Source organism: Caloenas nicobarica, chromosome 1 (assembly GCF_036013445.1).
Source record: "Caloenas nicobarica isolate bCalNic1 chromosome 1, bCalNic1.hap1, whole genome shotgun sequence".
In the NCBI taxonomy this organism is placed as follows: Eukaryota; Metazoa; Chordata; class Aves; order Columbiformes; family Columbidae; genus Caloenas; species Caloenas nicobarica.
The window spans coordinates 191954290-192026378 of record NC_088245.1 but is presented as its reverse complement, the minus strand read 5'-3'; the positions used below and the strand labels follow the sequence as shown (position 1 = coordinate 192026378).

At 42.3% G+C, this 72089-nt stretch overlaps 1 protein-coding gene across 2 annotated transcripts; it reads right to left on the bottom strand.

Annotated features, from left to right (window-relative positions):
• Positions 1 to 35529: 35529 nt before the first annotated feature.
• HSPH1 (heat shock protein family H (Hsp110) member 1) lies at positions 35530 to 58667 on the bottom strand. Of its 2 annotated transcripts, XM_065627087.1 has the most exons (18): positions 58460 to 58667; positions 57700 to 57757; positions 54328 to 54468; positions 52490 to 52612; positions 51201 to 51300; positions 48017 to 48150; positions 47283 to 47527; positions 46119 to 46347; positions 45101 to 45207; positions 43619 to 43752; positions 41271 to 41476; positions 40346 to 40477; positions 39453 to 39590; positions 39138 to 39263; positions 38532 to 38639; positions 38319 to 38438; positions 36913 to 37074; positions 35530 to 36401 (listed from the first exon to the last, which is right to left on the bottom strand). In XM_065627087.1, the coding sequence occupies exons 1-18, from the start codon at positions 58564 to 58566 to the stop codon at positions 36201 to 36203; spliced, it is 2571 nt and encodes an 856-aa protein (XP_065483159.1). In that variant the 5' UTR covers positions 58567 to 58667; the 3' UTR covers positions 35530 to 36200. The 2 variants fall into 2 exon arrangements, with proteins under 2 accessions (XP_065483159.1, XP_065483169.1); XM_065627097.1 differs by lacking the exon at positions 40346 to 40477.
• Between the last annotated feature and the right edge of the window lie 13422 nt (positions 58668 to 72089).

Here is a 72089-nt window from a genome sequence, read left to right as displayed (position 1 = left end):
GAGTTGTTGGGGGTATGGTGTCAACCTGTTTTTCTCAGACTGTTGAGAAATAACACTTTTCTTTGCAATCTATAATTGGTGGGTTTGCTTGCTTTTCAGCCTCTCTGCCTTTTTCATACACGTGACTGTGGTATAGAAGTTTAGATAAAACCACAGTATATCCGTATCTTGCATGGTACAAATACAGCAGCAGTTCCTTGAAAGCACTAAGTTCATAAACTTTCAAAGGAAAAAAGATTCCTTGCTTTCCCTTGGGTGGTTCCTATCTTGGCAGCTGGAGAGCAGTAGCGTGGTCAGAGAGATTTTCTGCTCCTGCAAACGTGCCTGCAGCCTGAGCTTCACCACCCACCCCAGCTTTATCTTCTCTGTCCCATGTCCTGCAGCAGCACCTCCATGTTCCAAAAAATGGCTTCTGTTAGGTGTTGTAAAGGAGGGAAGCTGGCAGGCTGTGTTTTAAATCTGCCATTATTAGTCCAGCAGAAGTACATAGTGATACCAAGCCCATGGTTGTAAAATACAGCAATGAGTTTTAAGTAACTTTTTTAATGGACTTAATTTTCTGAAGTCATGCCCTGGGAAGGAAGAGTGCTCTGGGGTCTGGGTCTCCCATCATCAAAGTCAGGGACTTGACGTGAGGTGCTGAAGTGCCTTTGGCCAGGACTTGGGGAGGCAATGGGAGTCGTGCTAACATGGAGCCGGGATGTGGCTGCGACGTCCACCTGGGCCTGAAGGGTGCTCCTGGGTCCTGCAGCTGAGAGCGTCCCTTCAATAGACCTAAACATGCAACCCACTGTCTGCACTACAAATCTGACAGCTGAAATTGATATTTTAATCCTGGAGAACCACAGACTCACAGCAAAGTAGCCAAGAAGCATGAGTTATAATTAGTGCAGTTTTTACAGGTTCAGTTTCCCTGTCAAGTAGCCCCAAGCCCATTAACACACTCTTCTTCAAGGAGCCAATGCTCTACGAGCATTCAAAAGCTACTTTTTTTTTTAAAAAAAGTGTGTCTCACTAAAGGGGTTATCATTCCGTACATGATCTCAATAGACAAAGCTGATTTTTCCAAGAATCAAGGTTATTTTAGGGTTTAATCTTGTCCCTGAAAACTTTTATTGCATTGAAAAATAAGTTTTACAGAAAAATGATGAGGAAATATTGAAAATGTGTCAGTGCAAAAGTGTTGCATAGGAAATGTGTCATTTTTACAGGTTTGTCAATGAAAGACATAGACATAGCACTACATCCACATTTTATGAACGAGAATCTATATTTTCCTTCTTTCATAAAAATTATACCATTATAGTAATCACTACTTATCATGAGAAGTTTGTACATGGCTGAAAAAATGTGGAACAAATGATACAGTCCATTAAATTATCAGTTTCACTTGTTTTGAGGTGAGAGCATACAGAAGATTATTTTAGAATCTGCATTTTTTACAAGCTTTCTCTGTGTTTTGTTCTGTTGGGTTTTAATACCAGTCTGTGCAGGAGCGATAGAGAGAAATTGTTAAAAGGTTTTTTCAGAGTGGTCTATAAGCTCCAAGTAAAATGCAACAGATAGGATTATATTAAATTGCTTCAGTCATCAAGTATTTTCTTCTCCCTGTTATTTTTTATGGTAAAAGCATTGCTCACTTGATGAGTTTTTGCATCTTGTTTGTTGGGGGCAGAAAACCAGAAAGTTTTCTTATGTTTTACTCATCTCAGCTGTCTTTTTTGCAAAGAATGATGGGTTTAGCTAAAAATAAATCGGTATTGACAGTGTCAGCTGTTCCACAGCATAAATTACCTTCCAAAAATCATAATATTGGATCAAAATTTGTTTATTCAAAATAATTCAATCTGAAAATCTATTTCCTTCTTAAGTAATCTGGATCATACTTTCAGGTTTCTCCTTGTATTGACAAGGACAAGGAACTTGCTTTCTAATAGAAGAAGTGTTTTTTCGATTTTCCTTTCACTCAAGAGGATAAATACCTAATCCATTACATCTCAATAAGATTCTGAGAGTTGGGAACACAAATTAGCAGTGTTGTCAAGATTTTCAAAAGCTGGTGGATAAAGCTAGGTAATAGCTGCATCAGATGCTTTTTATTCAGCTACCTGGCTCTTGTAATGATAATTGGAAAAAGTTGTGCTGCATTCTTAAATGATTTCTTAAGCCTCTCCACTTCTGTGTGATTTTGCTGAGGGCCCACTTGGGTAACAGAAACTCAAATATATGTTGTTTTCCTTTTTATAAAATATGCTTTCCTTGTTTAAAAAACACATTCAAACCAAGAAAAATGTTCAGTTCCAAAATAACAGCTGATAGCAGTACTAATGATGATTAGTTTAACAGGGCTGTAATACTCACCACCCATGGTGAGTATGAAGTCTACAGAGAAATCATCCTGAGCAGATCATTAGCATTCTTTACAAATGTCAAAATAAAAAACGTCTCCTTCCTTAGAGAGTATGTATTTTCTATTCTGTCTTTTTTCTCCTTGTATTTAAAACTCTTCCAATCAGAAATACAGAGCTCATTTCCTGTTAACTGTCCCTGTAAGAGTGTGTTGTGTTGATTATTTGGGCTATGGTAATGCATTTCCCTCAAATGCTATTGCCATTTGCTGGTAGTCATCGTGAATACTGACTGCTTGACCTGCAGTTATTTTACAGAGTTTTTGCCAGCTATTTTTCTCACGTTTTTAAGATTTAAGCAAATAGTAACCCGGATTTTGAGATGCAAATAAAGCATAAAAATACAATTCATATTTCACCAAACTCATTTATATTTGAAGTAGCTATTTATTGGGGGATACACTTTCCTATGGAAATAAGCTTCAACAAAAAAGCACCTTGCAATGGCCTAGTGAAAACCGTCTTTGCATCTGTATCTTTGCAAATGTTGTCATACCCTTCCTGAGTGCTTTTAGCTTGTAAATTATTCATGGGAAACATTATGCTACATATGATCACACTAAACAGCTGTGAAATAAAGAACGGTGCACAGGGACTCAAGGCAAGTGTGTGGAAGAGACCGTAAATAGCTATTCCTCAATATGCCAAACCTGTGAGGGCTTCTGATGTCTACAAGAGAAGAAATTGGTTTTGGATGCTTTACTGGAAAGGAAGCAGTCTCCTCACCCTACCACGCTATTACATTCCCTGAAGCATCGTAGCAACAGACAAATACAGTTTATAGTGGATGTTTCTGGGGTTCTATGCTATTTGGTTAACTTCATGACACTAAAAAGTTTGATACGGGACCAGTCTCTTACTTTGAAATTAGTTTGAAGTGATTCCATGTGTACTTTTATATACATACATATATTCAAATCTAGTAACTAGGGAACAAGGGAACAGTGCTTATTGGTAGTAATTATAAACTGGTCACCCCCAGTAATTAGAAGCACTTGGAGAATTGAGTCCTCATGCCAAATTTCACCCATGGGCGATGTGCTGTCATGTGCTCCCAGTGCCTTTATGTTCAACAGAGCCCAGCCAAGATCAAGTGAGCTGTGACAGGCTCCGTGCCACAGGCTATATCCTGTGTCACCCAAGTGCCACGTTCCTCTGACTGTGATAATTCACCAGAGGTAATGGGTTGCAGAGAGGTCAACATGTATTTGTGCGTAATGTGCTGCCTTCATCCGTACCGTGGCCATTCATTCCTGTCAGGGCTGGAATGGAGCGGGTTTCAGCTGCCTGTGACTGAAATGGTCTTGAGTCACCGAGCAGGATGTGTGCCTGTGACCACTGGGCTGTCCTGGGCCAGCTGTGGCACAGCGTGGCTCAGGAAGGGTATTTCTGCTGGGAATGTTGTGACCAGCAAGCCGCTGTTTCTTCCTCCCATACATGACATTTTTCAGCGGACAACAGAAATAGCCAAGAAAGGAGATTTAGAAGCCAAAGTGAACAACTTCTTTGGGAGCAGAAGAAACCGATGATTATCATTTTAAATATGTTTATTGTTGATTTGTTTGTTCTCCATGTGGCTGAACAGCCTTAGTGAGACTTATCTGCTGGAGATGCAGCAAGGGCTACCTGCCTCCTGATTCTGCAACCTCTGGTTTCATCCATGTTGCAAAACAAGAGACAGTTAGAGCGCCTGACTGTCTACAGAAGTGAATGACAGGTTATACCCTGGATCTCTTTGGGACTACTCCAGATACCCCTTCCCAAGGAGAATCTGTTCATAGAGCTAGCCCTGAGCCAGAGTGGCCAAAAACCAAACTGTTACCTGGTCTCAGGGTTAGGGGTTGGGGTTTGGCCCTTTATCATACAGTTGTCTTGAGAAATGTCTGGCAAAGAAGTCCATCTCTTCATGAGGGAGTGAAGGAGATAAGGAAGTGTTTATAAATCCATCATAGCCTGTCAAGCAGAACAGTACATGCAGTTCCTAAGTGAAGTTCCCCACTACACAACATCTGGAAGAAGGAAGACTTCTTGGACAGCCACATTGCAGCAATGGTTTCCAGGGAAGTGGACAGCATCAAAACGAAAGAAAAGCCTCAACTGCGAGCAAGTAAAATGGGAAGAGAAACCAAAAGCTTTGGACTGAAGTAGGCATAGATAGTGTGGATGTGCTAGTGTGTCATAAAGGGGAAGAGATTAGATAGGACTGAAAAAATCATAAAAAATGTAAACTGATATAAGTTAGAAGCTGTCAAGTGAAGGGAATTGATGAATACAGTAAAAAGAAAGACCCGTGGTTGAGTGGCTCAGGGACATAAGGAAGAGTATAGAAACAAAAGCACCCTAGTAACAGCGTAGGTTAGTAGCTAGTGAGTAAGACAAAATTGTTGAAAATGATACAGTTGTGGCACAAGCATCATTTTGTTCCAGAAGTCACTTAATCTCTGGCTTGTTGGGTCTCAATAATGTCATTTGGTTACAGAACATACAAAAATATTGTGTCATTTTACCATCCATCACAAGCCAGTTGTTCATCTGAATAGCATTGTGATTGCCCAAGAGTGCAGGTCCGTGGCAAGGAGGGATAGGTCTTCAAGACAATCGAGGTGCCACAAAACCGGGGTTTCAAGATACCTGGAGAAGTTTGCTCTTCCCTTGGAGGGCAATTGAATTGGCAATTTAACAAATTACAAACTGTTGACTAATCTGCCATAATTGTGCATTTCCACTCTTGTAGTTTATCACACATGTTCAAATGTCTCATGGAGAGTGGTCTAGGCTGTTACCTTGTCTAGCAACTGGAGGCTGCTTAGAGAGCGTAAACAGGGGGGACTCAGCTCCGCAGTCCAACAAGTGGAATTGGGCTTGGGTAGTTGAATGCAGGTGGCTCCACGTGGGCTGAGTGTTGAAGTTTCCTCTACAGCTCTTGGAGACCCCCTCGGTCTGGCCAGCCTCAGCTGGAGGGCTCACAAGAGGTCAGCAGGGGTGCCCACTTTGGGGCGAGTTGAATTGCTTCTTGGTTTCACTGCCTGCATTGCAAGGGGCTTGATTCAGGCCAGCTCTTATATCTACCATCCCAAACAGATGTCTGGGATACCCCAGGGGATCTCAAGTGGCATTAGGAACCTGTAGCTGGGCACATGATAAACCCTGCAGGTAGTGGAGGGGTGCACCGGGTGCAGAGCATGGCTGTATTGACTAGGCTGTAGGGGAAACCAGACACCCAGCTCATGTTGTACATCTACAAAACCAAGGTGTCCAAATCTGGAGCTGTTTCTGTGGCTTGACTGATTTACCAAGCCAAGGCGGCTGGATTGTGTGGCCAAAGTGCCCTTAGTTGCTGTCAGTGAATATTTCCCCTATTCTCCTTTTCCATCCACAGCAGGGCACTTGTCCCTGCTCTCTTGTCTTGTTTTTATCTTGTAAGCTCTTTGTAGCACTTAAGGCAGTGGAGTAATACAGATTGTTATAGATAAAATACAAACACCTGATATCAGTCATAGTTACAGCAGCCTCGGGTAACCGGCTTCTGAGTGGACGTGACAGATTCCAGCCTGATGTGAAAAGATCTTAGGACTGAAGAATTTTTGGCTTGCTTGTAGCTTTATGCATGCATTTCATGCTAACAGCTCAATGTGGCAGTCATGTACAGCCTTCCCCACCTCCTCCTCCATTGCTGGTGTGTTAGGAGAAATAATTCTCACTGCTGCAAAAGATAAAAAAATCTCAGTAATGCATGAACCACGCACCCCCTGACTGTTTCAAGCTCAGCTATGTTGACAAGCCATGACATTGTGCTGCAGGATGGTCTCATGGGTGATCTGGAACACCACCTGCCATATGGACTGCTGCTCCACAGCGCAATTTCAGAAGGATGCTCACAGGCAAGATATATTGGAGGCAGGGACCGTGTTCTGCCAGTTGTAATCTCTGCTCAAGCATGCATCGGTGATTTTTTTTTCTTTTTTTTTTTTCTGCGTGCTGGAGCCTGGAAGAAACAGGTTGTTTTCTGATTATAGGGATAAGAGCTACACACATGTTGTTCTCAGTTACACGGTGTGTTTGATTACTAACATTGTGGAAATCGCAGACTCTTCTTCTGGCAAACCCAATTCTTTTCTGCAATTTCACAGCGTGAACATTGTTGTCACTTGAAAATGACTTTTTCAGGATTATGTTTTATATCACAGTTTTCTTCTTCCCTGAAATCATCTTCCAACTGTGTTTTTCACAGATGCAGCTAGAGCATGTCCTGGAAAGCCCCAACCAGGGCATCACTCAGTTGCTTTCAGTACAAAGTATGCTCTTGTTCAGAGTAGCTGCTGTGATAGGCAGGAGCCCTGACTCTGGAGCAGGTTCCCACTGAACAAGTGACTCTGCAAACCCAAAAAGTGAGAATTTACACCATGGGAGTTTACAGCTGAAGTATATGTAATAGGTGTATACAAAGTACATGAGTACACGAAGTCTGTGTAATATGGGAAAGGAGGACATATAAATAAGACAATCTTATTGAACATGACAGAGGGTATTCTTGGCACATGGGCAGGCTATTAATTTTGGTCAAATTTTTTAAGCGGTTTGTAAAGCTGTGCAATAAGATGTGAGCTCTTTGGACATACTAACCCTTTTTTTTGTGCTTGTGCTGTGAGGCCACAGTTGCTGACAAGTGGAAAGAAGAGCAAGGAAGTAGCTCCATGGGTGGTAAGAGGGAGCTTTCCTCCCATGGGAAGGGTGTCAGCTGAATGAAGGGAGCTGGTATCTGAGTAAAGGCTGCAGTTCAATATTCAATATTATTCAGTTTGGGGCCTCCCAGTCCAAAAGAGCTATGGAACAACTGGAGAGCAGAGGTCCAGCAGAGGGTTACCAAGGTGGTCACGTCCTAGAGCACACAACCCAGGAGGAGAGCTTGAAGGACCTGAGCTGGTTTACTCTGGAGAAGGGGAGGCTAAGGGCTGATTTAGCAGCTGCCTAATACTGCCCACGATTGCCTGAACGCCTCCTGCAAAGACCTCAGAGTCATATTCTCCCTGGTAATGCCAAACAATAAAAGCAGGACCATGAGTTGTAGCCTGGGAGTTTTAGGTAGGAGATAAAAGTTCAACAGGAGGGTAAACTTTATACTAGAACATTATCCAGAGAAGGGGATCCCTATTCTTGGAGATTTTCAAGGCTTGACTAGACAATGCCAAGGCTGGCCTGATCTGGCTTTGGTAATAGTCCTGCTTTGAGCAGGAGTTTGGACTAGAGACATCCAGAAGTCCCGTCTAGCCAACATGTCCATAACCACAGCCATGTTCTGCTTGCATCCAGAGCTTCGAAATAACCTTGCTAACAAACACGACCACTGCACAGCAGAACCCACTGCTGACATAGGGTGTGGTCTGCCTCACCATCGCCTTCCCAAAGGGTGTGTTCAGGTTTTCTGTCTCTTTTCTTGGATTATCTCTCTACTGCTAAATAAATGAAGGGTAGGAACCAAGCCACACACTCTCCTGCAACTGGCTCTGGCAGGGGCTGGCCAAACTCCATGGGCCACTGGCCACAGGACATTCTACACCTCAAAGCACTGTGGCTTGGCTAGGAATCCTCAGGCTGCAAGCTGCATCTCCTTCTGCCAAAAGCTTCACAAAACCAGCCCAGAAGGATGGCTCTCACCTCCCCGAATGGCTGGCAAAGAGGTAACTCCCTCGGGTTCATGGTAAATGTATCAGACAGTACAAGTGCTCAGCATCACTTCAATCCTGAGAAGAGCCTCTGGAAAGGAAAGGTGTGTTGAACACTACAGTGTGCATCCCTCAGACTCTAAAATATCTCTCCTGAGAATAGGATATGGCAAAGAGGACCCAGCCAGCCATGCACAGAGCTTTCAGTAGCAGTGGGAAAACCTAATGGCCCAGCAATGTGGAAAAAACTCTGTTTATGGCATGCTGAATTACATGGGTAGCTGTTCAGGTGGAAGGTAGAGTATGAGCCAGACAAAAGTCAAATTTGAGTGGATATACAATTCAGATTTCTAATAGTCCTAGCTACCGACTCTGCAACATGCAGATGTGATCTGGCAGAGAAATCAAACCTTTCATCTTCATAGCCTGAGCTGCCCAAACACAAGTTTGCTGCTCAGGCAAATCATTCCCGGACACCTGCCTGCATCAGCTGGGCCACAAGCTGACAGTGAACCTCACCAAGTGTGGAGCAGAGGGAAAACTTTGTTTTTCCTGGCTGAGCTCAGCCTCCAAGTGATGGAGAAGAATACACGAGAATGTGTAAGTGGGAGGTAACAATTTGAGAAAGAGAAATTGGGAAGCTGGACCCTACAGGATTGCATGAAGTAAAGAAAATCTAACGGGATGTGAAACCTCTGGCAGCAGATACAGATAGATAGGCGTAGGATAAACATGAGATTCAATTAACCAGAGGAAATTTCTGTCCATGAACAGTGGATGATTCATCTTCTGAGTAGGGTCTCTGAGAGGACAGGGCAACATGAACTGCTTCTCAGACAACGACAATGCTGAGGCTGTGTGCGGGGCCCGAGCATGCACGGTGTGAATAACAGATTTCCACAAGCCAAATCACTCTGAATAAAGAAACACCTTTTCTCTCATCAGCCAGTTATTTATTCACTTCCAGAAAGGCAGGATGGGGGGAGAGAGAGACTAGCAGCAGGTATTGATATTCAAGAGCAGGATTAAAATTTTAATCTCTGTATGCTGCACGGGAGGAGAAATTCTCAATATAAATGCTAAGTATTGCACACTCTTATTGTGATGGCTGCATGAATATGCATTGTTGTTGCTGGCGTGGGGACTGTCTGGTCGTCCTTTGGCTTTGCCACAGTCTGAGTGTGTAAGAGGGAGCTGTGAGGAAGCCAGCCAGCAACTCCACATGAGGGCATGGGCAAGAGAAGCAACCAAGGCTGGGATGGCTATAGCACAGGGTTAAAATAACAGGTTCCAGTATAAGTTGGGGAATGACCTATTAGAGAGCAGTGTAGGGGAAAGGGACCTGGGGGTCCTGGTGGACAGCAGGATGACCATGAGCCAGCACTGTGCCCTTGTGGCCAAGAAGGCCAATGGCATCCTGGGGTGTATTAGAAGGGGGGTGGTTAGTAGGTCGAGAGAGGTTCTCCTTCCCCTCTACTCTGCCCTGGTGAGACCGCATCTGGAATATTGTGTCCAGTTCTGGGCCCCTCAGTTCAAGAAGGACAGGGAACTGCTGGAGAGAGTCCAGCGCAGGGCCACAAAGATGATGAAGGGAGTGGAGCATCTCCCTTATGAGGAAAGGCTGAGGGAGCTGGGGCTCTTTAGCTTGGAGAAGAGGAGACTGAGGGGTGACCTCATCAATGTTTATAAATATATAAAGGGTGAGTGTCACGAGGATGGAGCCAGGCTCTTCTCAGTGACAACAAATGGTAAGACAAGGGGTAATGGGTGCAAACTGGAACACAGGAGGTTCCGTTTAAATTCGAGAAGAAACTTCTTCTCAGTGAGGGTGACAGAACACTGGAACAGGCTGCCCAGGGGTGTTGTGGATTCTCCTTCTCTGGAGACATTCAAAACCCGCCTGGACACATTCCTGTGTAACCTCACCTGGGTGTTCCTGCTCTGGCGGGGGGATTGGACTGGATGATCTTTTGAGGTCCCTTCCAATCCCTAACATCCTGTGATTCTGTGATTCTGTGAAAATAGAGTTAAAGTCAAGTCGGTCTGAGATCTCTCAGTGCAGGGGAGATTCCTCTCTCTGCCCATGCTTTGGGAAATGGGAACCCAGGGCTCACCCCCTTCCTTTCTGCTCCCATGTGGTGGAGGGGACAAAAAGGGGAAGCCAGCTAGACATCCCTCCTATCAGGAGCAGTGGCTGGAGCTGCCAGGTCTGGGCTCTCTGGTCACTCAGAGATGGCTGTACAGCCCTGCAGGGACCACCTCTGGGAGGTGGAGAGCTTGTAGCAGACTTGCATCGTGTCCAGTATTGCCCCTCTTACCTCCTGCTCTCCTCAACTCTCTTCCCAAAGTTTTCCTGTGCTTCATATAAACATGTCTGCTGTGGCTGGTCCATCTGCTGCTCACACTACTGCCTTTCTTGTAGGATTTGCCCAGCATCCAGTTCACCCAGTTAGATCCCAGCTCTGGATTTGTCCCTTGCTGATGCCATCAGGAGTATGTACAGTGACAACAAAGCAAAGCGCTGGTCTGTCCCACCACTTACAATCTCAGAACCTTATTGATTACTGCTGCTCAAGGAGCATTATTTATGTGGTAAATTATTGTTGAAGGCAAGTCTGTGAAAATTTGAAAGTGTTGTCTGTCATTCTGCTGAAACACCATGTCTCCCTGATCTGAAGAAAGGGAGGAGAAAAACACAGATGTACATTCCTTGGATTACCGTAAAGGTACAGAAAATATTTTGTTTTCCCATAACCAAATTTGATTTACTAGGAACTATATAGAAATTAAAGAATGTAGTGAACTCCCAGCAGCTATCAGGAGAAGATACTTAGCTTGCAACGAGGAGACAAAAGTGGATTAAAAATAGGATGCTCCCTTCAAAGTTAGTGTTGACTCCTCGTTGTCTTCAGCAGGTGCAGAAAAGATTTTTATTTAGAGAATATGTATAAATGGGATCACGTTTGCATAGATACAGTAAACGGCACATTTATTTAAGAAAATAATCTGAAACAAAAAGAAGTGTCTGCTAATTAATTCAGATCTGTCTCTCCTAGAAGCTTGCACTCCAGGCACCTAGACGATTCACTGCACAGCGTTACTGCGACTGTGACTAATAGCGCTGTGGGTGAGTTTTTTCTTTAACACCTGCTTTCTTTCGTTGCTTTGCAACGTTGAACAACAAATGACTCTTGATGAACTTCAGAGGCTGAATTCTGAATTTCAGGTATGGGTTTGCCAGCTAACTGGATCTCTCCACATGCACATGGGAACAAATGCCCTGAGTGGTCCAAGAGCAACATTCCCAGTGCCTGGATACACTGAGGTCGGCAGGACTGTGCCAAGCCCTGGTGAGAGATGCAGCCCCTCAGCCGGAGGGATCTCCTTAACCAGCACGAGGTTTGGGCAGAGGCAGGAGAGTCTCCCCGGCGCAGACCTGCTGCCCAGCATGTGGTTGCTGGCGGCATGAGCGCTTTGCTGGTGATAAATGTACTCTCCTTCAGCCTGATTCCTGTTGTCTCGCTCTGGAGGAGGAACCAGCTTAGGAAGAGGAAGGGAAAAGGGACCTGTGCTCTGGGATCAGTCTCCCACTGCTTTTCAGAGCTTGCAACAGGGAAGCAGCCAAGAGCTGTCGGAAGGGAAATATATTTTCTGCTGGAGGAAGAAACCTGGTGCCTGCTTAGAAAGGCAGCTGTGGGCTGGGCAGCCCACACAAAGGGAGCTGCGGCACAGCAAGGGAGGCAGGACTATTTGCTCACCCTCCAAAATGTTTGTAATGAGACAGCTAAATATATCCCTTCTCCTGCTGCTGTTCATGAGATGAGAGGCTGGAGTTGCTCCGGGGAGTGCTCGGCATGGCTGCGGGTGGCAGGGAGCAGGGGCGATTGAGGTCTCTGCCTCTGCTCTCGGCTGTCCTCCAGCTTGGGATGCTGATCCAGCATGGCAGGGATAAAAAGAGCAGGTTTTTTAGGTTGGCAAATTGCTTGCTGTGGAGTCAAGGGTCCAGCTGCAGAGGGAGGTGCCTCTGCAGGGGAAGCACCTGCCAGCAGCACTCCGGGTGCTCTGCAGATGCTGCGAGATGTTGGCAGGAGGTTGCTGAGCAGGGCGGTGAAGCCATCAGAGCTCGCAGAGGGACAAAACTTCCTGTCCGGCTGGGTTCAAGTCCTGGAAATTGTGCTGTGACCCTTAAAATATTAAACAGACAGCCCTGGATCTAGATAACCTGACGTGATCAGACCTCCTGAAACTGGGCCACCGAGTCGTGGCCCCGATGGCCATGAGGGACAGCAAAGAAAGGAGGAGACAAGGGCTGTGTGAGGAGGTGACATGGGTCAGTCAGAGGGCAGGGCTGAAAAAAGGGGACACAGAGCTCTCCCGACTTTTCCTCACTTTTTCCATGGGAGTCACTCTGTAGGCTGGACTCTGCAACAGGCAGACAACATAGAAGAAAGAGGAAATGAGAACCTGCATGGGAAAAAGGTGGACCAGATCAGGGGATCAGGGAGAAGAGCAAGCCCAAGCAGCCAGAGAGGAGGAAGTGTCAGAGGCCAGGGAAGATGTGCAAGAAGGAAGAAAATCAGCCCAAATTAGACAGCAAGCTTTAGAGATGGCAAGAGAGAGGAAAAGCATGAACATGTTGGTCGCTCTCAGGTTAGAGTCTCCTGGCAAGCGCATTTTCACATTTTCAAAGCGGGATCAGCTGCAGCAGAGCCACGGCTGCCACGGGGGCACAGGCTGGCACTGCCAGGCAGCTGGGGATGTGCCTTATTCACCAGGCACGGTGTGAAGGACGCTCTTCACATTCTCCTGGCAAGCCCAGGGAGGCCAAAGGGGACATCTGTCTCTGCAAACACTTCAGAGGAAAGGCTGTCTTGCTGCCCCATCCACTGCCCAGGCAGATGGCAACCACCAGCTGTCTCCATCCCAGCCCCCTTGCCATCCTCTGCTGTCCAGACAGGCTGCCCAAACATGTTATACCTTTCTCAAAACCAGGGAATAGATGATTGGGATGTCTTAATTTGAGTCTACAGCAAAAATCTTGATACTCCAGGCCTGAGCACCTTTCAGATAGATCCACGTTGGCCCATCAGAAAGGAGTGATGAAGATCTCTGTTATGGAGGTGGCAAGAGGACCGCTTTTGGGTATCCAGGAAAAATTGTCCCACCGTTGTACTTGGTACACACAAGATCCATAATTTAACCTGCTGCATAGCATTTTAAAAGCACTTTTCCATACTCACATAGATTTTTCACATGCTCCAAACTATGCTTTTCTCAACAATATATTTCTAAGGAGACTGAAATTACCATAATTCGTTTTGCAGCGCAGAGGAAGCCCTGGGCTTTTTTCCTGGCTTTTGTTTTCCTTTGTTGTTTAACAATAATTAAACCACTGTATCCAGATGACTAAATGGTAACCAAACAGGTTTTCATTTTATTAAATAGTATAGCCAGGCTGCAAAACACGTGCGATTTAAGCTCATTTGTCAGGATTTGCTGGAGCCAGGTGACAGGATCCAGCCCAAGGTGCTAATGTGAAGCTAGATTTTCTCAGCTACTGGACTAATGAACTCTTGCTGTGTTTAAGAAGATTGTTTGCGTTAAGTAAAATCTGTAGGACTGTAGCATAAGTCTGCAAACAAAACTGAACTATACTTGGGCCACATTCATTTTTGCTCAGTCATGATGGATTTGGCATTTTTATGTAAAACGAACACATAATTGGATTAATCTGATCCAAGTTTGGAAAAAAATGTTATTCCTGAACTTCCAATACTCATCTAGAAACCAGCACGAAAACTGAGACTGCAAAACCCTATTATTTCCAGCTGAGTTTAAACATGTTATGAAAATTAAGCATACTGATTCAGTTACTCTTCACATAACACGCTCATCTCAAAGTTTTGTCATACATTCAGCCACGAGCAAGTTGAAAATCTTTTCATGAAAACAGACTCTGCTGCAAGAGGAAGAAATCAGTGGGTAAGTGTGCATGGGGGGCAGCTTTGGGGTATTTTAATTTTTTTTTTTTCTCACTTGAAGAACAAGTCTTTTAGCCAAAAACAGGAATAAGAACAGCAGCCTCAGAAATTCATGAATAGGGTTTAAGTCATGGTTTACAGTTAATTAAAGAGACGAAGTATTAAATGAGATTCAAATTTTCACATTAAAATTCTTCTGGAAAATGCACTTTTTCATTCTGTTTTAGACAAAATTTTTCTTGCTAGAGGATCCAAGCTTCCTTTTGGGTTTTGTACAAATTGAGCAAGAAGTTAGGAAAACAACCCTAATACTGTGCAAACTGACCCAAAGGCACTTCCCACACCAGTGTCCTTGCTCCTCTCCATGCTCAGCGATAAGAACATGCTGGACACTCTCCCAAAAACCACCCAAGCCTCACCATGCCACTCCCGAATGCGGCCATATGTTGTGAAGACATGAGGCAAGGGTCAGCCCCACCAACCAAAGAGAGTATGGTAGAATAATTGATTCGCCACTGTTATAGGAGACAAACAAGGGGCTCATCCTGGGGGGAACCTGATAGCTCTTCATTCTCCATTATATGTCACATGGTGCAATCTACACTGCTCTCAGTCTGGTGGGGGTCACATAATATTCGCCTTCCATCTCTGCGAGGTGTCTGATGGTCCTTGGAGACACCAGATGGCAACCACGCACAGAGCCCAGACCTGATAGCACCGCCTTGTCTTCTCATGGAGCATGGGGATGGCAACATCCTTGCTCGCTTTTTAGGAGAAGTTGATCAAGGAAAAGCCTAAGTGGGTGTTGAATTTCGTTGTCATGACACAGTACAACGAGCTTCTCCTGAGGAGAGCATGTTCCTGCTTGCGCTGTTGGATCTCTCTGCCCTTGACAGCAATTAGAGTCTCACATGATGTTTCTCCACAATGTCCTGTTGGATGTACAAAACTATATCGTTAAATAGGTCACTTTGTCTCCCTTCATTATAATCTTAATTTTATTACTCTACCCATATTATGCGCTTGGGTGTTTATTCAGCTTGAAGTCAGACACAAATGGTAGTGTACGGGTGCATCCTGTCCTTGATGGTGAGTGAAGGTGAAATGTAGCTAATGCCTGCTGAGGACCTGCCTCCAAAATATTTGGCACTAAGGAAAGCTCAGTACAAATTGGAAATGACACTGATTGACAAAGCCATGCGGTCACCGGCTCAGCCAGTAACCCTAAAGCTTCCTCATGCCTAGCGATTCCTTGCTTTATACAGGGGATTGGGAAAAATGTGCTACATGTCCCAGAGAAAGGCACCTTGCCCTCTGCTGCAGGAATTTGGGGCTGTTTGCCTGAGGAAAGTGTTTGGTGAACAAGTTTAATCCTGTTGCCTTTCAATTGACAAAAAGCAGGGCTGGACCTAATGTGACAAAATGTCCCCATTAACTACTGTGTAGCATACCAAACAGCCTGCTGTTGCAATAAAATATTTACAACTAATCATTTTGTTAAGTGAAACATGTACTTTAGGGCACCTTTTATAATTAACAAGTCATGTTCCAGTTAATTTTGCACAACGTTACACAGTTTATTACCAGGTACAACAATGACACATAGTAAGTATCTACAAACAACTGCCCATATTAAGCTGTAGCATTGCAAACAAAAGCAATTAAGCTCCTGGGAAACTTAGTATGATTTGTTTGTAAGCAAATATAATGGTAGGAGTTTTGCCAAGCCAAAGGTTGGTTTAGTGGGATGATAAAGCAGTAAATCTTGCAATGTATGAACGTGTTATTATGGAGCTACAGTGGTGGAGCAATGAGGATGGTCTAGCAGAGACTTCGACAAAGACAGATTTTGTTGACACATAATGTTTAAAGATACTGGGAGGGTCAAGCTGCATCTGGTGATGAGTTAGATGACCTGGGTGCTGGCATTAGCGTTGAAATAATGGTTCATGATATAAGGCATTCTAAGTAGATTATGGCTACATGAACGTACCTAGCAATTACCTTTAAGTTGTCTAATTTGTAGAATAAAGACTAAAAGAAGATGCTTAGGAGGTTTGTGCTGAAGTGAAACCTCCAACACCTGCCATTCATCCTGTTCTCAACAAGCCAGAGGTTCTGGATATAAGGAACTGTTAGAGATTCATTCTGGTCTCACCAGAGAGCTGAGGTATCACATTCTTAGTTCACTGACTTGATCACAGCAATGCAGAGTGCTCAAGCCATCTCCTATTTGTTTCTGCTGTGCAAGCGCAGAACATCCACTACCACTATTTCCCATGGACGTCTGGCAGGACACACCTGGTCGGGAGGAGGTTATTCCCTGGGCTCCATTTTGCAGTCAAAAGCAAGAGTAGTCTTAAAACAACTAAACCTCAGCATTTTCCTATTGCAGATGTAGTCTGGGGAGACAGCTCCCAATGCTCATTAAGGCATTTTCCAAGAAAGAATTATCCCTTGGTTAAAGCTAGCCAGGTGGGTATCCTGCTATCATGGAGGCACCCCGAAAGTCAACTTAGGCAAGCAGCAAGCTCCAAACAGAATTTATTCTAACCAGAGTTGTTTAACAGAAACGAGCTACAAACAGGGTTTATCCAAACTTTTTCAGCACTCTGATAACATTATATAACACGGGTTTGGGTACCGGTTAGGAGTTCAATTACTACACAATTGACTCAAATCTCAAGGGGTCAGATCCCAAAACACTAGAGTGATGGTTCGAAATGTGCATCTTCCCACTCTGTCAAAGTGGGGACTCTCAGGGGTACCCAGATGATCACCTACCAGGTCAATAAGTTGTCTCAGTCCCTGGGGAATGTTCCTTAGATGATCAGTCTAAGGAGGAGAGTCTTCGACTACAACCCACTGCTCTGAGTAAGATCAACTGCAAGGGGGTTTCTGGCTGGTTCCATTTATACCCTGGTTGAATCTGAGCTGTGGTCATTTATGGTAGGTGTACAGAAACTTCTCTCAACCAAGGTGTCTCACTGGTCGAAGGTCCTGTCTATAGACCAAGGGGTGTATGCATGACCATAGTGTCCATAAGCCTAGAAGTGGGGGGGAGAGTGCGTCTGCCACACCTGCCCTTCATCACTGCCTGGCAGAACAAGCAGAGTGAGCAGGGGAGGATGAAGCCTGGTCTGGTGCACCTGAGCAAGCCTCTCTCCGTCAGCTCCTCCTAATACAAACCCCAGTGCTTCCTGGGGAAGGACAGAGTGGGAAATTCGCCTCTGAAGCACACAGACACACTTAATGTCTCTGGAGCCATGAGTGCTGGCCCAGCCAGACCATGCAAACCCCGTGGCAGGGGGACAAGGTGCTGTGGACAGTGGAGACACTGATGCCATGGGGGTCAAGCCAAGGAAGAGCCAGGGACTCTGCATGCCCACTGCCAGGGACATGCCCAAGCCTTGGCTCCCAGTGCTGCTCACCGCAAATGTGGCATTTTCTGCCTTTGAATGCAAAAGGCTGGGGCTGGCTCTGCTGGTTATTCAGAAACTGGCAATTCTCACATATTCATTACTTCTATTGGTGCTCTGGGTTCAATTTTTGTAAATTGCTGAGCGGCTTTGCAAATCCGATGCGTGCCTTCAGCTCTCACTGGCTTAATTGCTCATCCTTTGGTAACTAATATCTACAACATGAATTAGCCATCTGCAAAATGCTGCCCTGCTGTATTTGTGCCAAACCCCCACATCCTTATTTGAGATCAGGAACTGAGGAGGGGAAACGAGTCTGTGCCTACAATTTTCTTAAAACCCATTTCTTGGCCACTTCTTTTTTAAAGCTATGTCAATATTTGGCTCATGTCCTCTGCAGGAATACTCCTAAGGTAAGCATTTATGTTTTTAATATAATGCAAAACCAGGTGAGAAATGAAGGTCTTTAATGATGCTCAGTTTGAACGCTGGCAAAGTTACCGTGAATTTTGATGGCGTTTCACTTTCCTCTTTTTGCTCTATATTATCCTGGCCTGCTTGCAGGGTAACTGATGTTCCCCAGGCAGTCTAGCTCTGGTTAGGATGCCCCAGCCGTGTTGCTCCATTTTTATGTTGCATCCGTTTCTTTGTGTTTGCCCTAAAATCAGAGGCAGCACAGACAAACAGATGTGCAACAGGATGAAAAATTCCTGGTTTCCCTTTTCACGCTGAAGCCAGCAGATGGTGCTTACTGCCTTTGCATGCTTCTCAGAGAAATCTTGCACTATCTGCTAGTTTATTTATGGTATTTACCAGTGAACACTATAAGGCACACAGCTACTTGTCACTTTTCAGAGAGCTGAAGGATTGGGCTCTGAAAGCAAAACACATCCCACAGTGTTGAAAGCTTTAAGATTTCAAGCCCCTACGAGTTTGGTTGTTTTCATGGACTGTTTTCTCAAAATGCTGTTTCGCTGCCATCATAATCATTTGGGGTTTTTTTGTTTGAAATTGGAGAGTGGGAGGAGGTGAGCAAGTTGTACCATCTCCTTGGACAGGTTTCAAAGTGAAGTTTGCAGAAGCAATCTGTACAAATCAGCTTATGCCTCTGTTACGAGCTTGGTGAGGCCCAGGGGAGCCCGTGTGACTCGGGATGATTTGCAGGGAATACCGAGTAGCACGTGCTTCCAGGAGGGATGCTCTGAGACCCCTTCAACCCAGAGGAAAAGGGTGGCGAGCTCTCAGAAAAGCACCTTCCCAGTCCATTCCCAGCAAAGGTAAGGCAGCGCTGTCCACCCTCACTGCCAAGGGGAGGAAGCCGTCAGGTTCCCACATGTGCTTGGGGAGACCTTTACACCTTGAATTTTTTCCCAAGACAACTACAGCTGTTTTATGTCCCAGTGTGACTTACAATACACCTGCTGGAAGATTCACGGAGACTGAGTTACACAGATTTAAAAAAATGAAAACAAAAAATATATCAGACCTGCACTGTCATTTGGTGATGGAAAGTATGAGCAGCAGTGTGCTGAGGATAAAAGGCTCAGCCACACATTTACACCATTAACTTCCATGCAAAGGGTTTACCTTGTTCTTATTCGTTTACTTATGTGTTTCTTTTCTACAGACACAAAACCAGAATAGAAGCTTGTCCACACGCTGCACGTTCCTGTGAGCACATCTTTTATTCAGTATTATTCTTTCTCTCACTCTTGGTAGCTGAACTATTATGACTTCATTAAAGCAGTGATTTCTTCCTTCAGCCGTGAGTTTACATATTTAGTAATAATTAACAATTTTGCTTATCTTTAAAATCAGTAGGAATTTCTTTCAAGATGATATGCGTCCGATCAGCTCCTCCTGCTTCCAGCCCCACCACAGTGTCAGTGCTACCTGCATTTTTAGGAGTAGCCTGACATTTAAACTTGTCCTTTGACGATGGATGTCGAAGCAGTATTGTGTTCTTTTTGTGGGTTTATTTTTGATGGATTTCCTGTTGTGCAAGCATGGCTTTCTACATGGGAGGGCAATTTCTAAATCCATTGAGGCTGGTTAGAGAAGGCGGCAGCCTTGCAGCTGGGCTGATTTCCTGGCCACTCTTACCAGTTTTGGCATCTAACCCAGGGGAGCGAGAGTTGTAAGGAACCTGTGCTGCTTGGTACTCTACTCCTGCAGTCTGGACCTACAACCTCAGGTTTTCTCCAAACAACCTTGTTTCCTCCTATCTGTATGTTTACACTGGAAACTTGGTAAAATCTCAGAAATATTGGTGTTTTCTTGAGACTGCCAACTAGTTCTTTTTACCTCACTGGAAATAATGCAAGATAAAAATCTCTGATGATTAATATCTGTATGATTGGATCATATGTGGGTAGTGCGAATCTGAATGATACGGGAGAAGAGTGTGTCTAGGCTTGAGCAGAGGAACCGGCGGGGGCGGGTCTGGCTCAGTCTGAGCCCTTACTGGGCAATTAGTGTATCTCAAATACCTGGAGCTGATACCCAAAGCATTAACACTTTGCATTACAAAGGTAATAACACAAAAGTAGACATACGGAGTAACTTTTTAGTTTTCAGCTGTGTTCAGAAGTGCTGAGCACTGGCCCTTTAATCTCTCTTTCTATCAATGACTTACTAAAAAGATATCAAAACCAAATGCTAAGCAGTTACTGAGGTATTATCAAGCTGCCTAATTTTTGGTTTAAGTGATGTGCAGGCTGAATAACTTTGGTCCTTAAATAACCAGTCTACAAGAAGAAAACTCGCATATTCTGTTCACTTTCTGTCCTGTTTCTGGGACCACAATGTAAGCACAGGTCTTGTTGGTCAAGGCAGAAAGTGCTGAGCAACTCCACGGCCACATTTCAGTAAAGCACATGCAGTCGCTAAACACCGAGCTCCATGGGAGTTGTGCAAATGTGTTTCCTTTCTTTGATGGATTGAAGACATAGGAAGGTCTATCAAATCTACTTTGCTCCCAAAGAAGCGAATTGCAGGGCTCCTATTGATTTCAGTGAGAGAAAAAACCTCTTTCAAGGGTAAGTAAATAGCTGTATTTCACTGATATAGAGATCAGCACTCACACAGCTTTGGAATGTGAAATGCTGAGCATCTCTGGCATCACAGTGAGCGCTGTGCTGCTTTGCTCCAGCGTGCGTTGTCATCCAGCCCAGACCTTCCCCCACCCACACTGCCTTCTTCTGCCCACAGGAGCAGAGCGAGAGGAGTCACGTCTTCTCCAGGTCACCTTGGGTTTCCATAGTGACTATTTGAATGTGATTGTCTTATCAATCAGAACCTCCTCTACTCCTGTAAGCAACTATAAAGCCTTTTCTGGTTTCTATAGCAACCATCTTTAATGCATATATTTGTTTTCTCTAGGCTTAGCTGAATTGTTGAAATAGTGCAAATTAACTGCTGGTGCAATATTTCTTTCGCTTTTTCCCTTAAGCTATCCTTTACTGTCATCCAGAACAACAACTATGATGAGGCTACTGTCCTTTTGTTGAGTAACTTAGAGATCCTCTTTGCTGCCCAACCACGTGAGCAATGCCTCTTAAAAATCGTTGCTTTCGTGAGGAACACTGAAAACCTGAAATCTCTGGAGTTCAGTCTTTCCCTTTCAAATTCAGGCCCCTATGTCATGCTGTCCCCAGGCACTTAGAAGAAAAAATGGTGCTGTTTTGTTACCCTAAATCACTCCTTGTAGCAAGATGCGAGAACAGCACCTTCCCTCCAGTAACCTCAACACAAAGTACAGTCGTTACTTAACAGTAACACTATGAGTTATTGAAATCGTTTTATCAGTGTAGTGTGAAGAATGTGCACAAGGTTAATGGCCCATCTACACTGCAGACCCAATAAATGTCAAGAAGGTTATTTTTCTTTCAGCCTGAATGTGGTAGCTGCAGAGACGGCTGATATCACACTGTCCATGGTTTCCTTACACCAGACAGCAGGCAGGCAAAGTTATCTAAATGAGCTGAGACTGGCACAACCACAACTACGCTTTTACTTCATGATCTGACTACAAACACACAATGCTTTTCAGTGCCACAAAGTTCATTTCTCCTAGGTAGTTTGTAAGTGGACAATGTGCCTAATTCAGGTTTATAAAATTAGTAATAGGTAATTATTCTTCTTTGAAACTCCGTGGCAGCATTTTCTGGGATCCTCTTGGTAGAAGCAGATTGCAGCCATATAATCAAAAGGCTGGAACACCTCTCCTGTCAGGACAGGCTGAGAGAGTTGGGGTTGTCCAGCCTGGAGAAGAGAAGGCTCTGGGGAGACCTTATTGCGGCCTTTCAGTACCTGAAAGGGGCCTGTAAGAAAGATGGGGACAGACTTTTTAGCAGGGCCTGTTGTGATAGGACAAGGGGTAATGCTTTTAAACTAAAAGAGGAGAGATTCAGGCCAAATGTGAGGAAGAAATTTTTTACAATGAGGGTGGTGGAACACTGGAACAGGTTTCCCAGAGAGGCGGTAGATGCCCCATCCCTGGAGACATCCCAGGCCAGGCTGGACGGGGCTCTGAGCAACCTGATCTGGTTGAAGATGTCCCTGCTCATTGCGGGGGGTTGGACTGGATGAGCTTTGAAGGTCCCTTCCAAACCATACTATTCTGTGATTTTATGATTCTGTGCAACTTCCAGGCTGCATGGAAAGGTAGATGGACTGTTGAAAGTGAAGAAAGGACCTGAACTCCATCTGGGGTGCTGGTCTTCCCCTGCATTAGGAAAACAGTCTTGGTTTTAGGGCAAGATCACAGAACTGTTTGCATTTCTCTTAACTTCTGCCTTTTCTTAGAAACCATCACTTGTTGACTCCAATGTTTTTATTTGCTCCTTCTTGCCCAGAGCTGGCTCAGGTGCTGGCACAAAGCGTGTTTGTGGCTGTGCGATGGGACAAGCAGCACAGGCAGTGACACTGGCAAAGCTGCAGTCAGTCCACCTTGCTCCTTAGGAAAAGGGTTGCTGACAGACTGGAAGAGGTTCCAGGAAAGGTGAAAAAGTAGCCAGGGGGCTGGGGTTGTGGTCACCTATTAGGGAAGAGCCAAAGAGCTTTGTGTCAGTTAATGGAAAACTCAGTAACTGTCATCAAGGATTAGGAAATCTTATGGGTATGAGAGAAGGAATACATTAAGATTACAAAAAGGACGGAAGTTAACTACTTCTACAATTAAAAAAGATGGAAATGTAGTGACTCAGGATCATAATGCTGAATTCACAAAAGGTGGTTGGGCCCCCCAGCTGCCCGGCTGTGAGAGGTTTCCATGTTTTTCCAAGGTGCCCCACTGGTGCTGCTCACGCTGAGCTGCCGGTGCGGGAGGGGAAGGGGCAGGGGAAGCCTCGAGGGGCAGGGGAGGGCAGCTGCCCATGGGAACTCCTCCAAACAGAGCTGGGGGAGACCAGGCAGTGTTCAGAGCCCACGAGGGAGCAAAAGTGTTTGTGTTAAATAAGAAGCATTTTTAAAAATAAATGCTTGGCAGGAACACAGAGTGTTTTCAACAGGAGCCTGGCTGGAGGTGTTCCTTATCCCTAAGCTCCCAATCCCATAGCAGTTTCTGTCTAAACAGGTGCTCCTCGGATGAGTAGGGCATTTCTCTCTGTGCAGGGTGCTGCCACATCGCTGTACACTCCCAATGCTCCTTCAAACCTGCTTAGAAACCTGCCAGGCACTGCTCAGATGGGATGCCAGGAGCCCAGCTGTCTTACAGTCTGCAGGGGAGACGACAGCAAGCAAGGAGGAGGCGCAGGGAAGCCATGGACAATATGAACCAGCAGGAAAAGTTGCTTTCTTCAAGCAAGTGCTTGCAATACCTCTGCCTTCCTTTCAGTGAAGAGCTGCTGTTGCTGGCTAAAGCTTCCTCAGAAAACTTGCACAACTTTGCTGTCCAAAACACAAGTGTTGACAGATTTGGGCACATTACAGTTGACTTCACTTAATAAGAAACTCACAGATGGATACTGCTTAACATTGAGCTGTTCTTATCTAAATTTCAGCTGATGGACAGGCAAGCTCAGAAGCCATACAGCACTGATCATTTACCTCTAGAGACCTGAAGAAGATGCTAAAATATTTTCTGTGTCCACTGATAACATTGTTGAGGTCCATAGAGGCTACTGATAAAATACTCCATATTACTGTAACATTCTGATTCTTTCTATGTACATTTGCTGAAGTTGTCTAACTTCTGAATGTGTAACTCCTACATAATCTGTGCAAAATAAACAGTATTGAAAGAACATTTACAAATCTGAAGTCAAATACTCAATAACTGGGAAATGCTAGAGTCGATGCTATCTCTGCAGTTTTACCTTGTGTCCTTTCAGTGAAACACTCCGAAGAAGCAGATCACTTCTTGCTCCACTTCCCAGCTCCATCCCCGGGCAGGATGAGCTTTTCTTCCTTTTCTTTTCCTCATGGATTTGGGATGCTGAGGACCAGAGCTGCTGGTTTTTGGCTTGCCCGAGAACAGTCAGGGGTGAGCTCTCTGAAGGAGGGCATTTTGCATAGTGGTTTCCTCCCAAAGCCTGTGGCAGGGCAGGTGTGAGGCCCATGGGAGCACAGCTCGGTAAAGATCGCAGGAGTGCCATAATGGGGGCAGATATAGACCACATTGCTTGCAAGAACAAAAAGTCTCCTTCTCCTTATCTCAGTTTTCAGAGCCACTGAAGCCCCGTGTCTTTCTTTCCCCTGCATGGCTGATGCATCAGGGAAACGATGCAGAGCAGCTCCACGTGCTCCTGCATCCCCTGGGGCTCCCTCCCTCCGCAGCATGGGGGGTATGAGCTGTGCATGTTTAACGCCTCACTCGGTGTGTAGCTGCTCATCCCAGTCATCTTCTCAGCAGCTGCCCCCAGGAACATGATTTTATTGTCTATGCTGCTCCCTCTCCTGCTCCCATGCCCATCGCACTGTGTGGGTCCAGAGCCTGTGATGGGTTTTCCCTTGGGTGAATGACTCGAGTGGCAATAAGCGCCAGCAGCTGTGCTGGGTACTGCCCCAGCAGACTCCCTCGGGGTTAATCTGGTGGGACAGCAGTTGGGCAGCCTGGTGCCAGGGTTTGGCACTGCACTCACTGGGCTCTTGTGTCCTGCAGGGTGGCCTCAGTCCTTCACCCCGAAACCACTTGACTTCCAGCCCTGAAGGCATCTGGGCACCTCCCACACAAATAGGAGAAGCTTCTGTGGGAGGGACTGTAGGTAATGACTAGATACAGGGTGAAAACACGGCTGCCAACACTGCTGTCTCCATCATTCATCTGAAGAGGGTAGGATGTGCTCTGAGCACAGTCACGGGGCAGGTCCTGCAGGTGAGGTGGTAATTGTCCACTCCCGTGAGTCCCACCAGCGTGCAGGGTGACGCAGCCTGGACCTAAGGTGCTGTGTGCACGCCCAGCAGTGGCTGCTCAAACACAGGTGCTGGGCATCCAAATCCAAGTTCGTTCAAAGGGACTTCGAACTAAAGCACACTCAATCTTGTCCTCTGGCCTCCACTGTAGTGCTGGTGAGATATCTCAGATCTTGGTAAAAGGGAGCAGAGGACATGCCTTTGCCTTACTATTCAACAGAAAAGAAAGCTGGAGCATAAAGGTGAGGACAAAGGGTGGGAATTGAAGTGGGAAGTTTGAGCTACTTTTCAGAGTTCAAACATCCTTTGTCTTTTTTTCTTTTCTTTTAAAGACAGCTGAAGTGTGGGATCTTGAAACACAAAAGCAGTTATTTGCGTTAACCACTGCTCACGGAGAGGCAGAAACCACCTGTTTGACCTTAATAGCAGTGGAAGAAGCTGCATTTCTTTTTATGCGTGTTACACCTCTGCAGGCATTATTGCCGGTGCATGCAGCAGAGAGCGCGGTGTTTGAACCTGGAGCCAGGCTGGTTGCAGGAGGCAGAGATGGGCACCTGAAGATATGGAGTTACAACAAGTGTTGTCTGCCTGCTCTGAAGAGGGGTAAGAGGTTTGCGAATTTCTGGAAGACTGGAAAACATTTAAAGGCCATAAATGAGAGTGGACTGGGCTTTTTTTTTTTTTTTTTTTTCCCAGCAGAAGGAAAGCATTATGATATCTGCGACTGCGCCTATGCGGAGGTGAACAGGAGCAAGTAAGGTCCTCCTTGGCATCATGTGAGCTTTGTCCCAGGGCCAGATGCATTGGGTGGGAGTTTATGCTGCAAGTAACCGTGCTGTTCTGTGGGAAGTTCCTCCCCTGAGACGTTCCTCAGGGATTAGTCAGACTCATATGCTTCTGAAAGAAACGTGCTAACGCTTCTGGATAGAAGAGAACAAAAATAAATCTGAGCAGATCTGTAATGCAAGCAGATGGAGCTGCCCAGCCTGAGCAAGCAGGCTCAGGCTGTCCATGGCTGGGTTTGCGCACCTGCAGAGTGTGTGCAAGTCAGATGGTGCTCTAAAAAAATAAGCTTTCTGTGCCATTGCTCTGCTACATCATAGACAACACGCAGGTGCTACTTGTTGTATGGTGTCACACGTTAGTCAGAGCCTATTGCGCTAAGCATAGGACCGAGTACATTGACGAAATATTCTGTAGTTTCCATGAGGAAGAGTAATTCTAGAGTGGAAAATTATTACTATCCCATCTTTTTGGAGACAAGTGGATAAATTTGCCCATGTTCGAATATTTGAACTAACCATGTGTAAATACCACATCTCTTTCTAATTTTGGAAAAGTATGTTGATAAATCAAAGAGTGGCCTGAATGTTCTTCAAGGTATATCCTGGCTATTGGGTGAGATAGCAGAATTAATGTGTGCTTTGCAAGTAGCAAGACTGCATCTGAAAGACATGATCTATTAGCATAAAATAATATGAAATTATTTTAAATGAAACCTGAGCTCAGTGTTTAGATCTTGGTAAAAAAATAAAACAGCAAAAATCACTTTACCATCACTAGAATCTGGTGTCTGGGCTTGTAACCAAAAATGTGCCCAAGATACACAAAGTCCTGGGGACCATTTCACAGAGGAAGCCACTCGGCCCCTCCAGCCCCTTGGGAAAACACTCAGTTGCTTGGCTGTGAGCTGACTTTGGGAGACAGGAGTAATTTCACTGAGGTCAGATTGACTTACCAGCCCAAAGAACCAGGTGTGTCTGTACATCTTTGCAGAAGCACCACAGGTTTTATTGTTCTCTGAATGCAGTCTTGGACCATTCATTGTAAAAAAAAAAAAAAAAAATCTGTATAAAGCTGCATTTGCCAGTGATCAGAGAAACATCCAGGTGCCTTTTTTGGAAAGCCAAATCATGGTGGCGGTGGCAAAGGCTGGATTTGAAATGCAGAGAGGAAGCTCTCTTGTTACTTCTGCTGACCTAAAGGGCCTGCTCTTTCCTTACAACGTCCAGGATTCCCTTCAGAGCGCCAGGAGACACCAGTGGTCATCCCACAAGCCCCATGAAAGACATTTTCATCATAAAATGGTCATTTGTTGAAACCAAATGTATTGGCTTAAACAAACTGGGCAATGTTGGGATTGGGACTGAATGGTAAAAGAAAAAGCTTGCAATTAGCTGCTGGCTATTCCGGGACACTGCTGTTGCTTCCTCTCTCTTTAAAAGTAGTTATCCAAAATTGAGGGGGAAAAGGTCAGAAACTTCTTTGCCATCTGTGACGTGGATTTTCCATTTTCTGGCCAGCTCCTTTTGCCAGTGGAGCCACGTAACTTGCACAAACAAAGACATTCCCGTCCCCTGAGCACAGAGCGTGTGTCGGAGGCCAAGGAAGACAAACCTCTTCTGGCAGTGGCCAAACCAGCCTCTCCCTTGCTGGTCTCTTTGGTCCAGGACTCAGCAGATGAACTCCATCGTGCTCAGAAACCTCAGCCCTTTGGTAGGATGACATAGTAAGGAAAACATCTCCAGTCTGCATTTCAAATACATTCTTTCATAAGAGCAGTAAGTTATGGCAGAGGGTAAGTCAGCATAGCACAACAGATAAATACGTGGTCTTGATTTAATTCAGGCAAACGAAATTTTCATGTTAAGCTGTTAATCTTAGTATTGCATAGTCCTCAGTCACTGGTTTTCATAAGGTCTAGGAGGAGAAGAGACAGAAACAATCTAAAACAGCATGGTTGTGAACTGAGGTGAGAGGTGGAAATCAGGTGCCACCAAGCTTGCAGCAAGGTCGGGCTTATGTGTATGGTCTGACCAAGCCAAAGAACCTGCTAAATGAAAGGGGAGGATGAACACTGTTTCCTTTACGGCTTTTCTCTGCTTCCATCCAGCCCCATAGCCGCAAAAAGGTATCCTGTGTGATGGCCATCGTCCACTGGCTCTCCTCGCCTCAGCTGGTTACAGAGGTGACACCATAGTTTGGATCATGTCCTCCAGCTGCAACAACCACAAACTTCACGCGCTGCTTCCCACCGACAGCACTGCTGGAAAAGGCAAGTGCTGCTTGGAAGACAAAGAATCCCACTCGGCTCTCAAAAGTGTTTGCAAAAAGAACATCATAAAAGTATTTAAGATAGATTTGAATGGTTGGCTTTGACTTTCATGAGGTTACTTCTGCCGTATAATTATTTCACATATTATAAACATAATTTGAGGGTTTTTTTCTAAAGGAAAACTGGTTTTGCTCCGAAAATGCTAAAACAGCCTCTTATAGAGAGTTGATGGACTTTACTAAGGTTTCTCCCCAAAGTGAAACCTTAGTGAAAGCTATCATTCAGCAGCCTGCTTTGCATTTCAGTAGACCCAGGTTTTCCAGTGTGAAATGTTTCCATCTTTCTTTGACCAGCTTTACTGAAAGCCGTCAGTGGTGACATCTGATACTAGAAGTGGCCTTGTGGGGCTGTGAAGGGGCAGCTCTAATAAATGTGTTACAACTGCTTCAGAAAAAGGCAAAGGTGCGGGGCAGGGGGTTGTTACTGTAATTTCAACACAACAAGAGAGACATCTTGCTGTGCGAACATAATATATTTTATTAATTTAACATCATTTGTTATAGAAAAGTGATTAGGAGTTCTGTAATTTAAGCAATTCTTAAATTCTTTTGCATTTAAGCAGGCTTACAGTGAACGTACATATTTTTTTCTTCTCTTTGCTTTCTCAACTGCAGCCACAAGCGATACCCAAGTGGTATTTCCCCAGGCTTGCACGGCTGAGCGGGGATCTGGAGCAGCAACTCTCATTTCCAGAGGGCCTCAAGGTGGGAGTTAAAACCTCGACGTGGTGCATGTCCCAGCACGTCATGGCTCTGTGGTGTAGGGGGTAGTTTTTAAATTTATTTGTACAGTGATTTTTTTTAAGACTATGCTCATGTTTTATTAATAAAACCATGAATTAGTTGTTTCCCAGTTTGCAGTTATAACTAATCTTCTCTCTCCCTCTACTTTTAATGTGTGAGCATGTATATGGAGATTATTGATTTTCAACATCTTAAAACACATCCCTTAAATTGGTCATGGCACAATATGCCTCCCTCCTGCATGGTAAAATCTGTGGGACCTCTGGCTCTGGCATGACACAGTGACCCATCTTATGGGAGAGCTCCAATTTTCCCTGGTAACAGGACTTGCTCTAATCCTTTTTAACTGGTATTGGGTGTTTTGTTTTTCGTTTTTGTTTCCTTAAATGTGGATATGTTATCGATCCCTCCCTTTCTTTATGTTAAAGTTTTGAATGAAAGCCATCATTTACTTAGAAGTCAAATACCCAGAGAATACTCGAGGTGAATAATAAAAATGACAAAGGCGGAATGTCACGGAGCACTAGTAAATGAACACCATGATGATCAGTGGAGGAAGGTTTGGGATTGCTGCTTCTAACTCTAATTTCATTCCCTGTGTGTTCCTCTCCCAGCAGACTCACATTCCACCGTTACTGACAAATGGTTTTGCCACCATTTGTTTTTTCTGCAGGCTACAGTCCCCCCAAACACGGTGTATGTCCATTAGAACGGCCTATGCTATAGTATATTACCACAGACTGAATGAGTGGATAATCACACGACTGGCCTGGGTGCCCGTCTCTGTCTGGAGCGCGGTGGCAGCTCCTCAGCACAGCTGTCACTGCCCACCAGCAGCTTCTCTGCGGGGCCCACGCGGACGGGTGTACATGCACCGACAGCAGCAAGGACTGCGCTCTTGGGAGCCCAGAGCGGGAGCCACCAGAATGTACGTGATACGGATTGCATGTGATATGGGTTGTTTCCTACCTAGATAAACTGTTTGAGGGGTTGTATGTATGTATGTCTGAGCAAACGCGATATGAGAAAATAAGGATTTAAATGAGCAAAGTCCTGCCTGTGATTTCTAGTTATATAAAAAAAAAACAAACAATAAACCAAACAAATAAAAATCACCTCTCCTCCGCCACATTAATCTCTTTTCTCTTGTACATTCTTATAAATCTGTCCTTGGTATTGCAGTGCCTTGTTTTCAGCATGGCTAAGTTTGCCCCTGTGCTGCATTTCAAGTAAAACAATTTAATGGCCCATCGGCTAAACGCTGACAAACCTGCTTTGAAGTCAGTAGGAAGTAAGGACTGAGCAAAATCCCAGCAAGGACTCTGGCAGAGCATCCTGTGACACTCACATCCTTGCAGTTAGTGGGAGCCGTTTACCCACGTGGGTCTGTTTCACACTCTGTGTGAAAACTGTTTTAACATTTTGTTGCATTAAAGCAGCATTACTGAGGCATTTAGGTTTCATTTGTTGGGCTTTGTGTTTGGCCCTGCACAAAGCATTTCCTCTTTGCAATGTCATTCAGTGACACATTCTTCTCTGTTGACCTGTATCCATGTATTACTGTGAATTATACAGGATATTGCAGTTCTATTCTTTATCTTGCTGTAGAGATTGGTAAGCATACAATATAGCTGTGTTTCTGTAAGTGTGGTCTTACGTAGCTCAGTTCAGGCTATGGAAATATCCATAAAGTACACAGGCCTACAGCAGTTGCTTTTCAACAGCAATGTCATTAGGTTACTTATAATAATTACTATCCCCGCTGGCAACAAGGGAAACCTCAGCTCTTCCCTCTGCGTGGTCCAGAGGTCGCCAGCAGTGACCGCGTCTCAAATCACATGAAAGGCTGTTCGTGGTCCCGTTTCTACTTCAGCATCATTCGGATGTGTCTGACCCACCCTGGAGCCTCAGCTGCTCAGCATGAGCAGCTGGGTCACAGCATCGGCACTGGGCACAGGGACCGTACGTGCCACCACAGCTCCTCAGTCAGAGAAAGATGGTACCCTCAGCCCCTTGGTAGTCTGATCCCTCAATTCCCTTTCTATGTCTCTCTTTGGGAGATCCCTCTCCTCCCCGTTCTCTGAAGCAGGATCCCAAGAGGGATGATCATCTGTATGTTGAAGTCAATCTTCAAAGCCACCTGCCATCGCTGACCGCAAAGTTAACAGGCAGCACAAGTCAGTGATGCTGTGACAGGTTTCCTGGCAGGTGCCTGTGCACCAGCATGCTGTCCTGCCTCTGCTTTGAGAGATCAGAGGTGATGGATGAGGACAGAGTCCTGCTGTACTCATCTACAGCAGGCACAGCTGGTCTCTGGGGTCTGGCTGGAGAACACACAGTTCAGCAGCAGGAACGGATGAGCACACAAATGGCACACAGCAGGTGCACGGGGAAGAAACATCTGCAGGAAGCCAAGGTGGCCTTTCCTGATCACCCCACTGGTGGAGCCATGGGTGGGTGAGCCCGCAGAACATAGATTCAGGGACTATGTTTAGACCTATACTCTTCCATCTTGCATCTTCTGTTTTAGTCTGCATCTGTATGTTACATCACTACAAGTTGCATTTAAGTGACAGGATGTGGTTTCTTCATTCCACAGGGAATATCTTTAGGCTTTTTCTGTTTTTCCATATACATCCTACATTCCAAGGAGGAAGAGAACAGTCAAACAATATTTAAAATTTACTTCCTTCATCTGGAAGAACAAGAGGCCAGCTTTTAAGACACTTCAAAATCTAAAATTGACGATGTCAAGAGGTTTTATTATGCCTGTTGCGCTTTCTTAAAAATAAAAAAAAAATCTGCTTAAATCCTATTTCTTCTGTGCAGTTTTGTCTCCTTCACCACTTTTGAAAGTCAACTGAAAATTATCTGACTTAACATCCATTAAAATCAATACCAGTCTATGGTACCAATCAAAGTCCATGAAATAAATAACATCTGACTTTGGAAGATTACATAAACATGTATCTATTTATTTTTGGAATATTTTTCAAAGAGCTGTGTTGTGGCTTAATCACAGGGAGATGCAAAATACAGAAATATATGTGTAGGACACATACATTATCTGTACTAGGACAGCAGACACCCTGGCAATGAGGTGCTCAGCTATAAGAGAGAAGTTAAAACCTCCACTCAAATTTAGGAACTCACCTGGCAGTCCTGTACCCACAGAGTTAAGAGAACCAGTAGCCCAAATTCACATAATAAAGAGTGAAGAACCAAAGATCAGTCACAGCAATGCTTCAAGTCTCTCCTTCCTTTATAGCTCATTTAAAACAGTGACACTTTTTTCTGTTTGAGCTTTCTCATACATGTGTGTTGTGATCCTGCTTTCTGCTCCTCCTCTCCCCAGAAGCTGACTCAAGACTTCCTACCAACTTTACAGCTGGTATGGCCCTGAGCTTAGAGGCGAGTCCTCCTTGTGCACCTCTTCACAGTTACCTTCCTTCCGACCAGGTTGAACATCAGGAGGTTTCCACCTCAGCCTCCTGGAAACACCCCTATGAAATACTGACAGACCTGCAAAGCCTGCCCATTCCCCTAGTGCTCGGAGGAGGATCTTCTATCCTGCAGGTCCTCAACTCAGACCAGCATCTCAAAGCTTGAGGGAAACCTGTGCCTGAGCAGCAGCAGCAGCTTTTGTCTGTGCAATGGGCAACAGGTCTCCAGCGCCTGCACTTGGCCCCCTCCAGTGAAACAGGCAATGGAAACAAAGGGCATGGCTTTGCGTTTCCTACAACAGGCTAAGCAACAAGAGGATGAAATTCAGCATGAGATGTATTAGACTATCAACTCATAAATGAAAACTTCATTACACATGCAGCAAGTGCATTTGGTATTCCAGAGAGATTATCTTATTTAGGTTCCATCATATTAATCACATACATCCGCAAAGTAAAACCTTTTGCAAAAGTGGGAGAAGCAGTGAAAAATAAAAGGAACATTTCACTGAGGAGCAAGACACCTGACCAAGTGTTAAAATGCATAATTTGAACTCTAACAGTGGTCAATCTATGCACTGTTATTCCATAAAAACATTCTAGATCAAACCTTTACAAGTGAGGTTATATAGTAGATAAAAGTAAATTTAAGATTTTTACCTTTTTTATTTATTTTGTCATTTTCCTTTTGTGGTTCTAAGCTCTTAGTGGCTTAAAATACTTTATAAATTTATTAAAAAATAATTTCTCAGACTGTGCATAATTTCACAATTTTTAGTTCAACTAAATCTTTCAAAAATGTAATGGCAAGGTAAAATACAACAGTTCTAATAACTCATGTATTTTATGCAAGTTTGAGTCATCTTAGATTCAGAATTACAGAAAGACTGAATTTCAGGCAATTTGATGTGTGTCGTGAGCTTGTAAACTTTATTTCACAACGTCTGTTATGTGGGTAAGATAACAGCACTTAAAGAATATGGAACGAAGGTTAATAATGGCTTAATAAGGCAGTCTGAGTAAGTGCTTTTTGACCATTTTCCAGTCACATCCTTTAACATTTTTAGTGGGGATTTGACCTCCTTGTATACATCACACAGATTTCTGGATAAGAAATAAATGTTTGTATTTGACACTTTCCTAGGATCTTTGAAAGGAGTCCAAAGATATCAGAACACAGCCTGAGAAAACCATAACTCAAAATAAAAATACATGGAATACTGATGTAATGCCATGTAATTAGTAATGCCACTATAGCAAAACAGTTGTAAAGACTTAGATAAAATTGGGAACTTGGAGAAGTGCATTGTAAGTAGATGTAAAGACTTAACACGCACTATCCAAAAGAATTTCAAAAGCTTGTTTTAGAGTAATCAAGTTCTCTTCTTCTTTCAGGAGAGGGAAAAAAAAAAAAAGATACAAACCTTTGTGCAATATTTAGTCAGTAACACAGTAAGGCCACTGCACCCCCACACCAGGAAGATTAAACGGTCCAGCAATCCATGCCTTGCACTGCTGAGTGTTGTTCTTCTGGTAGTTGCAGCATGAAGGAAACTGCCATCCTGAACATCCTCACCTCCCTATGACTGATGCCAAGATCAAAGTGGAAACACATGATTTTCACATGTGTCTGGTAAAAGGGAAATTAGAAAGCAAGAAATTCATTAAACTGGGGAGAGGGGAGAGGAAGAATCTGGAGTTGAATCACTGATCTCTGGATTTGTGCTTTCATTTCCCTGTACTCCAGCTTAAAGTACAAGCACTGTAAGAATTTAAGTAAGCCATTTAATAGTAAGGGTATGAATCACTTACCACACCATTAGTTGCTATGAAATAGTTAATGTTCTAGAAATCTGAATTTTAAAAGATTTGTCTGCTCTCAGTGCAGATTTCTTTTATGATGGTTCATTAGAGGAAAATTAGAGCAGTACCTTCCGTAGAGGTAACTGAACAATCCATCACTCCAGGGCCAGCAAAGCTGCTTTTTGTAGATCTAGGACTAGATGTTCTGACAGAATTCTACTTCACACGCCTCTACAAAGTTTTACTCTAAGCAGGCTAAGCTTTCTGCTATGGCATCCAACTGATTTTGCAATATAAGCTCCTATCTTCTATGGTGCTAGAACCAGAATTTCCATTTCAGCAGTAATCCAAGCAAGCAATAGTCTGTCACAGAAACTTAACCCTTGATGCTACCACTCTACCAGGACCAACACAGAGTACTCTTCCACACTCCAAACACAGCTTTGAAGTCTGGTCTGACTTCCTATTCTTTAGCTCTAGGAAAAGGATGGGGCACAATCAAAGTATTCTTTGTGTTGCCTACTGTACACAATTGTCTAACGTATCAGAGGTAAAGAACACACAGCTCAAAGCAGCCAATAACAAGGATCTGCATTTTGATAATCCAGTTTATTATATTATAGCCAATGCAGAAAGTTGGGCACTACTGTGGGAAGCTACACACGCTGCAGTATTGTTCATGCCCCTGGCTGCGAGAAGACTTAGGGTGCTACTAAAAGCACCAACTAGAAGAAAAACACTTGCCAGGAGGATTAGTTGGCCCTAGAAAGCACCAGTCTTCTCTCACACGTGTACTCCCTCTTCAGTAGCTCTAGTGGGACTAATTTCTCTTTCCTCCTTTTGGTTTTGTTGTTGCAGACAGAATACTGACGGAGTCACACCAACTCCTAGATTAGAACAACCAACTCTGCGTTTAGCGACAATGATCTTTTGTATCTGGTATCACAACCTTATATACAGGGTCTATGCTTCAGTGCATCAGTAGAGATAACACCCCTTGGAATATGCTTCCAAGAAAAATCATTCCCTCAGTACTTCAGGTGCCAGTTCCTTACTGTAGTTTGGTATCTAAAGCAGATTATAGAAAATCTCTTTCAGAATCCTCCAAGTACCTAAAAATAAGCTGCTTCAATAGACTACAGAGATTTACTCGACAGAAATTATTTTTAAAATCTTTACCATGGTCTAAGCAGAGCCATGTGCTCAGCAGAATAGGCTGAAATCTCAATTCTACCATTCAGTTTAGGCTGCAACAAGAGGCAGCAAAGCCTGGCCTAAGCATTCCATCAGGTTTTAACATCTTATTTTGAAATGCAGATTGTCTCTAAGCTACAGGGTTCTGTGTGTTACAAGTTCTGTCCTAAGCCTTAACATCTATGAAGTTTCCAGGTTCTTTCAGGTGTGTACAGCCCTCAGGGCAAAGGAAAGAAAGAGGCATAAACTTGTTAGGCCACTTGGTTACTTTCAACTCACTGCACAACTGTTTTGTGTCAGTTTTAAGCCTTTTTACAACTCTTCGCACAGGAACACAAAGCAACAGCCTGTCACAAACCATGAAAAAGGCAACAACAGAAACACTGAAAACAGCTAAACCCAAAAAGTCAGGAGATACCAGTAAAGTAAACTTTATTTTAAAGCTCATTAAAAAGCTTCACAATAACACTAACAGAATTAGCATTTCCTTCATTTCATGTACCCCACATGAAAAATGTATTGTTTAGCAAGAGATGAAACGTAAGTGTTTCTGCATGCTACTAACACATTTCACCATCTTATTATCTGATAAGCACTTTGGACTGCAATAATCAAAAACCTTAGAAGAGAAGGGTTTCTTCTGGAAAGTCCTTATGAATGGGACAGACAGCTTTTTTTATTGACATACCCAATTAGATGTTCAGATAAAAGAAAACTACCTTGGCATCTACAAATGCCTACGAAGGTTTCAATTACAATCTTTTGAAGGAGCAGTATATTTCAGAGCAACGGCTTCTTCTCATCTTTAGTGATGCAAAAGGTTAACATACTGCACAGAAGCTTAGTATGAACTCACAATTCCACAGGAATCTGAAAGTTACCAAGGCAATTTTCCTTTTAGGATAGTCAAGACCAACACTATTACTATTCTTCCTCCCATAACACAACATATCCCAGACAAGCCTTAAGAAAAAAATATAAATAGTTCCCAAAATAATGCATTCCCACCCTCAGTCACATACAACACCAAAAATATCTTCTGTCAGGGGATGAAATAACTTGCTGCAAATGCAGTGGTTTAGTCCAAGTCCATGCTAATGGTGTTTTGATCACTTGGATGACATTCGCCATTTTGTTGAGGCATTTCAGAAGTTTTGTCATCTTCTCCCATGTCTTCAGTTTTATAATCACCCCGTTCATATAGTGGGTTTTCTTCCTTAGGAGAGTCAACTTTTGGTTTTGGTTGTGTCACAACAGGCTCACAGACATTGATTAACTCCTAAAAGAAAGGGAAAAGATGTAGTCAGAATATATATATATATATATATTAAGGACCTACCAGCTTCATTAGTGTGAAGCATCCCATGCCCAAAAGACGGTTTGAAACTTGATTCTGTATTTGTTCCCTCAGTCCAGACTGACAAGTACTTACTGTACCATGAAATAAATTAACTGGTCTAGTTTCTGAAGTTCTGTGGGCAAAGTTCTTCAACTTAATATTTTGGATCTCACACACTTTTTTTTCAAGACTATTCTGTGCCTACCAGTAACATTGAAAAACAACCCAAGTTTTTAAGGTGACTGAAAGGCAAAACGTCAATAAGCTCCACAGAATTACATATACTATAGTACAGCTCCTCTGCTTTCTACTGAATCTCGTTCTATCCATACCTTCTAACCACCCTTTAAGAACACTGGAGCAGCAAGATGAAACTGGACGAGAGAGAACGGGACAGCTATTGGTCTAGCTTTAGCACCAGCCTCTAAAATGAGTTTCTTATGGTGCTTACCTGTAGCTTTGCTTTAATTTCACTTGAATGCACAGCTGGATCTTGATCTAAACTCTTCTTAGCCTGTGCACTCACAGCATTATTCATCCACTCTACCACTTCACCAACACACTTCTCCACTTTCATCATTTCCATTTCATCAATGTGGATGTATTTCTCATCCTGCCCAAATACAAACATTTTCTATTAGTTAATTATGTTACATTTACTATCAAGTTATGTCAACAAGAGTATCCCGATTATTTACAACTTATAATCTTTACTGACTTTCAAAACAAATAGAAGTTGGCAACAAGCCAAATCTATTATAGCAAGAGACAACAAGAAATGTCAAAATAAAGCTTCCTTTGCCCAATAATCAAACAAGAAACTTAGTTCACAGAGGAAACAGAGGCTTCACAAACAGGTCATGCAATATAACATTCTTAACAAGATTGATAAAAAACCCATCCCCTCCCTCCTGGAGAGTCTTACATGGGCCCAAAGTTGTTTAGACAGTGCCATGCTGCTGTACACGGAAATGGGAAGGATCAGTTGTTCAACTATAGAAGCATTCCCTATAATGCCACAGTTACACAATTAACTGATATCAGGAGAAGGATCTACCCAGCAACACAACCTATGATTTTAGTTAAGAATTCTAAATATGGATTCACATCTCAGATGTACTATTTTCAATTACACTAGTTATTTCAAGACTCTGTAATAATACTGCAGGACTTCACTTGATGATAATTTTATAATCTATAGCTGTGAGGACTTAATTGTTTCTGATGCAAGTTTCAATCTCAAACTGAACTAGCTTCAGTGTTGTGAGCTGACCTATGAAAACTCATTAAGTTGAAACCCAAGGATTAAATTTGCAGAAGACAGAGATGCATATCAAGAAAGCAATCTTCAAATATCTATGGCAAAACCCCCCACAAACAAAAAAAACCAAAACAAAACAAACCACAACCAACCCAAACCCGCCCCCCCAACCAAAAAAAAACCCCATGAAAAACCCACAAACGCTGATACAGAATAAAAAAACCTAGATGTTTATCCTGAGTAGCTTTTACACTAATACTTCTCGCCATGGTACAAAATTCTTGTTCCCAAAGAACTGGAAGACGAGCACACTTTTAAAGATGTCAGATTAGCTTTTAGAAGGTCAAGAATCAGACCACAGTCTAACCATCATTCTTTGTAAGAATGTACTTTTTGGCCTGAAAACCCCCAGAAGTATCAAGTATCTGAAGATATGACACACTAGGCAATATTGAGCACTGGGAAACATTTGTGGTGTTAAATTTGTGACCTATATAACATGCAGCTCATCTGAAAGTGAATTTGAGGCCTCTGACAGCTGGTGAGCCTCAGTGAAACACTATGTAGTAAAAGAAAGGTACTTTGAGGCCACTTACTTTATTCCTGAATTCCCCAGCTATTGTAGCATAATACTGGAGCCTGTGTCCCAGTTCTTCTAACAGCTTTGGTCGTTCTTCTGCTTCTTGATAGCGCATTTGAATTGGAGTACCTAGTTTCTAGAAAAAGCAATTCCTGTGCGTTATGTGATTCATTAACATGGTTTTGTGTTATTTGGAAATTTTGCAATTTGGGCATACTAACGGACCTACCTTTAAATCCTCCAATTTGTCTACATACACCTGCTTAGCTTCATCCTCACCCTCTTCATACAGCCAGCCTTCTGTCTCTGTCAGGAGCGCAGAGAATCCCTGCAGATCCTGTGTATCAACATAATTCAACATGTCAAACATCAAAATATGCACCAATTGACTGTGTTTGTCTTGCAGGAACAGGACATCAGTCAATACCTTAATTCTTAGCCTCCTAAATAAAAATTACATATTTACTGCAGCTTTTGCCTAATCAAGTCAATGAAACCACACCAGCTTCTGAACCTGGAAACACACACATCTACAACATCACCCCTTATAGTCTTTTGTCCTTGAATAGGCTAATGCCTGGGGTGCAGCAACACAGGTCCTCCTATTTACCAACTCTGTTTGAAATCAAAACTCCACTCCATTTGCAACAAAATTTATTTTCAGGGATACAAACTCTTTGCTAAGCCTGAACCTAATTCTAGATCAGTCCAAGCCATCATTCAAATAAGTTACCATTCTCAGCTATTTCCAGGATGGCTGTGACAAAACTTGACAAAGGAATACAGAATAGTTGATATCAGTATTTTCAGAGAAGTTCCAGAAACCATTACCTACCTTTTCACAAACAAACTTTTCATATGGTCCTGACAACTTGTCTCTGAACTCATACACATATTCCTCCACTGCATTCTTTGCATCATTTCTTTCTTTCTCCAGTTTGTCCTGCATAATCATCTTTCCCTGTATAACCACAGAAAATATTTTAATTAAAAAAATACTTATGTTCAAACACATTCTACAAAGCACAGCTCCTGTAAAACACAGCCCACACTCTAGGGTTACAGTCAAAGATCAGAAGTTGCCTTAAAAACCAAACAAATCATTAATAACTGCAATTAAGAAAGCAGCCTAAACCACACTCTAACTCACCTCTGTTTCAATATACATATTGAGGAGATCTTTTCCTAACTGCCAAACCAAGTTAGCTTCAATAGGGAGTTCCACATTCTTCACTTTTATCTTGGGTTTTTTAGCTTCTGGGGGCTGATCACTTTTCTTCTCATTTGTCTGAGTTGGAGAGAAGAAAAATAAGATTATTTTCCTGACTTCCTTCTGATGAAGTAGAACTATGATGAAAAAACATTCACAGGAGGAACCAGCAGAGATTTTCTGTGTCTTTTTCAGATTCTTCAAAATATACTTGTGAGGCACTTTCCCTTCAGGGATTCTGCTTCCTATCCTAGTGTGCTTACAGTCTATTTCATGGACAACAATTACTGAGCTACAGGAAGGACTTTTCTCAGATATATGGCGTATTTGCAGGTTTTCCAGAAGCACCCATCTGTAGCTTAGCACTTCACTGATGATGCTGACAACGTCAAGATTTTAACCCAAAACATTTTTCATCTTATACAGATGAAAGAGCAAACTACTAGCAATATCATGCAGACATATGTTTTTCAGATAGATATTTCCTCTTAGGTTTATGAATTCCTGATCCCAGCTTCTCTCAGCAGGCCTGATAAGCTTGGCCTCTAACAGCTCTTGAAGAAATGAAAATGTTTGCAACATAAACAAAGTAGCTGTACAGTACAGCATAAAGACAGGGAAGTGGTAGAGAGAGACTTATAGCAGGAATTCTGTTGCAGACTCTTTACAGAAATCATCATGAGATATACATGTTATTTTTCACAACAGAAAAGGTATCAAAGTGAAAAAGGTTCCAAGCACCAAGTTCCTTACTTTTTCCTGGAATATGTTACCATTTTAAACGTCACCATTATAGAGCATAACATTTTCAACAGAGTTAAAGGGTCACTCACTTTCTTGACATCTGGGATTTTGTTTTCTTCAGAGGGAGGTTCTGATGAAGGGGAAGACTGTGACGTTTGCTGACCATCAGTTTGTACCTGGGACTGTGTTCCAGCCTCACTGTTCTCTTGCTGGATATTTTTCTGAAATGAAAGCCCAGGCACAAAGGATGTAGAAGGCATGTGCACTTGTATTTAGTACAAGTTATAGGGCACTTCACTTCTGAAGCACATACCGTACAAAGTGCCCTACAAAGCATTCTGTGCACACGCAGAAACACACATGCTTTAACTAATGGAGATACACACTAGGTGCAAGTTCAGAAGTATTTAGTAAAAATGCTACCAGTGCCAGGCTTGCAGCATAATACTCGTGTGTGTGCACGCACTACCACTTTCTCTTACAAAAAGTGGCTCTTAATTTGAGTCATAGCTTTTAAACTTCCCCCCCCGCCTCAGAAAACTATGAAAACATCAAGTCCACCATAACAATGCTGCACTATTCCCCAGTGTTCTGCTCCCGTTCAATGATGGGGATTCCCCTTCCAGCTTTCCATTCCACAAAAAGTTTATAAACTTTACTAATGCAAAGGATGACACACAAATCCTTTTCACAAAGAGAGCACAGATGGCTAATAATCCAAACCAGGTTTTCCTATTTGGAATACTCGGATAACAATGGCAGCTGCACGCAACCCCACCCTCACACAACCCACCTGCTGCCATTTGGAACTTTGCCCAACAATTGATTTTGAAGTCCACATACTTTCACAACAGTACTTTCTTCTCTTATAAAGACGTTTCCCAACAGCTACACACATCTTGAAATTAACCTAATTTTGCTTCCTTAGAAGCAGCTATTTTTTTTCCAGAGTATGTAACAGCAGAACACACTTTCATCAATAAGGACATCCACACGCAAGAAAGGTCAACTTACATCACTTGAGTTTTCAACAGGCCTCTGGTCCTGATATTCCACTTCAGTCTCAACACTCACATCTTCACTCTCGTCACTTTTAACTGGTTCTACCATGGACGCAGTGGACACACTGAAAATGCCATGAGTATTGACACGGACTTTCACTTTGACTTTAGACTTCTCTCCATCTTTCTGGGCTGCCACATTCTGGATAACATACCTACCTAAAACCAAAAGAATCAATATTCACTCAGTGGAATTAAATAGATAATATTTTAGAACTAGGAAAACACCTCCCTCCTTCATAGGGGATACATTTTCTAAATATTTGACGAAGCTTCTGTGCTAATCTCATGGTGCCCAAAGTGAATGCTACAAAAAACAAAGAATATGCTGCTTTTCAGCCAACCTTCCCTTGCAAAAGGGAAAACATTTATTCTCATCATCTTGAGTAGGTTCACCTGCCACTAGTAATATAGAATAAATACAAGAAGTTCACTCCCCCTTACTTGTGCTATGATGCTATTAGTGGGGTGAAGGAAAACTACACAAAGATTTAGACTAATGCCAATGTTAAGTGGTATGTCTTAATACAAGTTATTGCCCAACATAGAAACAGTATTTCTAGAAGTGTTCTTTTCAGCTTCTAACATCCATATGTCTACCTTTTACTCTAGCGCAGAACATAGCTGTTTTGTATTAATAACTCCTATAATACTTGAAACAAGCATTGTGAAACTAAGAAACGGACAGACAACTAGTTACTAGTATATGAAGAATCAGATCTCCTTGACACTAAGAGCAGACGTATTTTTCCTGCCTACTACATGGTAATATGTATATCACCAAAACAGTGACCTGGAGATTATGATGCTCATATAGCTGCAAAGTACAAGTGCACTGATTTCATCACAGGCTGGATCTACACATGCTCACACACACCATTCCCTCCTCAGTAGATCTAAACCACAGGCTTTTACCTGCTTACTTTACAGGCTACAGAATGTAATCCCCCTCTCTTCTAAATCCACTAATACTGGAGTTGTGACCTGTCCTTCCTTTTTCTAGTCTTGCCAGAACTATTGCCTCACCTATTAGGACTCTTAACAATTCTGTTCTGAGCGAAGAGTTAATTGGTGAGCTGAAAACAGTCTGATTTTCAGTTAAATTCTTACCAGTTTGCAGAACAGCATTTAAACATCTTCTCATTTGTTAACACCATATAAATTGAACAGTCACAGATCCCACTATCAGTCTTTACGGTAAGAGTCAACATGAAAGGCAGTCTGCTCTTTCTGTACCTACAAAAATACTGTGCTGGTTTCTAAGACATATGGTATTTAAAACTTTGTGACTATGTAAGAACCACATAATTTGCTTTAAAGTAGAGAAAATAACTGATGTTTTCATTTAGAATAATAGGTTTTGGTAATTTTGTAGGTATTAGCTGAAATACTGGTAAATCAGATGGAGGTGGTTTTGCCCTATATATTCTCCCACCCATTCTAAGACTATTTATAAAGCTTATCTTTAACACTACAGTTCTGGTGATAATGTATTTTAAGTGCCTTGTTAACCAACAGGACTGTTGTGTGGTCCAGTACTTAACCAAGATTTGTCATTTCTTCTACCACTGAAAAAAAAAGTTGAGCTTTCTAACAAAACCAAGCAATTACTTCACAACTACTAATAGCTTTATCTTAATATTACATGCAAACATACACCAGTTAATTATATACTTAGAACTAAGAGCGATTATTTAATTGGCCTGTCTTTACCATCACAATCTTCTTCTAACTAACCACACTGTAAGCTCTTTGTAAGTGTCAACACTGTCAATGTTGTAATTTGTCAAAAAGGATGAAAGAGCCACTTATAAATGTTACCTAGAGAATTTAAATCAATAGTGTAGTCCTGTAGCTGCCAGTACTTCAGGGTGCCTTGATTAAAACTTATCCAGCACTATCTCAAATCCAGAAAGTACAGGAAAAAACAACAACTAGTCACTCAAGCTATGTTTATATGCAGGAGATATTTTTCAAGTATTACTAGCTTGCATGAGTGATAAGCAGAAAAGAAGATTTTAAAAGCAAAAAAGTTATCTTTTGCAGTGATAGCCCTATTCTAGTCTTGGGTATTCAGCTATAGTTTCCCCTCATTTCTTCTTCATCAGACTGAAGCAACTTTAGAAGCTAGAAAAACAAAATATCCAAATTCAGTTACCTATGTAATGGGAGAGTTCAAAATCCAGCCCTTCAGACACAAAACACTAAGTATATGTGATATAACCATATTGTAACACAGTTACAGAACTGATTTAAGACCAAACAATGTGAGGCAACACCACTTCTAGGACTATTACTTACCAATTTTTGACTCAGGATATGGGACTCCATTGGGATCAGAATAAAAAGCTTCTAACTCAAATGGACCTTTCCTATAGAACGTAAGAACCTTGGAGAAAGGTGCTGGATGATTTCTGCTGAACACCTCATGAACCCTATAATTAAGAGAAAAATACCACTTTTATTAGAGTATTTGAGCTGAAAAACTTGATCAATGATCAGAACTCTTCCAAGAAACATCACCATGTTTTGACACTTATACCCTTCTGAGCAATTCCAAGAAAGATACTTTACTACTGTACTGTATGGAAAAAAAAAATATTACTGTTGTGTACTGTAACAGGAAATTGTCCTATTCCACTCATTTTGAGTGTCAGAAGCAAATAAGTTTAGATGTAGGAGGCAATTCAGTGACAGACTATCAGCAGACCTCCAAAATTTGTTTCCTGCAAAGACATCACTCTGAGCTTGGAATAGCATAATTTAAATAATAATTTGCACCCTTCATCCATTAGTCTCAAAAGGCTAATTATAGCCATCAACTCCTTCCTCATTTACTTTCTGTGGCTTAGTTGAGAACCCTGACACCAAATTATTATTCATTTTTTGGTATGACAAAAAGACAATCAGCTTTATTTTATGTTCTTCCTCCAGGGTCTGTCTGCTATTATGCCAGTCTGACTAATTTCCAAGTGAGTTCTGTCTTCTAATGGTCAAAGGATCTCATCTGAAAAATCTAAATGGGAGAAAATAAGAGTGCCACCTAGAATGTGAACCAACAGGTTTCTCTCAGAAGGATGTGACAGAACAATTAGGTTCTGCATCTCCACAGAAGACAGTCAAAAAAGAAGAGGCTGAATTACAAAGAACATGAGAAAGGTATGAACAGGTCCCTGTAGAACTCCAAACTTCCCAAAAGGTTAACTCAGACCTCTTTACATCCTAGACAGCAACTGCATTTCCCACAGGCATAGCAATAGCTAATAGCATAGAGGTCAGACTCTTAAGACACTGTAATTGCAATAAATTTGTCTTAAGAAATTTTAAGAGTTAAATCCTTGCTTCTGTTTTCAGCCAAATATCATCCATGCAAGCTAACAATATTTACATAGTGCATGATGTTCCTACAAGAATCCAGAGAGGTGTTAGGAACATCTTGAGTAAAAAGAATCCAGCAAGGAAAGTGGGATTAGGATCCAGCAGCTGTTCTAGTTCATTTCATATTCCAAAACCTGACAACCAGACAAAGGCAATGCAAGACAAGATATTGGTTGGTAGCTCATTCAATCACATTTTTTATCTTTATTTTTTTTAACATATGAGGAGTTATGGTTAAAATTTCAACACGTGCCTCTATATGATCTCTACTGTCAACTCTCTCTAGTACACTGCCTATGGGTTTTCTGCACCAGAATGCCAAGTTCCTAGTTTTAATGCAACCAAGACTATCACCCTTGAATTACGAAGGCAAATACTTTCACTGAACTGTAGCGAGGTACCTACCCTTCAGTGTCCTCTGCTTCTGTGTTCCACAACAGAGATATTGCAAAAGGTGTAGCATCTGTCACAGAGAACTCTCTCACTTTAAAAGCCGGAGAAAGAATTGCACACTAAACAAAACCAGACACACATAAAAGTTGGTTAACTGCTCTGCTCCACCCACACAGAACAGCTAAACATCTTTAAACAAGAAAAAGAACTGTGTTTGCTTTGGTAAATTGCTTGATTTCAGTGGAGTATGATATGAACAAAGATCTCATGCAGAAGTGTTTATACCCTTTGGGTTAGCAGGACTTTTGGCCTTTTTCTTACCATAGCTTGTAAAAAAGGGTAACAGTCTAAATGAATACCAGGACTGTAAATAATGGGAGTTCCGTGTTATTTCATCATAAAAGAAGTGGTGTTTATCTTACAGATCCTGCCTCTTTCCCTGGAGACAGCTGACTGCTAACGATAGAAAGCGATAAGTGAGATGGGGTAAAGAAACAAGTCAAAGAAGAGGGCGTGAAATAAGACGATAAGGAGAAAAGAAAGAAGGCAGTGCTTTGCTTGTAAAATATAGTTCACTAGTTGGAAACTGTAAAAATTGGGAGGAGATGCAATAAAAGTGTGTTTCACATTGATGGAAAGTCAGATACCAGAAAATGCAAACTTGCAGTGTTCTGGGCCTTTCATAGATAGTTTCTCATACACTTTGTTGATTAAAAATCTCTCTTCCCTCAGCTTCACAGCAACTTAAATTTTTCTCATTAAAGATACCTAGATCTTGTTCTTCAGAAGAGTGGACTGCTTACATAATACACACAGCATCAGCACTTCTGAGTAAAGTACTGCACTGCAGAGGAGCACTCTGGACTTTTTAAACAGCATAATTCCATAAAAAGACCCAGTAAACATGTATGTTCCCTTGTGTGCTTTAAAATTTACCACTTCTGCCATTTCTCATAACTGCTTGGCTAATTCTTAAAAAAAGTGCTCTCAAGGAACATTTTAAATTTATCAAGTGTTGCCAGTACCATACCTGCAGAGCACAGCCTCTAGCTATGGCTTCATCCGCATTCAGTGTTGTACTGACATCTTTGCCAAAGAATTTAGCAATCCTCTCTTTAACAGCAGGAATGCGGGTTGCTCCTCCTACAATCTCTACAGCAGTGACATCTTCCACTTTCAGTTGTGTTTGTTCCATTAATGAAAGCAGTGGCACTTCTATCCTTTGTAGCAAGTCAGCACACAATTCTTCAAATTGTGACCTAAGGAAAGAAATTAATTAACCAATGAAGGCCTGTCCCATCCCTAAGATTTCCTGGTATTCTTGTTTCCAAACTGATGCTGACCAGGTCTGTTAACTACACTGCAAAGACTCTTAAAGCTAAACCCGTGTGAACAGGCTGAAGTGACAACCATAGACAAGGCAGAAGATGAACAGCTGCTTACAGATTTTCCTATGATCCCATCAATGTGGTTGTGTAAGATAAAGGTACTGTCTGAGCAAGTGCTACATATGTGCCCTCTCAGCAGAGGTTACAGATAAGAATTTAGAAAACACTGATACTTCCTTTACAATGAAAAACTGTTGCCTAAATACTGGAGCGAAGAAAAAATAACCAAACACACACGCACACCACTCTCTTGACAGTAGTTACAGGACTAACAGTGACTACAAACTAAGCTGTGGTTGTGCATGTGTGTGAGAGAGAGACACACACACACACAGAATTTCATTTACACTCAGGGCATAATCATCTCCCATAAGCACCATTTCTGTCCTCTTATTTCTCTGCCAATATCCAGTTACAATAAGAACAGAAAAAAAGGAACGAGGCTTCAATTGTTGCTATCTTGAGAGCAGTATGAGATTTAGGTTACCTAAAATATGCAGGAGGCCAAAACATGCAGCCAACCCCACCCAGGTCTGGTTTGCATGCATCAACCCATGGTTTTAAGAATGTGTCATTCTATGAAAAGAATCCGATCTTCTTATGCATGATTATTACACTGAAACATTGCTCAGTTAGCTGAATATTACATTTCACAGCCTTAGTTATTCTTGCATTATAAAAATGCCATATTTATTCAGCACTTGTGCTTAATTTTAGCACAGAAAGTTTCTTTCAAACATGGAAAGAAATACTTGTTTTAAGAAATATGACCACCAGAGCAACTGCCTGTCTTGCATAGAACTCACCTGTTCATTTTTCCAGATACATCAGTATCATTCATGAAACACTCAATATTTAGGGGAATGTCTGTGCTATTTGAACTCATTAGTTTCTTCAGCTTCTCACATTCCTGATACAGACGAAGAAGAGCTCGAACTTTTGTTTTTGGATCCAGTTTGTACTTTGCTTTTATTTCTGCACAAAAGTAATCTACTAGCTTTCCATCAAAGTTTCTTCCGCCTAGGAAAGGGTCAAATGCTGTGCCAAGTACCTGGTTTGAAAGAACACAATTAATCAGTCTTACCCTTAGTAAAAATCAAATGGAATAGCAGTCTTCCCATATCAGCAAGCCTTTGCTTCAAAAACGTTGAGGACAACTTGGCCTCCCTTAATGCAGAGGCTTAAGTACTTTAATTAACCATATCAGCCAAGAATTGCTCTTCATTTTTTACAGTGGAAGTAAAACTAAATAAGTGACAATCCTAAACATTCGAAGTTTTAATACACACACACATTTAGATAAAATATTTTAAATTATAGCAGTTGTATATCTTACATTGCTGGACTGCAAGGAATTTACACAACCTCTATTTGAAACCATCCTAATGAAATGAAGGACACTGATAAAAATCTTCACCTTTTGACTTGTTGCCTCTTTCCATGCATTAAATCATTTCAGAATTTTAAAAACAAGGCAGGTTTACAGGCTATTTGACCATAATGTCTCATAAGCTCTTTTATTTTCATTTAATCTTACTACCTTAAGTTTACTCTTGTTGAATGCACAGGCTGATACTTGAAATGCAGAATGTCCCATATCAACAAACACAACTATCCGTGGCTTCTCTTCAGGAGCTGGAAGATCTTGTTTATAAATTCCATAATTCAGAGCCACTGTAAAAAAAGTGTCAGATATTATCAATGCAATCTCTAGGGAGTCTCCAATTGCATGCCATCACATCCCTGTGAATATTAAGCTACAGGATCAAGAGCAGCAAAATGAATCCAGACATACACCTATGCAAGGTCTTACCTACATGGAATATATGCTGCAGGATTTGAAAAGCAAATCATCCTTCCTCAGCCACGTATATGCTCTTTAAGTGTGTACGCATGCAAAACCAAGAAGCAACAATCCTGTTTGGAGTCTCCTACTTTGTTCTGTTTATTAACAACTTTTTTTTTTCTTTGCATAGTAATCAAAAACACAGAGCACCTTTACAACAAAACCTAAACCCGGTTTTGTATTTTCAAGGGGTATCTCCAAGACACAAAGGTTTTGTGTGAGAATTGTATAAATGGTCAGCAGAGGTTGCAAAAGGGAATAATCTCAGTCGATACAGAATATCAGGAAGGGACAGTTTGTGAGGTGCATCAAGAGTGTAAAACAGAAGCCAGTGTGGCATGTAAACACAGGATAACGAAGTCAAAGGACAGAACACTGTTTTGCAGCAGCATTTGTTCTGGATGGATAGTGGTGTCAAAGCTAGCAGGAGGCTGATGCAGTAATTGAAGATAAATAAAACCCTAGAGAGTCTTGGCTACATGGTTGTGTAGGGAAGGTTGAGATTTTGGCATGAGATAGAATGTGCAAGAATGTACATTTGCATATGATGAAAAAAATCCCAAAACGAAGATAGCAGCCAGGCTACTAGACAGATTGTCAGGCAAGAGAATTAGAGCATTAGAGAAGGTGGTAAGGAAGGCTGGGAATACATGCTCTGAAATGTTTTACAGTCACACTGACATTCTCTCACTTGAGGAGCAAGGGACATCAGCTCCCTCTCACATCAAAAGCAGTAATTCCAGACCATCTGGAACAAGGACAGTCAAGTTTCCCACTGATCAGAGAGTTGAGATTCATGGATTCCAGTATCTAATAAAGTTCGCCTGCAGCTGGTGCACTCATTCTCATCTGCATGGATTCTTTGGGGTCTATAAAAACCCAATACCAACACTCAATCCCTCCCACAAGCAGTCATTAAGAGGTGGTAACTTAAAACAGAATATCTGTTTCACAAAATGTATCTGTTATATCCTCAAGATCTAGATTTGATTTAAATTGTGTAGTGTTCTTTCACATAACATTTGTATTTTTGAGCAGACTGAACACGTTGCCCTTGTTTCCAAGCTAAAAATAAATTTATGAACAAATCTTGATAAATCGCAGGAGAATTTGCCTCTCGTTAAAAAAATAAAACTATTTTTCTTTCCTGCCTCACTCTCTCAGGACCACTTCCTAAAGATACAATAAAAAATTATTACATTGAAAATATTAGAAAAACTTGGATACTACCCATTGACCTTGCAAGGTAACAAACTTGAAACACTGTGTGCTAGACAGTAATGAAAGCCTACTGGTGCTGCTAAGGGGATGAAAGAGCTTTCTGCTTTTCTGAGGACTGTTCATTCCAATGGCAAAGCTTCTAAAGATCCTTGCTAAAAAGTCCTGAAAAGCTCTCAGGGTTGTTGCATGGCCAAAGACTGGGCTGATGTGTTCTGCCAAATAAAAAGGAAGTGACAATGCTTTTAGTTGCCTTATATCACCCCATCATGAGAGGTCGCCTCTGAATCGGGTGTTAAGTATTACTCCTGCTTCAGTACAGAAAGGGGTTGGAAAGGCACTCTTTTGACTGCTAACATTGGAAAACACACTTTTGAGTGCTAAACTAACTTTTTTTCTTTATGGATACAAATTTTCCTCAAACATTCTGAAAATTGAATTTGAAAGTTAAAAATAGAGGGTTGGATGTTTGTCCTTCCTCCTCCTCTCTCCACAGTCACCCTAGAGGTGTTTAAGCCCTGTAACTCAGAAGAATACGGGCATATTAGACAAACTGTACCAACTGTGGGGTCCACAGCCGGATCAAGAATTCACACTACCACATGTTCTCTGAAGCACTCTTTGCTATATAAGCAGAGAATTAAGCTAAGGTTAGATGACAGAAACATGCACCCATGGCTTTTGCAATGATACAGTCAGATCTGCTCTTTGTTAGGTGCAAATAGTGTTCAATGTAAAGATTGTAATACTGATGAAACAACTACATTTACTAGAAATCCTATACATTACCATGTAGACACTCATCTGAAAACAATTCTGGAAAAACACTTTAAGATACCACTCCATCAATGCATATTTAAGATTACTCCTTAAAATAAATAAAATTTAAGAATGCAAAAGTATGAATCCAGCTGGTATACACCAAAAACGCTTGCATGGAACATTCTCCTAAAGTTAACTCTTCCCTACTTATCTAGCTAATGTGGGCAGTAGGAGCAGAAGAGTAATTGTCTTCTGCTACAGACCTCTACTTCCAACTTCCTAGGCCTTCCCCTAGGAAACAAATGCTAGTTATGATGCTATTTAACACCATGGAACAAAGGCTCTATCAGCAAATGCAAACAGAAAAATGCAGGAAGAGAGGGTAAGAATGCTTGTTTCAAGAAAGACCAAATAAACTCTTGGTTCTGTCAATGTGTTTTTAGAGTTCTGAACAGATTAGCCAATGGGATTGCTTTTCTTGTGTGCACATTTCAAAACCACAATTATACTGACAAAAGCCTTGGAAATCACCAAGTGTTGACACTTCAAGACCCTCCTTCAAGAGTGCCTGAAGCCCATAACTGTGCATCATAAGGTTTCTTCCTTATGGAAGGAACTTTACTTTCTCTGGACAGTAAACTGAATGGACAAGTAGTCCAGCCACATGTGGCAACTCCTAAGTAAGTACTCAGGTAGATAACTATCACTAAAGCTTCATCTCTTCTACCCTTTCACACAGAAGATGTTAAAATGAAAGACTGTAAATCAAGAGAAGAGCAACAAATTTTTAGATGTTTAAGTCTCATGTCTGATTTTTCAAGTCAGTCCCGTTTCTTAGAGTAACTAAATGCACTATCACACCTTTCATTTGCAGAAACTGCTATTTTACCCCACTTACCTGCTGTCATGTCATTCATTAATCTAAGACAATTTAATCCAACAATCTGAGCTGCATCCAGAACAGACCTCCTTTCAGCATCTGTGAAAAATGATGGAACCTGAAGAAAACAGGCAAGAATGAGAAGTTATTTCCAGAAAATGTGACATCACAGTTTATTTGAAAGTATTCATTTTAAAATTGTATCTATTCCTCCTCTTTGAGCAATATACTTGCTCGCTGCAAGTCTTTTAATATGCAGCTACTGTACTGAATAGGGACTTCATATATTCTACTGAATCAAGCTGAGATGGAATTAAATGAGCAGGTAGTTTACATGAGGACACACTAGCAGGAAACAAATGAGTTTATTTGTATACAAATGCTAGGAATATTAATTACTGGTGCAAAATACAAAACTGGGTATTATGGAGACAGACATGGAATAACCTTTAGTCAGAACTAGAAAATGTATTCCTGCCCAAGAAAGTAACCAGGGGGAAAAAGTAACATAATATTACAGATGTGAGAGAGAGAAAGAAATAAGAGATAATGAATAAAGAGAATGTTTTGGCCAAAATTAGTTTTGGCAAGAAGTGGTAAGAGATTCTGAAGGAATATTTTGTTGAGAATTTGCTACAGATCTCTAGCATTGGTGTTGGACAGTGACCTCTGATCCTCAGGGACAGAAACCACACCATTTAAAAGACACTAACTTTCCCGGTATCAACTGAAGAACAAACTTTAATAATAATAGAACTAAATTTTCCTAGATGCAACATGAGACAGAATTGTTCCAAGAGTCATTGAGAACACAGAGGCAGATGTTATTTTATACTCAGGCTTTGCAATGGAATGACTGTTCTTCATCTGAGATCATTTTCTGTGCAGTCACAAGTTGGAAAAAAAAAATTAACTTACTCAGAGGATGAACATAAACAAGACAGAAACTAAGATTTTCAGCTGCCAGAGGGCAAACTTTGATAAACAAAGGTGTCTTTAATGAGTAATTAGTGTGCTTAGTCATAGAAACAAGCTGCAGCAGAAGGGTATATTCCTGGATCCCAGAAATATTCTGGGTCTGAAAGTTCAGACATCACCAAGAAAACAAGTTCACAAAGTGGGTCAGGGTCTGGAATACAGAAGCAGCCCTGGGATTTCTTTAAGTCAAAAGCTCTAAAGCTAGTTAAGATTAATCTCTTTGTAAGTGCTTTTGCCATGTTCTTTTTCACTCTACATGAATAGAAACAAAATGCCCTCAATAACTGAAGTTAAAAGACATCATGTTCCTGTGCACTACAATTACTTACAGAAATAACACAGTCTGTTACTGGCTTTTTCAGGTTACTTTCTGCAGTCTCCTTTAATTTAGTCAATAACATCGCTGAAATCTGTTCCACACTGAAGATATGCTCCTCATCCATGTACATGACCTGGATAGAAGAAACAGTTAAAATAATTCCATTCTTTCAAATGGAGGAAAAATTACTTTAAATGTTTTCTGATACACAGCTAACTAATATTCTGCCAATCATGACATGCTTAATTATTTCATTATGGTACTTCACTTTACAATTTCATTTCCCAGTTGAGTGCCTACAGAAGCAATAATCCCATTTTCACAGACTTAAAACATCAAGAACCATATGAACTCTATAGAGGAAGGAAATGGCTAGAAAGTGATTTAAAAAGTGACACAAGTCTAAAATGTGACTAAAGCTAGACATGTTCACACAGCATTATGCAAAAAAAAGGTAAAAACACCCATCAATTTCCAAACTGCTGCCAATTACAAAAAAGTCCAGAATTACTTGCAGACTATTTACTTCTGACATTTTTATGCTTCTGCTCAGAATGTGAAGACTCTCTGAAAGGAAGAACTGTGCAATAGACGTTCACCTATGCATATAAAACAACTACAAGGTTAAGATGAAGCTCAGCAAACAGTTTAGTTGTTGCTCCCTTACCAAGAAATTGTTCTTGGTAAATGGCAATGATGAAGTGAAGGAACATGTTATAGTTTGTTCTTGAAAATAACACTAGCTTTTTACACACAGTGGTCCAATTTGGGGAAAAATTAAGCATTTCAGTTTTAATAGAAATATTCTTCTCTAAACATCCCAGCCTTACTGAATGTTACTTCCTGAATCAATTCTTAAAACTTTTTAGCAACAGTTAGATAGGAAAAAAAATACTCTCCAAACTGTCTGAGAACAAAGAAGAAATACCAAGTAGCACTGTTCTCCCAATACTAAACTCATACAGTAGAAGACCCCGTAATTAAAAGAAAACTTTAATTTCTGTATGAATTTATCCATTAACCTCACAAGTCACAAACAGCATAAGAAAAAGCATCCCCTCTTTTGTAAAGCTTGACTACTTTTCCGGAGAGAATTCTTTCGAATGTACAATCTCTTCTGTAACCTATTTATTACCTAGGCCTGATCTATACTGAAGTTTTGAGGCATTAGTTCAAGGTTCAAAAGCAACAGACTAAACTAAGCTAGAGTCTTCATTAGTGAAGCAGCAGGATCTTTTATGCCAGCAAGGCTTCATCATCAGTATTTTTATATACTTCTGCAAATGAATACAATGTTATTAACTGCACATGTTCTAGGAAAAGCTGACATTGTATCAGAAAATTCCTTGATATGCAAGGGTCAGCCTGCAATGTAAGCTCAAAGTAAGTTTGTACATCTGTAGCAAGTAACAGACAAACACATCATTCATTTATAGCAATTATTCTAAAGAGGAGTTGCTGCTACTTTATAAGGAATTTGTAATCACATAATTAGACTGCTGCAATGCATTCCACACAAGAGTGACAGAAAGGTTAATGCTTTGAAGGAAAACCATATGACCTCATAATTATCTTAGCAGTTTTGCTGCAATGTTTGAGCTGGATGTGCAATTTGCCAACAGGGAAGCTCACATTTCAGCAATTACTCACAAATGAACCTTAATTTGATAGTTAACATCCACTATTTAAAGATGAAGCTGTCTATTCATAGAAGAGCTCTTCTTTAACAGAAAAGTTAAAGGAAACCTTTAGAATAATCAAATGAAACCCATATTTTCATGACAAGGTGCTGAAATGTAAACTTTTAAATGTAGCTGTGAACCCCCAAAAGATACACTGCAAATTTACCTTAACTCCAACTCCACCGTTCTTCATAGGAACCAAATCATAGCTCAACTTTTCTTTTTCTTTCTGAACAAAAGGATCATTAAATGCACGGCCATGGAATCTCTTGAAGTTAGATACTGTGTTGTGGGCATGAGTAATTTGCTGTAAAGAAATACAGGATGTTTAGAAATCCACTCTTAACCTGCAATGTTCAGTGCTGCTCTGTATGCCTCCAAGCACCAGTCAAGTTCTAAAACATCTGCTCACTCACTTGTCACATCTGTTTCTGTGACACCTGGAATTGCTCCCTGGTACTTTGTATCAGCTCGTTACTGCAGAAGACTGTATGAGTCAGAGACACAGATACATACAGACTACTGTATATTAAGCATTATAAGGATTATACAAGTATCTCTAAAACCTTGAAGCAAACAGGTGAGTGTACCAGGATCTGTACGGCCTAATACTTTACTCACCTAATTTAGGCAGAAGACAAACAGAGACAGGAGCCAGCTTCACAGGTATTTGCAATGCTTGTGAACTGGCACTTCAATCCCAGCCAGCTCACCTCCAGCTGTTCACTTCAAATCCCGTTACATTAACTGCAAACAACTGGTTTTGCAGTTATTAAGTTTCAAGCTGTCAAGTCTCCCCAAACATTTCAATACCCAGCTTTTTTTTTTCCCCCCGAACTACTTTTAAACGATGTAATTTCCCTGTTCATGTTCACCTAGCAGCCACTCAAACTCTGGCACCAGACCAAAGAAGGGTACACTCCGTAGACAACAGCAGGAAACATGAGGCTCTTTTTTGGTAATAATGTCAGCCTAAAGTACACGCTAAACTACAGTGCAAGCTCCACACAGAACCAACTGACCTAGAGAAAGCATTTCTTTACCAGGAATCCAATGCAGAATGAAAATTATACAACTAGACTGGCCTAGAAGAGATACTGAAAGTATCTTGAAGTAGAATGAATCCTGTTCTCTTGGAGAGAAACCATAAAAGTGTGGTGTTCTCTCCAGAACAGATTTAGACAGGCACCAACCGACTGCATAATACAATAACTAAGATGACAAGCATACTGAGGAAGATTTCTCGCATTCACTACCCTCAAAGGAAAGCACCAGTTTCTTATTGCATGCAAAATTTTCCATAACGGAATTGAAGAATTTGAGCTACATCTCATCTTGGAAAACTATGCAACTATGACAGTTCTCCAACAGAAAAGCTCCCTGACAAAGCAGCAGGCCATACCCATACTATTAAGCAGTAACTTTCAGAAAGCTGTGTGCATGGAGAGAAAGACGTCACACCCAAGTTCCCTACTAGGAATCATCCTTGGTTTATTCTAATTGCCAAACAGCACCCAGTATGAGTTAGTTCAGGTCAAAAATCATGCCAGGAACAATTCCAGTACTTTAATGCAATAGAATATTTAGGTTCCTGTGTCCAGCTTCAGAGTATTTGAATGCTACGTAATTCACAGCTCCATTGCTGAAGAACATAGAAGCAAAAATTATTACCATGCAGTGGGCAGAGAAGCACACTGATAGCTTTTACAGCCTAATTTAGAATTAACCTAAGAGCCTTTTCTAAGAGAACAATCTTAAGATATTTTTAGAGTCATTATATGCCATTAGGTCTGTAGCATGTTTTAATATCTTCCTGCTTAGTCACAATTAAGAAAGCTGAAAATTATGGTCTGTTAATTAACATACAGCTCTCATCTCCAATGCTACCAGACCTACCTAAAGGAAACAAATTCTCTGTAAATCTGCTCCCACAGCAGCTCCTCAAGTGTTAAAGAGATGAGCTCTCTCACACACAATCACAGTGTTGAAGTCACTAGTCAAAAACTTTTTTTTCCCCTCTTGTCTTGGGGGGTGTTGGTAGAGTTGTGGGGTTTTTTGGGGGAGAGGGGTTCGTTTGCTTTTCAAATAATAAACTCATTCAAATGAAAGTTCTACTCCTTGATTTAAGCAGCTACTACACTCCAGGACACTGAAAATATAAGTCTAGTTGTCCATGTCAAGAAACTACTTCATTTACAAAAGCAACATGATTCACATCTCAGGTGGTCAGCCAAACTGGACCACTAGCAGCAAGCAAAATAGCTCTGAAATCTTTTATCATTTTAAAGCATCACATACTTTCCTTCTGGCAAAAATCGTTTCAGCTGTTAGGACAACCAATCATGAAAGACCCAATACAGTAACATCTCATAAAGGTTAGTCTGAAGGCAACCAAAGTCACAGGTGTTGTTCACTGCAAATACATGCTTTTAAACAAACACAATTTCAGAGACGGAATCTACTTCAGTTTCAGCTTACTTCACAATTTTAACAGCATTTACTGGAATAATCTAACAATACTGAAACGCATTCAAGAGTATACAGGATTCAGGTCACTTGCTGTTTTGAGTAACAACTCGTTTCTGCACACTGATGAATCACACTAGTTTCCAACTTGAAACAGTAGAAGCAGTCAAATAAACAAAAGCAATGCTAAAACCAAACATAAGGAAAGAAACACAAAAATATGTATTTACTTAATTACTCCAAATGTTAACCTGTATCTGAAAGCTTATGTGTACTTATGAACGTGTAACCTAACATATTTCCTCAGCTGTCCAAAATTAAGAGCTATGACAGTGGGATAAAAGTCTCCCTTAGTGCTCTCTCCATGGAAACCCTCTGCAGCCCTTTTACTACATGGAGGCCCCACGCCCGGTCTCCTCCAGCAGCAGTTACATAACAATCCACAATACGATACCATACCTGAGGATTTATTTAACTGTTACATCTAGTTATTCTAAGATTTGTCAGAATTAAGCTCTCCTTCTAAATTGAAAATACTACTTTAAGGAAGAAAACATTCAATCTTTCAGAGCACCTCTATTAAAAAAACCCAACAAACTAAGGACTTAACACCTTCAAAAACACAGGCACACAACTTTTCAGTGAAATCAAAGGTATTGAGCTATCTAAATAGTTTTAAGAATTTGTGCCAAGACTCTTCCTTTGCATCTCACTTTAAGAAATTATACACACCATTTAAAATGTTTTCTTTCAAGCACAAGGAAAATCCTACATACAAGCATCATGAAAAAAAAACCCCGATGACCTTAACTTGTCAGAAAAGGAACGTGTTCAACTGGAAAATGTTAGCATTAATGAAAGAGAGAGCAGTAGCATTCTAACAAAAACATAACATACTGCATTTCTCTGAAGGAAGCATGGCAGAATAGTGCAGCATTTCTAAAATAAAAGGTGTAACAAGGAAAACTAATTTTTTTTCGGTTTAACTACAACTCTCTTTACACTCACTGGTACTTGAACAGTTTACACTGGCCGATTTACGGTTATGCACAAATGCCAGGAAACAACCTACCTGGTTTTTAGCCGAGACACCAATAGCTCTGTTTTTGGATCCAAACGAAACCACCGATCTGAAAGAACAACAGGCTAATTAACTCAGTGCTACAAACAACTGTGACCGAGGACCATCACAGATACATTTTCTGCAACTGCGAGTAAAACACCAAAGTCTCTCTGTTGAAGTGCCGTTCTTCCAACTTGCTGTAAAACACTACAGTAAGACTCTTATCCATCTTAACGTCTTGGCTCGAATCCAGGACTTTTCACAATGGTTTATCCAAACAGTTAAACATGATGACCACGATTAAGATCTCACATCCAGACTACATCCTACCAGTCCGTGTTCGGCTGCTCGTAACTTTACAACGAACTCCTGCTTTGAGCCCGAGGCTTTCTATACCTGACTACAGCCTACCGCTCCGGGGCAGTTCTAAGAGCCCGCCCGAGCACAAAGGCGCGGCGGGGTGTCCCATTTAAGCCAGGCTGTCCCGTCGGGGATTCACCAGGCACCCGCGCAGCCCCCACCGCGGCCCGGCCACATGTGCCGGTGCCCGCCGGACACGCTCCGGCCCCGGCTCGGGGGATCCACAGAGCGGAGCGCCGCTCGGCACAGCCTCCCCGCCGCCAAGCGTCTGACCCCAGCCCGCCCCGCAGCCTCTCGGGGGCCCGTCAGAGGGCGGCGAGTGGCGGGGGCCGCGCAGCCGACACCCCCTTCACCCACCCGCTCCCAGCGCGGACCGGCCGCTACCCAGGACCCGCCGCCCCTCACTCACGGCGTGCACCGGTCGCTGAACTCGTTGGCGACGGTCTCGATGCCGCCGGCCCGCGCCACGGCGATGTAGCAGCTCTGGAAACCCAGGTCAAAGCCCACCACGGCCATGGCCCCGCCGCCGGGGGGAGGCCCCCACCCTGCCCCGGCTCGCTCCCGGCGCTGCGGCCGCCGGCCCCGCTGCTGTGCGCGGCGGCCCCGTGCGCAGGCGGGAGGGAGGAGAGAGGAGCCGGCGCCGCCGCTTTAAATATGACAATGAGACGAAGTTTCCAGAAACTGCGGCAACCACTCACCGGCTCCACGTGCGGCTTCCGCTTCCGCCTTCGGCGGCGTTCTCGAACAATTCTTGCCAATCAGCAGCGCCGAGGCCCGGTGACGTAAGCCGTTCTCATGGCGACCGGGGACGCCGCCGCCTCCGCCAAGGGAAGAGGCGGGGGCGGGATGTGCCGGCCCGTGTCAGAGCCGGCGGGGCAGGGGCGGGGCCGCGCGGGGAAGGGGGCGGGGGCGGGGGCGGGAAGGGCGCGCAGGCGGTGTCTCGCGCCCGCCTGCTGGTGGCTGTTAAACGGCTTCTTCGCGCGGCGGGGAGCGAGTTCTGGCGCTGCTTTTTCCGCACGTTTCCCTGCTCCCGTCGCTTTCGTTTCCCGGCCCTTCTGCTCGCAGCCTCCCCTGCGCTTTTGGGTTTGTCGCTGCTGCGGCGGCCGTGGGGTTTTCTCTCCGCCCGGGAGCGGCCGCAGGGCCGGGTAGCGGGGGCCGCGCGGAGAGCTCTGCCGTTGCGCTCTGACGAGGCGGGGCTGGAGGGGTGACTGAGCGCCGGGGCTCTGCCGAAGCGCTACAAATGGCGGTAAGCGGCTGTGGCCGCTGCTGTGCCGGCAGCGAGACCGAGCCAGCCCGCGGGTGGCGGGGGAAGCGCTCCAGGCGTGGAGGCCGGGGCTCCGGCTCTGCTCTTCAGCTTGTGTTTTGTTGAGCGTGCGTATATGAGAGAATGGAAGATAAGCAGCTACCTGTGACAACATCCTTATTCTAATACACTGGAAACCTCTCCGTTGAGTTGACTGTCAACATTGTTTACAGGTATCTCCCCACTGTGCTGTTGGGGTGCTCTTAGGGCTAGCAAAAAGTAACAGAACAGGTTAAATATATTAGTACTACAGATCACTTGCTCTCCCTAAAGGTGACTTTTCTCTCTGTGTCCAGTGCCACAATCCACTATAAAAGAAGTCCCCCATTTCCTCTTGTCAAGCTCTAGCTGTTTGTTCAGGATCTGATCCTCTGCTACAGGCAGGCCTTAACCTCCTGCAGTCCATGCGGAGGCATGACAGTATGCAGATCTTGATTTCGGTTGTCAGTGGTCCATCTGTTAGATGCTGCCCTTCTGGTCCTGGCTGCTACAAAGGCCAGGGAGAGACAGTAGCATTCAGAGCCCTGAGCATCCCTATGTGGAAGCGGCAAAATGTCAGGATTTTGCCCCTACTCCCTTTTTAGATACTGTGCTGTAGCAACATATCTCTGCTTCGCTTCAGAGTTGAGTAGATTCAGCTCTGTGTTGGATCTTGATTCCTAATGAGAATATTGAGGGAGGAATTGCTTGCCTCTCTCAGAGGAGCCATGTAGCTGAAAAATCCATTGAGACTGTTACTAGCTGAGTATGTAACTTCTAACTTCAGAACAAGCTGACAGGTTGGCCAAACACTGAGGTGTATGTTGATGAGGTTTCCTGTCCCTGCTTGTAATGGTAAATATTCTTGATAATGCACTTCCAATTTAAAATGAGGAGCTAGACTTCTTCAAAGTATTTAGGTGCTTATATATCCTGCTTTTTCTTGGGTGATACAGAAATGCTCAAAATACCTCTGCTGCCTTCATGAGCATCCAAAGTCTTTGCATCCCAGATAATACTCTAGAACTTGAAGGTGAAAATCCAGTCCCTTTGTTACCAGTTCATCTGTACATCAGCTGTCACCCTATCCAACAAGAAGCTGAGTGCCTAGTATTTTCAGTGATTGTTTCGAAAGCCCTGCTGTGGCAAATGATAAACATACAGCATACACACTAGTTTAAGTGTCACCATAGATGATAAAAGTAGATACCAAACATTCCTTTTGCTTTTTCTCCTTTGCTGTAAATTGTTTATCCTTGAATAGAAACAAGAAAAACTTGACTGTTTGCCCAGATTTGCAGCTGGTCTCTAAAGGGAGAAAAATGTTAAGCTCAGAATTGGAAGTTACTTTGGCACCATCTGTCTCGTAATGCCAACAGTACAGTGTTGTGCAGTGCAGTGGTTGAGCTATAGTTTCTGTGAACTGGGATCCCAGTACAGGAGTAAAGTTTTTCTTACTTGGCCTAGAGCAGAAGCTTGTATTGATAGCGACTTGCTATCTGTGAGGTGAATTCCCACGGTGAAACTGTAAATGGTGTCGAGGGTCGGGAGGAGTAGAGGGGAGATAAGAACTGCTGAGGTTAGTAATAGTGGTAAGATGGTTGCTCAAGATGTCCCCAAGGCTGGGCCTGGGGCAGCTGAAACAGTGGTCAGGGTCATTCTGAAAGAGGAGCCAGGACTGTGTGTTACCAGCTGGACACCCTGTGGCTGTGGACACAGCCCATGTACAAGTGTTCTGTGGAGAAACAAGTTTGACCATTACAATGTGAATAGCAACCCCCTATTTTTCATCACTGATGAAAGCCAACAAATACAAGATCAAAGGGCTGACAAGAAATGATTGCGATGTTGAATGGCTAAGGTTAACACACCGGTGGGGCCTGGCAGTGAGAAGGTTTGCATCTATCTGGCTAGACTGCTGCTCTGGATAGAGCCAGCAGCGTTGGAATCATTAAAACTGTGATTAAATGAGGGTTGTAGAGATGAGATGATAGGCTTTCTTTACAAAGTCAAGGAAAAACAAACACACAACTCTTGGTTCTTTCTTCCCATGATGTGGAGACTCTGGGTGTTGCTCCTTTCTGAACTAGAGATAGTATGGGTTACATAGGAACAGTTAACTGTCTTGTATGGGAGGGTAGGGAAACTGTAACTAAGTGTAAACTGCTAGGGTTCACTTGTGTTGGAAAGCTTGTGAGTTTAGGAACTGAGAATAACTGGGGTGCTGCCATTTCCCTTGATAGTCATATCAGCCTTTGCTGGGTGGCCATGTGGATAGACATGCTGGCCTGATAAGAAATTTCACTTAATGTTCTCCTTGGTACCTGCCAAGTAGTCTGGGATCTTAATGCTGCTGGGAAGGGAAGAGGAAGGTTCTGCTGTTCCTGCTTTCTCATTCTTCAGTGGGATATTGGATTCTTACACGTGGATGCTCTATTTCAACCTCTCTGGTTTTGCAATGCACCAACTATTGCAGCTTGTTACCACAATATAATGATTGACCCATATTTTTCAACTTTTTAAGTTTGCCTTGCAGTTAGGATGGGTGTTGCTCAGTCTACCCAAATATTCTATCTATTTACCTGTTTAGCTTATGATAAATAAGGACATGGTTTTGTGACCAAAAATGAAAGTATCTGTTGTGGATTTTCCTTTTATTCCTCAGCATGCATGGGGAGTTCAGCTGTTTAGGTGCTCTTACTGTCTGTGACAGTAAAGAGCTTCTTTAAACATGTCCACATTCTAACTTAGAGAAAAGAGCAATCTGGCTTTCATCAGTGCAAGCAATGCTTTAAAATGGTAGCTGCTCAGACCTTTAAAGAATTATTTTAATGATTGGTACTGGATGTTCTATGTTGTGGCCTCTACCAGAGCATTGAGTGTTAAGAAACTGAATTTGACAGTTACCTCATCTGCTAAACCAATCCTAATGTTGGTACATTGTCATGGGGTATGGAGGTAGAATGACATTAGTGTCTATCCAGGGAATATTACCATTATAAAACATGACCTAAGTGAACTAAGGAGGACTGGCAAATGTCCCTGTGGAACACCAGACATCACAGAACATAACAGAGGAATCTATTGAGTACTTAGCATTTCTGCTGTGTTGCCAGGGGCCCAAGCAGAGATGTACAGGAGCTCTGCTGGGACAGTAGAGGCAGCATTCTTTGTACATAATCTTCATCTTTTATTTAAAACAGAAAACATCAAAGTCCACCTGGCATAGGCAGGCAACATCTAGACGTTGCATTACAAGTAAATAGGGGTGTCTCTCATTTCTCTGGGGACTTTAAATATGTTTTCACTTTCCATTTGTGGGCTGAGCTGCGTTCCAGCCCTTGCTGTCGTTCTAATCTCTTTGGAGGTTGCCTATGCCAGCTTTACTGCAGTTGGTCCTTGTGAAAGTGCATGATGGACATGCTGGTCAGTCTGAGTTTCTGCACCATTTCTGTCTCTCATCATTTGAGAAGGCCTTTAATGCAAAGCTAATGAGATTAGGGTTCATTTGTTCTTGGGTTCCAGGCTGAGTTTTAAAGGGTAAAGGGCATTTGAGATCATTGCTTATTCCAAAGGAAGACTGACGTTCCTATCAAATCATGTCTCTCTGGAAATATGAATTAATTCACTAAATAGCTCCAGTAGTCTCACCCTTGCTGTACGGTGGTGTACTGCAGCTCTTTATTTTATACACTGTTTTTCATACCATTATGTTACCACAGTATGATATTTATTTTCATGTATATAAACAATTTGTAAATCAAATGAAAAAGAGGATAGTAATAAGGAAAGTAATAAGAAATGCCAAATGTTTATTCAACTATATGGTGCAAGGGGTAACACATTATGCTTGCATATTTTCATTTCGCCTTTTTTGGTCTTCTGTATAGGAAGTGTTAATGATGATGTTCTACAGTATTCTCTCCGTTAATACCTCTATCCGCATACTTATCCTGGAGAAAGAAAGAATGAGGAGGATATGCTGCCAACACAGTAGTGTAAGCAGTCTGAATCATAGCAACCAAGGGGCACTGCTTTCTGAAGGTTTCACAACTGAGCTGTATTGTTCAGAGCATCCCTACTGTGGGGAATGTCCACTTTAAACAAAATGCATGGCCTCTTGGGTAAGGCAAATAAATATCACTTGATAGATTTTTTTTTTTGCATGCTTCCTGATAAAAGCCTCAGCACTTGGCAAATTTTAATGTGATTCTTCATGGCTTTGCCCACATTTCAGCATGCTTCAACACACCGCGTAGCATGGATCTGAATCCCAGAGTAACCAAAGGGGTGATGCTTTATCTTCCTGACACTTTGAATACAACTCTTAACCCAAAAGTAACTTTTCAATCCGAATACAAGTATGTCCTTATTCTGCGATTTACTTTTTTTGTTGTTGTTTAGTTTTCATGCTTGTTAATAGATCTGTTTGCTTATAAAACATAAATCAAGATGGAGTAGGCTTGGGTTTTGAGGTTAACATCAGTTCCTCAGAAATTGTAATTGTGAATGGTTGCTTTGATTTCTGGTAAACTACCATTACTGTCTGATATTAAGCATTCTTTAGATTTAGAAAAACACAAAACTATGACTGAATCTAAATAATGCAGAGGTGGAGAAGATAAAAGTTTCAGTGCCAAGGTTATTGTAATCTTCTTAGTTCTATTCACTTAGATGTACAGATATTTTCATCCTTTCACTTAAACGACTGGACTGTCCTACTGGAAAATGTCAAGATTTTAGGAAGAAGAACACTTACATTTTATTTACTTTGTATTTAATAAACTTAGTACAGCAAGGTAAGTGTAGCATAAATGCTTTAAGATACAAAATGATGGAGTTCGGGAACAACCGAATAATGCTAAACCTTGAGTGTTCATTAATCTCAAATATTTAACTTGAGTGATTATGTGTTTATAAGTGTTTATAATTCTCTCGTAACATTTTTTTCCCTGTTGCTTAGACACAATAAGTGTTTTGAATAAGAATATCAGAACATAGGATTATGGCACAAAACAAATTTAACATAGGTGACTAGCTGCACATCACTAATTGGAAGGAGTGAAGAGTTGAACAGTTTTTAAGTAAATATAGAATTAGATTGCATAAAATCTGCATAAGTTCAATTAATAAAATAAATGCACTCGCAAAAGCAAAAAGATTGCAAAATAGAAGGCAGTCTGGATTAAAAAAAAATGCAAACCATCTGGCAATATGCTGCCAAATCATTATGTATCATTTTTACGACTTGGTGCTAATTAGATGTGCACGGATTATGCAGACTCCTTGCGCTTTCAATATTGGTAGAATGTTTTAAAACTAACACTTGCAATATTAGTATGACATGTACTTGTTATGAATTTCTGACAGTAATCCAAGCCATTTTTTCTCTAGAGAATATCCAAAACACTTCAAGGACTGTTCAAATTTTGACCTATGTAAAAACAAAAATCAAAAATCAATATCCTCTGTACAGACACCAAGAAATTAATTTCTTTCTCTTTCCCACAGACTTACTGAAAATATACTGACTAAGCAGTTAGGCCTGAACAGTATGAAAAGGTAACTAATTAGATATATATATATATATATATATGCTACAGCTTATAGTAAGCTTGCTTTGAAAGAGCATATAATACATCTTTTAAATGTGTGTGTGCGTGGTGTTGTGCTTATGCATATACAAGTCCAGCACTTAAGTATTTTTTTCTAAAAAGAGATATAGGTGTGTTTTTTCCCTGCTTGTGTTGCCACAAAGTCAACAGTTGCCACAAATGGAATACTATAAAAGTTATACTTTGAGTGTTTATAGCATGTCTATATGTATATTTAGTATAAATTAGCTATTAGAAATGTATGACTGTCTTATACATTCTGCCACAGAACTCTATTAATAAAATGTATTTTGAGAATTTAAAACTTCATACTGTCTTCATGTGAAAGCTACAAAAAGCTTTTGGGAAGAATATCAAATATTGAAAGTTAAAAATTGACAGGGTGAGCAATTACTCTAACAGATCAAATTGCTCCCTTCTCCTCAAGAAAAGTCTCAAAGGTGGTACATACAAAACTATGGAAATTGTTCTTTTGAAGGAAAAGAAATTGAATATGCTTAACTAAGAAATACTAGGTGTATTCTGGAAATTAAGGGCCTATGAAGGGAGCGGTTTTATGTATTAGATGACCATAAGATTCAGTTATGGGTATGGTAAAAATAAGGCAGCACAAACCCATGGTTGTATAAAGAACTGGCAAGTGGGAAGAAAGAATACTCTAAAAACTAGCAGAACTTTCTACTACACGGATATAGATGACAACACAGGACTACTTTTTGTGATGTGGATGCTTGTGTAAACATAAGTGTTACTATCTTCTGGTGGCGATCACAGAGACATGGTGGGACAGCTCACATCACTGGAATGTGGTCATGGATGGCTATGCCCTTTTCAGGAAAGACAGGCCGGCCAAGCATGGTGGTGGAGTTGCTCTTTATGTGAGAGAGCAACTACAATGTATAGAGTACTGTCCAGGTGCGGTTGAGGAGCAAGTTGAGAGTCTGTGGGTGAGAATTAAGGGGCAGGCTGGCAGGGGTGACACTGTTGTGGGAGTCTATTACAGGCCACCAGATCAGAGTGAGGATGTTGATGAGGCCTTCTACGGGCAGCTGAGCGTGGCCTCACAGTCACAGGCTCTGGTTGTTATGGGGGATTTTAACTACCCTGATGTTTGCTGGAAGGACTACTCAGCCAGCCAGCCTCAGTCTAGGAGGTTCCTCCAGTGCATTGACAATAACTTTCTGATGCAAATGGTGGAGGAGCCGACTAGGAGAGGTGCGCTGCTGGATCTCGTCCTCACTAACAAGGAGGGTCTGGTTGAAGCAGTAAAGGTGGGGGGCTGCCTTGGTTGCAGTGACCATGAGATGGTGGAGTTCAGGATCTCCTGTGGTGGGAGCAGAATACCGAGCAGAATTGCAACCCTGGACTTCAGCAGGGCCGACTTTGGCCTTTTCAAACAATTGCTGGAGGAAATCCCGTGGGCAAGGCTGCTTGAAGGTAAAGGGGCCCAAGATAGTTGGTTAACATTCAGGGACTGCTTCTACCAAGCTCAAGATCAGTGCATCCCGACGCGCAGGAAGTCAAGGAGGGGAGCCAGGAGACCTGCGTGGTTAAACAGGGAACTGCTGGGCAAACTCAAGTGGAAGAGGAGGGTTTACAAATCATGGAAGGAGGGGCTGGCCACTTGGGAAGAATATAAGGCTGTTGTCAGAGGATGTAGGGAGGCAACTAGGAAAGCTAAGGCCTCCTTAGAGTTAAACCTGGCGAGAGGGGTCAAGGACAACAGGAAGAGCTTCTTCAAATACATGGCAGATAAAACTAACACCAGAGGCAATGTAGGCCCACTGATGAACGGGGTGGGTGCCCTGGTGACAGAAGATACAGAGAAGGCAGAATTACTGAATGCCTTCTTTGTCTCTGTCTACTCTGCCGGGGGCTGTCCTGAGGAGCCCTGTACCCTTGAGGCCCCAGAGGAAGGCAGGGCAATGGAGGAGTTTGCCTCAGTTGATGAGGACTGGGTTAGGGACCAGTTAAGCAATCTGGACATCCATAAATCCATGGGTCCAGATGGGATGCACCCGCGGGTGCTGAGGGAGCTGGCTGAAGTCATTGCTGGACCGCTCTCCATCATCTTTGCCAAGTCTTGGGAAATGGGAGAGGTGCCTGAGGACTGGAGGAAAGCAAATGTCACTCCGGTCTTCAAAAAGGGCAAGAAGGAGTACCCGGGCAACTATAGACCGGTCAGCCTCACCTCCATCCCTGGGAAAGTGATGGAACACCTTATCCTTGGTGCCATCTTAAGACATATCAAGGATAAGAGGGTCATCAGGGACAGTCAACATGGCTTCGCCAAGGGGAAGTCGTGTTTGACCAACCTCATAGCCTTTTATGAAGACGTAACAAGGTGGATTGACGATGGCAGAGCAGTGGATGTGGTCTACCTTGACTTCAGCAAAGCATTTGACACCGTCTCCCACAGCATCCTCACGGCAAAACTGAGGAAGTGTGGACTGGATGATTGGGTAGTGAGGTGGACTGCAAACTGGCTGAAGGAGAGAAGCCAGAGAGTCGTGGTCAATGGGGCAGAGTCTGGTTGGAGGCCTGTATCTAGTGGAGTGCCTCACGGGTCAGTTCTGGGACCAATACTGTTCAATATATTCATCAATGACTTGGATGAGGGAATTGAGTGTACTATCAGCAAGTTTGCTGATGACACCAAGCTGGGAGGAGTGGCTGACACGCCAGAGGGCTGTGCTGCCATCCAGCGAGATCTGGACAGGCTAGAGAGTTGGGCGGGGAAAAATTTAATGAAATATAACAAGGGAAAATATAGAGTCTTGCATCTGGGCAGGAACAACCCCAGGTTCCAGTACAGGTTGGGGAATGACCTATTAGAGAGCAGTGTAGGGGAAAGAGACCTGGGGGTCCTGGTGGACAGCAGGATGACCATGAGCCAGCACTGTGCCCTTGTGGCCAAGAAGGCCAATGGCATCCTGGGGTGTATTAGAAGTGGGGTGGTTAGTAGGTTGAGAGAGGTTCTCCTTCCCTCTACTCTGCCCTGGTGAGACCTCATCTGGAATATTGTGTCCAGTTCTGGGCCCCTCAGTTCAAGAAGGACAGGGAACTGCTGGAGAGAGTCCAGCGCAGGGCCACAAAGATGATGAAGGGAGTGGAGCATCTCCCTTATGAGGAAAGGCTGAGGGAGCTGGGGCTCTTTAGCTTGGAGAAGAGGAGACTGAGGGGTGACCTCATTAATGTTTATAAATATATAAAGGGTGGGTGTCATGAGGATGGAGCCAGGCTCTTCTCGGTGACAACCAACAGTAAGACAAGGGGTAATGGGTTCAAGCTGGAACACAAGAGGTTCCACTTAAATTTGAGAAGAAACTTCTCAGTGAGGGTGACGGAACACTGGAACAGGCTGCCCAGGGAGGTTGTGGATTCTCCTTCTCTGGAGACATTCAAAACCCGCCTGGACGCCTTCCTGTGTAACCTCACCTAGGTGTTCCTGCTCTGGCAGGGGGATTGGACTAGATGATCTTTCGAGGTCCCTTCCAATCCCTAACATTCTGTGATTCTGTGATCTGTGTGTAGCTTATTGTATTGATAGATGATTTGGAAGAGTTGAAAATAGCTCAAAGAGCTGGCAGCATGTTTTATAGTGTAGAAAGCATGTTCTGCAAAGTGGCATAAATAATCCATTTTTTAGATTTACTTCTAGACTTAGAATTACTTGTACAAGAAAGAGTCATGTGCTTAACAGAGCTTTTTTAATTTTAGACATAGTCATGTAATGTTCCTCTAGTAAAAGGATGAAAGCAAGGTTTAATACAAGAATGAGATACATGTATTTAACAGTGATTGTCATTAATGATCTCCTGGTAAACATTTCCAAGATGATAAAACTTGTTTGAATTCTTTGTAGGTATGGATGGTTGCCTTTCTAAAAAGTTACTGTCCTTTGAATATTGTCTAGATTCAAGGCTTTGTGAATGAAAACTGGATTGTCATGCAGGGAGACTTGATTTTAGTAGTGTTATAGTAAAGTCCGTGCACTGCTTGGAATATGCTGAAGACTGATCCCTATGAGAGGGCCCAAAAAGTGAGAAACTAAAATAATGAGCACCTTAGGAAAATGCTGGTAAATGTGTTTTGACAGCTTGTCTGAATTTACCCAACCTATGCTAATATCCATTTTACAAAGAATTCAAGCTGAAACTAAAGAAATATGAAATATTTCCCTGTTTTGAAATATACCACATCTGTTAATCTTATGTCTGAGCCAAGCCTTGGCATACAGGTATATTTACTAATAGGCATTACATACACTCTGTTGGTTGGGTTTTTTTTCTTTGCTTGGTCTTGTATAACTTGTAGACATTGGGTGGCACCATTGCCTCACGTAAGCCACCACATAGATGCCTTCTAGATTAAGTTTTACAGTGTTGGCTCAGCTCCTTTTTTTCCTTTAGCATAACTATATAACGCAAGTCAAAAAGCAGAACTAGTAGCTGGCTCTCTTTTAAATTTCTTTTATTTTCTTTTTTAGCTTGATTTAAAGTAATCATCTTGCTTTAAATGGCAATGGATTTTTGACCAAGAATTGGTGTTGCTTAGTTTAAGGAACTGTTGTTTGATTTCAAGTGCTGATCTACAGATCTTATGTGAAGCTCTCGACTGAAATAGAAAGACACTCTTTGCTGCCAATCTGCTTTCTCGTGCCCCAGCTGGCCTGTAGTGAAGCTGTGCACTAATGTAAAAAACAGGAATCACACCTGTGTGTTTTATTGTGTTAAATAAAACTTCAATTTTAAATGATTTTTTAATTAAGAGCTGATTTGCATCAGTGACAAGGCTGCCATATTGGATACCATTATATGTTTCTGTAAATGCAAAATACGCTCTAAGTTTACTTTTAAGAGATATTTAGATCTTTTTAATTGGATCTGGATCTCCTTGCTGGCATGTACAAAGTTTGTTCCCAATCAGGAGACGTTTGAGTGCCACTTTCATATTTAATGTATTACTGTTATAAAAACATATGATAGCTACTGATATAATTTTTTGTAGGTTTCATTAAATTTAGTGTACATTTTCTATTCTTCTCCCTACCATCTCAGGATAATAGACTGATCTAGGGTAGGAAAGATTTTTTGAGGTCATCTGGTCCCATGCCCAGCTCTAAGCAGGGCAACCTCTGAAGTTGCTCAAGCTGCTGTCCATGAAGTTCTGACTGTCTCCAGGGATGGAGATTCTTCAGCCTCTTAGGGCAAACTTGTCTCAGTATCTAATCTGTGACTTTTTTGTTATATTCATTTAGAATTTCCCTTAGTGCAACTTGTGAATGCTTATTCTCTTGCTCTGCACTTACTGAGAAGAATCTCTAGCTTTCCCTCTCTAGGTAATTGCTGGCAGCAATTAGATTCCCCTTTAGTCTTTTTTTCCATCTGTCTTGAACAATCTCAGTTACCTTGGACCTGCCTGGTACACCACATGTTCCAAGCCCTTAACCAACTTGGTGGCTGTCCAGAGGATTTGCTCCAGTTTGACGATCTCTCTTGTGCTATTGGGCCCAAACTTGTACAGAGTACTGCAGGTGCTGCCTCCAAGTAACAAGTAGAGGCTATTAATCACTTCTTTTGTCCTGCTGATTATACTATTAATAATAGAGCCTGTTGTATAGTTGTCCATCACCATGTCAAAATGGCACTGCTTTCTCATACTCAGCACCAGGACTCCCAGGCTTCTTCCAGCAAAGCCAGCCAGTCCCCAGCCTGTTGGTATTATACGAGATTATCCTGACCCAGGTGCAGAATTTTGTTTGTTTTTTGAACAACATAAGGTTTCTGTCAGCCCATTTTTAAAGTTTGTCAGGGGGCTTTTGAAAGCTAGCCCTGCCCTCCAGGTTTTTGACTGTCCCCCCATAGCTTGGTGGCATCTGCAAATATGCTGAAGGTGTCCACCCCAGAAATTGTTCGGGACAGTAATAAAAAGGCCAGCAGCTGCCTGTATAGTCCAGAGCTGTTGGTGCGAAGGCAACTGCTGTATTTTATCACTGTATCAGGTAGCTTCAGATATCAGGGCAGAATGTAATACTATAACATTGTTATCAGAAGCTTTTTTGGGATGTGAGGTTTGCACTCTGGTTTTTCTAGTCTATACCAGCAAATGTTCCTGACTGATGATGACCGTGAGAAGATGATTCTTCAACACACTGGCCCTCTGTTAATCAGTCCATGCAACTTACTGGCTTTTTGACACCCGACATGCTGGGATGCTCTGAGAGTATCCATGTTTCAGGGCTACTCTTACAGCAATGGCTTTGGCATTTCCAATCTCAGCTGGAGATGCGATGTCTCTCAACTGCCATTAAGATAAGAACACAGTACTGATGATACATAACATGGCTAAAAAGGTTTATGGAGACAAAGATGACAAAATAAGAAAACAATGCCTAATCTAGTTATATTAAAAGAAAATGCAGGGGCTTACCAGCTAGTGGGGATTTTCCAACCCTACTTGTTCAGGGCCATGAACCAATGCAAGTTGGTTCACAAGAGAGCTATTTCAGCTGAAGAATCTAGCTCTTATATTTCTTCCATTGCTTGGAGTGTTCTAAGTATAGACCCCTTGCACTTGTTGAGATTACTGGCGTTAAAAGCTATAAAACATAGCCCAAAGTCTTTGGTGTCACCATCTTACAGGATGGAATTTTCCAGGGTCTAAAATCTAGTTCAGGTGTTGCACATTGTTTGAACATCTCTGCATGTTACTGTGACTACTTGTCTCTTCTATTCCCAAGGAGGAGGAGGAGGATGATGATGATGATTATTATTATTATTAGGGGTTTTTTTACTGCCAAGTTGTGATGTCATAATGACTTTTGAGTTGGTTTCTGAACTGTCACAGTTTATAGTGCAGCTGTAATAAGGTAAAACAAAGTATGTGGAAGCCATTTGTGAGATAATGGCACATCTTGAGGCAGTAATCCGAACAGCTGATCGGGTTAGTCAACGCTTGAGGGATCACATTACCTACAGCCCATCAAAACAGCAGAAAAGTTAGAGGCGAATTCAGGGGACATTATTTGGCTATTGACTCCGGTGTTCCTTGAGCAGTTCACCTTGTTTTGATCCCTGCCACTATGAGTTAGTACACAGTGGAGATGGGTAGGTGATTCTTTATACCACCATCAGAAGCAG

Coding starts and splice junctions, on each gene's coding strand:
- HSPH1 (XM_065627087.1), bottom strand. CDS start 58,566: ATGGCCGTGGTGGGCTTTGACCTGGGTTTCCAGAGCTGCTACATCGCC. Junction 51,301..52,489: donor TAACAGACTGTGTTATTTCT/GTAAGTAATTGT, acceptor TGTTTTCTTCAG/GTTCCATCATTTTTCACAGA. Junction 41,477..43,618: donor ATATCCTGAGTCAAAAATTG/GTAAGTAATAGT, acceptor TTTTGGTTTTAG/GTAGGTATGTTATCCAGAAT.